Genomic DNA, 72,089 nt, shown 5'->3' with positions numbered 1-72,089 from the left:
TCTCTGATACACCTCGCCAACCTATGTCACCAACTTGCATCAACACACTACGAGATCGCTCCATAACAATTCGTATCATCACACAGACCGATCTACAGCGTGATTCATCTTATCTTCTAGAAGCAATCATGAAGGAATCTACACGTACGCAAATCACTGCCGCCAGCTACTAAGCCAGGCTACTAATCCCCATCATTACAGCAAACCTATAAACACAATTCTCACACGCCTCCACAATCTAGACCATACATCTGCATTATCCTTTACAGGTATTGGGTGAGGATACACTTGGATCACCTATAAATACTCTCCATATGAACTACTCCAGACCTGATTCTTCTCTCCCCCCATAATCTAGAGAAGATACGTAGGCAGTTCGCTCCTCGACGAACTCGGTCTCAACCATAATCTAATCCGTTCTCCCCCTCCCTGTGTATGTAAAGGAAGCACTAAAACGCACCTTTACATTGGCGCCGTCTGTGGTCTCGATTTCTTGAGAAACCACCTAACAAATCCAAACTCCAGAAACCAAAAGTCTCAAGCCCACAAAGCATGGCAAGCCTCGAAGCTCAAATCTAAAGTTTAGTTGGTCAGCTAGGAACGATGAACGAACAAATCACCCTGCTCAGGCAGGAGAACGTTTTACTTCGCACGCAAGTCGACACTCAAACTCCACCTCCTCTCCTAGCAGAGGACGGCATCAACGAAGTTAATCAACAGATTAACGAGTTGTCACAACGGATTGACCAGAGTGCTATCAAGAAAGACGCCACCCAGATCGTCCAAAAAATGCTCAAAATATACCGCACGTCTCCGTTTACTACCGAAGTACTAAGCAGAGCTTCTCCTCCAGATTTCATACAACCACGTTTTCCGATGTATGATGGCGGTAAGATGTCTGGCGGCAAAGACATAGCTCGCTACATTCAAAGTCGGCACTCTACAAACAAGACCCGAAAGTATGACCACCTTCATTTGTCGTCTATTTCCCCCGATCTCAAAGATGGCTTTCGATTAGTTCTTTTCACTTGAGTCCGACTCAATAAAGACCTTCGAGCAGCAACTCACCGACTTGTTTGCTAGTCGATGCGTCCACAACCGATGTAAAAAGGCGATCTCGATTATTTGTTCCAACTCAATCGGGCGAAAACGAAACCATCGGGGAGTTTCTAGGCGATTCAAAGCATAACTACTATGCATGGAAGCTGGCCTGAAAGAATCATTTGCCACCTTGGCATTCTACAACGCCTGTCGCGTGCGCAACATGCCACTCGCCAGATCGTTGATGAAGGAATTCCCCGACACGCTATCCGAGCTATACGCTAGCGTGGACAAGTACATTAAGCTACAAGAAGGACTGAGGCGCCAGGGCCTACCAGAAGAAGAAGTTGCAGCAATTTCCGATGATCCTTCAGCTTCAAAAAAGCGACCACGACAACAACCGCAATAGCAAGAGCAGAAATCAGGAAACTGAATGAACAATGATCGTGAGTTCGCAGTCCTCACACGATCTCTCAGTTACATACTGGAAAAGATCAAGCGAGCTGCATACTACCGACGATTAATGCGGCAACCCGGCCGATCGACGACAAGACTTTGCGCACCTTTCACCAAGCAAAATGTCATGAGACTGATGCATGTTGGGGGCTAAAACATTACCTTCAAGATCTCATTGAAGCTGGACACATCAAGCAGTACACTAACATACGGCGTGACCTCCACGCCATAAACCGATGGCTAAAGGTGTCAAGAGCCGAACTCCACCCCATCTTGATCGCCACAACGATCAGACTCGATCTCACAGCAGAGGACATCCCAGAGACCGTTCTCGCCGTGAGTGCGCCTGCACTCATCAGATCGCGACAATGAAAGAACTATTCATATGATCACTTTCCCTGATGACTCAGTCAGCTCGTCCAAAGAGAAAAGAAGGCGTGTGGGTGCCCTTCAAGAAGTTTACCATTTCTCCTCACAAGTAGCACCTGCCCCCCGAAGTTTAGGTCGCACCACCGGAGACATCACTTTCACCGCAGCCGACCTCAGCAAAGTTTCTCTCCCGCATAACGACGCGCTTGTAGTCCACGTCAAAATCAGCGACTGGACAGTTAAGCATGTTCTGATCGACCCTGGCAGCTCCTGTGACATTTTGTTCTACCACACTGTACAGGAGATGAATTTCTCTAAGTCAGTCTTCATAGATCCGATTGCTCCTCTGTACGGGTTCAATGGCTCGAGCCGACCCATCGGTGATATTATACTCTCAGTATCAGTGGGATCACGAGAGGACAAAGTCAGCTTCAATACGCGTTTCAGCGTCTTAGATATCAAGTCGTCTTACAACGCCATTCTAGGAAGGCGTTGGATTCATCAAATGCAGGCCGTACCGTCAACACTGCATCAAGTCCTTCGCTTTAGGCCCTAGGGGCATGATGGAGCTTCGAAGCAACCAACTCGATGCCTATCATTGTAATTAAATCCTCTCAGCGAGTAAAACAATCGAGCCCCCTGTCAGCATAAGAAACGAACCCACCAGCTACACCATGGCCAAAGACTTAGTCGCTGAGGTTAAAGGCAACATACCAACTCAGGGCGCTAGGGGCACCAGCAAGAAGGTCTATCCATCTATCCAGACCCCGAAGGTCGCTAAAGCAGTTATCGATTCAATTGCGGGACCCGGAGAAGGTCGCTCCCGCGATCGGCGCTCCACTGTTCGGACCAGGAGGCCGCCCTTCCAGATCACATTCAACCAATACAGCTTCAGACAAGTACTCCAGCCTCTGTTGTTATGACCATAGAAGTCACCTCCGACCCTGTTGTCGTACCCACAGAAGACGTTTCGGTTCCTGCAGTAACTCCCATTACTCATCAGACCAACAAAGCAACTACAGAGAGCAGTCCCCCACAGGACGTTCACCGACCACATGCCACAGTCCCAGCCGAAGAAAGGCAGAAAGTGAACTTAGGAACAGACGATGATCCTAAGTTCGTCTATGTAGGGGCTAACCTCAACCCCACACTCAAAGCCCAGCTTGTAAACTTTTTATCCATGAATAAAGATGTTTTCGTTTGGTCGTATATTGATGTGTCGGGTATAAATCATAGCGTTGCATGTCATAGATTAAATGTTAATCCTAATGCTCAACTAGTTCGACAGCGACCTAGGAGACTATCATTACGGTTTCAGAAAGCAATCAATGACGAGGTCGACAAGCTCAAGCAAGTCGGTTTCATCCGAAAGGTCGGCTACCCCGATTGGATCGCTAATGATAAGCACCCAAAACTGTAATATGAAACCCTATTGAGACATATAAATTTGGTTAATTATGTGTTTAATAATCATGAAATGAGTATATTTTCGTACTTTTGCAGGTATTCGCAGTAAACATAAAAATATTGGTTAAACCTGCGTTAAAGCACGGGGAACGATGTATATATGAATTCTTCCAAATCAGCCATGTGATGCCTAACAAATTCGCACAAAAGCATCAAACTTCCGAAGCTCCTACCTCTTGAACCAGGACTCCGAATGCGACAAGTGAGCTGCTCAGACAATCAGAGCGATGAACTCTACGCATAGGCGAGAAGTTGTAAAATTGTCAAAAGACCGGACTGCCACTGGACTGCACGTAGACCCACTATGTGGGCCCACAAGATTTGATGAGTCATCATACAAGTTAAGACAAAGGTGCAAATAATTGGTGCAAAAGTGACACCTTGCATGTAGTTAATAAAGTTAGATGAGATTAGGTGTTAATAGTGAAAAAAGATAGGTGTCACTTTGTTGTGGATTGTGTGGTTAAGAAGGAAGTAAATATGGTTTGGTGTTTCACGTGGGAGGAAAGGAGATTTCTCTCAAATGGAGAAGAAAACAAAACAAAGGGGACACTCCATTTACTCCCTTGACTTCTTTTTCTTTACCATGCATTATTTTAGTTCCTTAGTCTTAGTTTGTATTGGAGTTTTTTAGTTTGGAACGAAAAGCTTGTAATAGTTTTAATGGAGGAAACTTTGTGTTCCTCTTGAAAATAAATCTCACTTCTTCATGCAAGTGAGTTCATATATATATATATATATATATATATATATATATATATATAGTTATATATATATATATATATATATATATTTTAGTTTTTTTTCTTCTTGTTCTCCCTCTCTCTTTTTACAATTATATTCCACAATTGTCATATTTTTCTCCCAAGGAACATGAGCTAAACCTTCCCTTGTGGGGAGTTAATGATGCTGATGTGAGGGATAACATTTGTATTTTATTTTAGTAAGTTGTTTAGGAAGAACAACTAGACCTACATCCTATCCCAAAATGGTAGTTGGTGTAGAGTCTAGTTAGGAATCAAAGTGATGAGCTTAGAGATAAGTCATTGCTTTGGTTCTACATGCTATCATGTATGATCTTAGAGATGAGTCATATACGTTAGGGATCAAGTTCATTTTTATTAGGACTTGTCTAAGAGTCCTAGGAAGATTAAGATGCACTTACTAAAAATCAAATAATAGAGGTTATTTTCACATGAGAAAAAGTTAACTCTCCACTTTTGTCTTAGTAAATTTTTATTCTTGTTTTAGTTACATGTTACATAACTTAAGTTTGTTTTATTTTGTGCATTAAAAGAAACCAAGTATGTAGTTAGTATTAATGAAATCTTAACTAAACTTACTCACTAGTTTCCAAAGAACAAAACCAAGTTGTAAGTGGTCCTAGAATTTAGGTTGGTTCGAATCCCTACTCAAAAACTATACGCACACGAAGATCGTGAGTAAGTAAGGAAAATTCTTTGTTTTCGCAATTTGTCCAAGGAAGAGATTCAAATCTCCAACATAGCAAAAGGTGGATATCAGCTAACATAGTGGCAGTTCCAAAGAAGAATGGCACGGTTCGCCTTTGTGTTGACTTCACCAATGTCAACCAAGAAACACCTAAAGACAGTTTTTCCTTACCTAACATCGACCGATTGGTGTGGCCACGAGCTCCTCTCCTTCATGGATGCATATAGTGGGTACAACCAGATGCCACTTGCGGAGGAAGATCAAGAGAAAACATCCTTTATTACAGAGCAGGGCATTTATTGCTACAACGTCCTCCCGTTCAGCCTCAAGAATTTGGGCGACATATCAACGGCCGGTAGCCCGACATGTTCCAGGACATGTTAGGGGATACCATGGAAGTCTCTATTGATGACATGGTTGTCAAGAGCAAGAAAGCAGGTGACCATCTCACTCACCTTGAACAAGTGTTCTCCAGGTTACGCCGCACTCGAGTGAAGCTCAATCCTGAGAAATGCCTTTTTGGAGCATCCTCCGGGAAATTTCTGGGCTATCAAGTCTCACAGCGTGGAATCGAAGCTAACCCAGACCAAATCAGGGCGTTCTTGAAAAGAACTACTCTTACATCGAAAGAGCAGTACTCGCATTATTATACTCTGCAAGAAAATTTCGGCCTTATTTCCAAGTGCACCCAATCAAAGTACTCACCGACCTCCCGTTGAAAAAGATCCTTCATAAGGAGAACAAGACAACTCGCATGGCTATATGGGCCGAAGAACTTAGGGAACATCACATCGAGTTTGTCCCACGCACCTCGTAGAAAGGACAGGTCGTGGCAGACTTCTTTGCCAACTTCCCTATCAACGACCTACATTGGGAACCAGAGGCGGACATCTTACCATCAAAGCAAAATGATAAGACCATCTGGTCTCTCTTTGTGGATGGCTCTAGCAACCCCGAAGGGAGTGGAATAGGAGTTGTCTTAGTGTCGCCAGATGGAGTAATGGTGGAGAAATCCGTTCGCATTGACTTTGCGACTTCCAACAATGAGGCGGAGTACGAGGCATTAATCATGGGGCTCATAATGGCGCTACAGCTCGGTGTACAAGATTTGCAGGTCTTTAGTGACTCGCAACTGGTTGTTCGCCAGATTGCTAAAGAGTACACTACCCATGAAGGTAACCTTTCTAAATACCTTCAAGTTGTTAATCAGTTACTCCCTTCTTTCAAGAGAGCCACCATACACCACTTTTTGCGTGATGAGAACCGTCATGCAGACAATTTAGCTTACTTGGCTACTCAAACACCAAACTGCGCCCCGAGACAACTATTGATTAAGGTAGTTGACCGACCTGCATACCAAAAAGACTATGTTTTAGAAATCAGCGACCTATGCCCACTCTCTGAGACTCAAATGAGGCAGACGTGGATGCAGACCATCATAGAGTACATTCAGCACGGTACACTCACAGATAACGTGCCAAAGCCAGACATATCCCATATATGGCTCGCTGTTATTGTTTGGTTAATAACAAGTTATTCAGCAAATCTGGTGGCGGACCTCTTTTGAGGTGCATAAGCCCAGAACAAGGTCAGTTAATTTTTGCAGAAATTCATGAAGGAGAGTGTGGCAACCATACTGGGGGGCGCTCTTTGGCCCACAAAGCGATCTCCCAAGGATACTTTTGGCCCTGCATGCAGATCGACGCCAAAACATATGTCCTAAAGTGCGTCAAATGCCAAACCTTCGGCCACAACATCATCCAACCAGCTCGCGAACTGATTAGCATTGTGAGCCCTTGGCCATTTCACATGTGGGGCATGGATATCATGGGACCATTCATCCCACAGAAAAGCACAAGTTTCCGCTTCGTCTTAGCTGCAACCGATTACTTCACTAAGTGGGTCGAAGTAATTCCGTTAGCACATGTCAAAGAGTCACATGTCAGAAACTTCATCTGGACTCACATTATCATCAGATTTGGTTTGCCGCACACCCTGGTGATGGACAATGGTTCCCAGTTCAAGGGCAAAACAGTCAAAGAATTTCTAGCCAAGTGGAAGATAGTTCATGCATTCTCCACTCCCCAGTACGCTCAAAGCAATGGCCAAGCAGAGGCCAGTAACAAAGCAATCTTAGAAAACTTGAAGGAAAAGATTGAAAAGAATAAGAGCCAATGGCCAAACCAGCTAGAAAATATTATGTGGGCTCATCGCACCACAGCTCGCTCCAGCACTGGCGAGTCACCATTCTCCCTATGCTATGGCACCGAAGCCGTTATTTCCACCGAGCTGACAATCACCACGACTCGCTCAGAATTCGTCGAATCCAGACGCAACGACTCCGTCCTGGCTCGTGAGGTCGATTTGTTAGAGGAACGTCGCGACCTGGCAGCTATCAGAGTGGCATCGTATCACCTTATTCTAAAGAGGTCCCTACAACAAACGAGTACATCATCGATCCTTTCAACCTGGTGATCTAGTTCTGAAAAAGACTCAGGATGACTCCAAACTAGCAGCAACATGGAAGGACCGTACATAGTAGACCGAGTTGTTGGCAACGGGGCTTACTGGATCAAGACGCAAGAAAGGAAACCACTACCACGCCCCTGGAACACTTATCTGTTAAAGAGATTTTATCAATAAAGATTCAGTCGTGTACACAGTCATGTTTTTTAATCCTTGTCAATTCAAGTAGTTTAATTATATTTGTATTGTCAACCACTCTGTTAAATTACATCTACGACAAAACTGCACTTGCACCAAGTGCACCACCAGTACAGACGCACTCCCAACACTCCCATAGCATCCAACGATCTCAGTGAGTAGTACGCCTTTAGAGGCTAAATATGCTCCCCGAGAGCAGAACGCTCTCAGGAGCTTACAGGCTCATATCCTCTCTAAATCTCGCTAAGTTGAGGACCTATACTTCTAGGATCAACTCCATGAGAACGCTCGATGAAGCGATGCGCCTTCAAAGGCTAAATACGCCCCCGGCGAAAGCGTAACGCTCTCGGTAAACTATGGGCTCATAGCCTCTCCAAATCTCGCTAAGTTGAGGACCTATACTTCTAGGATCAACTCCGTGAGAATGCTCTCAGTGAGCAATATGCCTTCAGAGGCTAAATACGCTCCCCGCGAGCAGAACGCTCTCAGGAGCTTACAGGCTCATAGCCTCTCCAACTCTCGCTAAGTTGAGGACCTATACTTCTAGGATCAACTCCGTGAGAACGCTCTCAGTCAACAGTACGCCTTCAGAGGCTAAATACGCTCTCAGTGAGCACTATGCCTTCAGAGGCTAAATGCGCTCTCAGTGAGCAATACTACTTCTTAGGCTCAAAACACTTTCAGTGAGCTATATGCTTTCGCAAGATTAAATACGCTCTCCGTGAGCAAGACACTCTCTCGAGCTAACAGGCTTCATGGCCTCCCTAATTCTCACTAGTCGAGGACCTATACTTCTCGGTTCAGCTCAGTGAGATCGCTCTCTTGAGCAATACTTAACAAGCATAGCGCTTTCTTAAACTAAATCTCAGGCTCCATAGTCACTATATACAACAAGCATCATAAACGAAACACTAGCTACAAGAAATCAAGCATAAGCAAAAGCATGCATTCCATACATATTCGTCAAAAGAATTGCCGGCCCAAAGCCCGGAAGCTAGTTCACGCATTCACCGATCTGCTAGGTTTGCCCAGGAAATCCAGATCGGTAGTTCTTACAAATGTTAAAAAAATATCGAGCTGCCACTTTCGTGGAAACCAACTCGTCAAGATCTGAACCAAAAGGCGAACTGCTCAGGCAAGCCCGAGAAACCAGCTCTATTGTTAACTCTCTTACAGAGAGGCAAAATTATAACACATGCAAACAAAATAATCATTTCCAACGCTTACAAAGAGAAGTTCAGAAAATCAGCATCCGCAACAACATGCTTATCCCTTGGCGCGGCACTGGTATAGGGGAGATGACTCGCATCACGGACAACAACAAGGGCGGCTGCGTCTTCAGCTTCCTGGTCATGCTTTTCCCGGTGGCTCCGCGTGACAGCTCCGCTTAACCGAGTGATCTTCACAAGTTCGATCATACTCCTTTTGCGCCTTACGATCCACCATTTGACACTGTTTTGCATACTCAGTCACGGACGCCAACTGCTTCTGCAGGTCCATCATTGAGTTCACCAGTACAGTCTTCTCTTTCAGTGTCTCATGATGCTTGTTCCTTAGGGATGTCAGCTTCTTCTTATCGACTTCCTGGCAAAGACGCATCCTATCCCATTTCGCCCACGCCACCATCGCTACTACCGGGCCGAAACGATGCGCTTCAACCTATCATACCCTGCCAAAAACTGCACGAAGGCTGTTAATGTTTAACCGTCCTCATTCAAGCCCCAATAAACGATACAAATATAACACTTACCAAACAACAAGCCGCGTCGGTGGTCTTCAGGGTCATCTCCAAACTTTCACTCTCTAGCTCGGCTTTATCACCATCGAGCACTATCTTTTCCAGGAGGCAGCTCGCTATAGAGGCCGAGTGGAAGCTACAATCAGAACGCTTCACCATGCGCTTCTTCCCCGTACGACCAACGTAGTAGAAGTCGCTCCCCACATCACCACGACGCAGGGACAAGCTGCCAAATGCAACATGGCGATCTTGCTCCAAATCGTCACCCTCTCCGCAACTTGGAGACTTGAACACGACCCCCCAGGTCGCCCACCTCCCGCCACCTTCGCACGCTTGCCTTTCCTAGCGTCAGAATCATCAGCCTTACGCTTACCGTGGTTCCCAAGAGGGTGAGGTCGGAATGCCATCTCCTCCATCACGAGGGGCGAAGTTTCCCTCGCCCCCTCACTACCACCAGCACTCTTGGCACTACGTCTAGCCATTTTCAAATCTACAAACACATTCAAGCATCAGCAAGCCACTACGCAAACAAAGTTTACTAAGACAAACAACAAACCAAGCAACACAAGCACGTACCTGAGATGATCAGTAGAGGAAAGGAAGCCAACACCGTCTAAGAAAGCAGAGCAACTTGAGGAAAGAGACGAGCAAATATTCTTCAGGTTCTCGAAACAGTTCTATTTATGCCCAAGAAACGTCTCTTCCCAAGGCAAGTCATAATGGCATCGAGACGCCAAACGGTAGGCCATCTGGCAGCCATCATTTCATATCTCCCGACTGCTCATATTCATACATGTGACAAGCACGCACTGTAGCTCAAGTGACTACAGCTTATAGAACGCTCCAAGCGTCCTCAAGATAAATGTAGTCTACAACGCTTAAATCAAATAACAAGCAAGACGGATCAACAAAATGCAGGTCAAGTAACCTATATCACTCTCACAACCAATCGCAACAACCGTCACACGTTCACACAATGCAATCAGACATATATTACGCAAAGATAATTGAACAAAGTTAGCAGCACGCTTCCCATACACGCAAATGAGCGAACTGATGACTACAGTACATCCTCAGTTCGCCGACTAACCGAGCTGCTGAGTCTACTCAGGAAATCTAGCCCAGTTAGCCCTCAGTCATCACTACTTGAACTCCCCAATACATTCAAGGAAGCCAAGTAGTTCATTGTTGTCCCAAACATAAAGAAAGATGAACTGCCCAAAGTTACCCTGTGAAACCCGACTCTATTGTTTCAGGCCAAAGGCCACATACAAACACAGATTTATACGACCATCTTTAAACAACATGGTCAAAACTTTCACTGAAAAGAGCATCCAAAACTTGCGACGAGCCCGGGTCACCAAAGGTCGCTACAGCTGCATTAGTCACGGTCGTATCTAGTTCGTGCGACACTGGAGGCTGTTCAATCACCGCATTAGTAGACGAAGGAAGCACAACTTCAGGAACAGTACTCTCATCTTCGAGCGGCTCACCCCCACGATCGCCTAGAGCCCCACGTTCTTGTTCCTCTTGCAGATCATAATATTTCTTCTCCAGCTCCTCTATTTCAGCAGGGATAGTAAGATAAGCGTCCTTCGCCTACAGCGCGGTAGTTTTACACCTTTCAGCATAAGCATTCCCGGTCGCTACCTTCTTCTTCAGGTTGTCCACTTTATGCCTCAGCCCGACCAACTCATTGACAGCTCTCGTCTTCTCCAACGTCAACATTGTCTGTTCCGTCTTCAAAGCATCCAGCTCTTTCTTCTCCCGGATTGCGCCCTTCGCTTTCGAAGAGTCGCGGAGCTCGTCCCTCGATGACTTCGACCTCTGTTTTTCCGCTTTCACCGATCGGGCGCCGTCTTCAATTTCGATATCCGATATCCAAAGAATCACTGCGACAATTCGCCGACAAGATATATCCGCGTTAGCATCAAGCAATAACGTAAAGCACAATCAAGCAGACAATTCATAGCAAAAGAGCTACTCACCATGCACAACGTTTTATCCATCCCCCTCAGATTCGACTCCAGCTCCTTCGAATCCAGGTCTTTCCTATCACCGTCCAGCGTCATTCCCTACAGCAAACAAGCAGCAATGGATGCGGATTTGTAGCTACAGTCCGACCTTTTCACATAGTGCTTTTTGCTAGACACCTTCATCCACATACATCAGATTACGCTCCAACTCGTCTTTCCCACCACTGGAGTGCCCTTTACCAGTCTCTTTCATACTAGCCTTCCCCTTCATCTTTTCGAAAGTATCTCCAGCAACCCTAGTCGGAGCGACCTCCGTAGTCTCCTCACCCAGAACACTGAAGTCGGGCATCGGCCTCACCCTCGAGCTACAAGCTGCCCTCCCCCCAGTTCGCCTTTCACCACCCCCCAGCGTGGTCTCAGCTACCCTCACAACCTTGGAAGGTCGAGACTCCGGATCATTACCCTTCCTCGTCGGCAAACAAGGCTCAGGGATTTCAAAGAGAACGTCATCCAAATCAAACAGAGCGTCCTCTTGACCCTAACTCGGACCGGTGACGCGGCAAAGACCTCCGGTGGTCGCTTCACCCCAGTACGACCTCGGTTCTTATCTTCCCTCGTCACCAAATCACTCTTACGTTTATCCATCACAGACTTCCTCGATGCTTTCCCACTCACCTTACCCCGTGCCCTGTTCTTTTGCACTTCCCTCTTCTCTCTAATCGCGGGTCCTCCCCATTCTTTAAAGAAATGCGCAACTTCTGGAAGTTTCGCTTGTTTCTTAGCTCGAGTCAACCTAGCGAACTTCTCAATCACCTTTCGGCTCGTCTGCCTTTCTAGAGCGAGATCTGCACAGACAACAAAATAGTAATATCAGTACAAAATCAACCAACGCAAGATCAAGATTCTCAGATAATGTACTGGTACCCACCAGTAAAGTCGCATATTTTATTTTCCACACTGAACCCACTCGCACAGTAGTTTCCAACAAGCAGCAACGATCTTTTATCCCAAGACTCGTCACTCACACCATCCAGAACGCTCGACAGCTTAGCTCAGGTTTGCAAGCTAAAGTTAAGCGACTGAAATCGCTTTAATGAGAAATGCTCAATAATATCAGCGACCTCTATCCGGTATTCACCGCTGGCGTTCAACAGGTCAAACACCTTGAACAACTGCCATGTGTTACCCACAAACTAAACAAGCATTTTGCCACAGCGGTTCAAGAACTCACAAACCAGCTTCGAGAATGGTATCGTCATGTACACCCTCAGTTGCCCCTCACAGATTATAACCACATAGTTTGGTGGGGTGTACCTATCACTATAGACCAGAGCGTTCTGATCGAGCTCATGGATCTCCAGCCCGCTTACGGTTATCCCATATTTTTCCCTTAAATAGGGGAACGCCCTCAAAGCGTGTCTGTCTACAGCCCTAGGCGGCAGCCCGCTAGAAGACGACCTCTTACAGCGACCTGAAGTGCTAGCTTCAGCAACCACAGACGCAAATCGAGCCTCATCTTCCCCACTTCCAGCCTCCTCAACTTCCTCATCTTCATCACCACCCTCACTCACCCCACACACCGACTCTTCCTTCTTTTCCTCAGTCTCATCCCAACCAAGAGAAACTTCGTGAACTTCATTAGATCGCGTATCGTCTGAGTCAGACATTTTTTCTCTTGTCTCTCACAATTTTAGCCACAAACAGCTAAACAAACGACCTAACAACTTAATATCTAAGAGCAAGAGCGTAACAAGGAGCAGAAGATCAACAATGGCAGAAAACTAACCTGAACAAACTGAGTGTAGGGAGGTTTTCTACAGAGCAAAGTAACAAAATGGTGTTTCAGAGAGCCAGCGTAGTTTTTGTATAACGGCCCCTCCAGTTCCCAAGGCGTTATGATGGCACCCTAGCCCTAGCCGCACACGGCTTCCAACAAGTTGTCTTGTCTTTTCAAATCCCGAAAAATGGGGCGGCACATTTTCTCTGCAACTGCTCAGATCCGCTCACGTGTCGTCCACATGTCAGATGTTTCGCCCATCATATCACCAGATAGTACAGAGCGAGCCCCACAATTCGCTGGGTATTTCCAATTCCACCAGATTCGCTCTGCCGCCATGCTCCACGCCACGCTAATGGTTTCTCTCAGTAGCTCACTTCAATGAGCAGCGCGACCTACTGAGAGGGGGCTGTGTAAGGGAGTGATATTCTCCTTCAGGAATATCAAGCACGTGCTCAGCATTGTGGAAATACCACACCGATCTCTGATACACCTCGCCAACCTATGTCACCAGCTCACATCAACACGCTACGAGATCGCTCCATAACAGTTCGTATCATCACACAGACCGATCTACAGCGTGATTCATCTTATCTTCTAGAAGCAATCATGAAGGAATCTATACGTACGTAAATCACTGCCGCCACTACTGACCACTGCCGCAAGCTACTACGCCAGGCTACTAATCCCCATCATTACAGCAGACCTATAAACATAGTTCTCACACGCCTCCACAATCTGGATCATACATCTGCATTATCCTTTACACGTGTTGGGTGAGGATACACTTGGATCACCTATAAATACTCTCCATATGAACTACGCCAGACCTGATTCTTCTCTCCCCCCAGAATCTAGAAAAGATACGTAGGCAGTTCGCTCCTCGACGAACTCGGTCTCAACCATAATCTAATCCGTTCTCCCCCTCCCTGTGTATGTAAAGGAAGCACTAAAACACACCTTTACAATGATTATGTGCAAAAAGGTATTATATTGGATCGTCTCCACCCGGGTGGAAAACTTTAGCTATTACACCTTACAAGATATTTTTGACATGTTCCCCTTATTTAACACCCAAAGTAACGGTGTTATTTAAAACCAAAAAACAAAATCAATAAAAAATCACTACAATAAAGGAAAGATTCGATGGAAAATGGAAAAAAAAAATCTCCACCATTTTGTTTTCAAAAATGTTCTCTCTTCTTCAACAATATTTTTATTATTACTTCAATGAAATTGCTAAATTTTCTATTGAAATAGAAAACCATATTTGGATTTGAATTAAAGTCGAAAATACAATCATAAATTATCACATAACTTCACAGCATTTGATTAATACTCAAGAAATAATCCAAAGAACTGATTAAAACTCAACTTGAAGTAAAAAAAGTTGAAATTATTCAAAATTATAATTAAAGCTCAAAACCCAATCATCAAATTACTAATTTGTAAAAATCAAATTGATCCCGTAGTAAGGAATTTAATTAATTTTCAACCTAATATTGAAAATCAATATCAATCAAAAGTTATTGATGTTTATTACAATTAGTGTTTTGATGACTTGATTATAATTAAGTTATGTTTTGATGTTTATTACAATTAATTTTTGTAATTTTTTTTTTTTTTTTTTTTGGTTTTAAGTAACACCATTCTTCAGGTGTTAAATAAGGGGACACGTGTCAATAATATTTTGTAAGGTATAATGGCTAGCTAATGTTTTCCACCCGGGTGGAGAAGATCCGGCCTCATTATATAATAACATGGATGAGGGAGGGGGTAAAACTGTCAGTTTGAACAGTAAAATTGGTCCGTCTCTCCCTTGATTTAGTGCATTGCTTTCAATTTTGCAAGAAATATAATTATGATAATACCACTGACCGATAGTTGCCTTTATGTGTTGCCCGGCCCAAAGCACTGACCGCATTACCTTTATTTTTAGTTTTTACATACAATTGCGAGATTGTCACTGGGCTTTAACGCGTGGCGTAGACACGTGCCACTACAGTACTTGTTATTAAAGGCTTGTTTTCTTTGTGTACGCCTGCTTACTTGATTTAAACAGAATTTGATACTTACTCTTTCAAATTAGATTGTCAGAAAATTGGGTATAGGTACACAGCCGCAAATTTCTTAAGTTAAGAGAAAATAGCAAACTTTTTTTTCATTTTTCCTCCATAAAAACTGAAGTTTGACATCTGTCTCAAATTTCAAACTGAATTTTACAATTTTGACCTCTTTTATTAGCCCCAACTAAAGAAACAACTACCAACAAAAAAAAAGGCTACGATGGGTTAACCAAAATAACTAAAATTCATCCAAAATCTACAAAATTCCAATTAAAAGTGAGATGAATTTCTAGGAGACCAAAATAATGTGGAAAACATCAACTTCAAAAACGGAAAAAATGTATGTTGATTACAACTAATTTCAATACAGCTTTAGCAATTTAAAATGCATCTCTGATAATTTTGAATAGCATGTTTAAGCTTTGTTTGACATAATTCAAATTGTGAAAGGACAAATGGTTTTTTTTTTATATAAGACAATTGTATTATTTGACAGAGAAGAGGAATGCAATTCTAACTCTGATTTTGAAGAATGTGTTGGAAAAAAAAACAAAAGATTAAGGTTGAAGAGCATAGAAAGAAAGGAGATGTTAAAAAGGAAGGAGAGGCAACAAAAGAAGACATTGACAATCGAGATATTGAAGAACTGAAACTTACTATTGGAAAACTGCAATTCCAAAAGCATGTGTTGATAAAACAACTTAAACTGTGTCATGAGGAAATAATTGAGCTGAAAGGCAAACAAAATGCAATGAGCGATAAAGAAAGTGTAATTGAAAATATGATTGGAATGGGGAAGAAGCGACAAGAAATAGACTATATTTATCTAGGCTTTGAGTGTCAAACATGTAGAAAAGAATATACAAATGACAACTTCACCGCAACCACCGAAAAGTCCATTAACAAACAACAAGAAAAAATCTGAGAAAAAAAAAGAAATTGTAAACAATAGTAATTGAAAACGTTAAAATCAAACAATAGTATATTGATTTCTAACAATTTACCTCCTTTTTTACTGCAATTAGATCGTATACGATATCTCAAGAAGAATTCATGTATTGTATTCGTTGAAATAAAAAATATATATATGAAATTCTGTGAAACTCCAGCAGAATAATGGGAAAATAAACTGCCAAATTTGAAATTTTAGTTTGAATTTATTTTGGGAGGGACAAAAGAGCATCGTGGTTACGGTTAAGAATTTTTTTTTTTTTTGTGTGCAAAAGAAATCGGCAGTTACCAGGACAGGGGTAAAAAAGAGAAATAAGATTTCGTTAGTATACTAAAATCTGAAATCTGACATGTCACAAAATTTTGGAGTAATATCAAAAGAAAATTTTGGCGTTTCTAAAAAAAAATGACAGTATAGAAAGTGTCTAGAGCCCAATTTCTTGATTAGATTATATATATACATGCAACACTTTATATTATGGGCCGCATTTAAACAGAATTTGATACTTTGACTCTTTCAAATTAGATTATATACATGCAACACTTTATATCATGGGCAGCGGTATTGAAAATAGGACTAGCACTTCTTTTGAATGTTATATAGCTTCTTGACCCATCTTAGTTAGTGTCTTAGTTAGTGTCTTGACTCTTGAACAGCTTATTATTTGGTGACCTATATCATCCAAAGGGGTGCTAGTCCCATTTTATAGGGTGTGAATACTGCCGCCCATACCCATCCGGACGATTGAGATTTCCTCGCCAAGCTAAAAAAACAGATTTTCTCTTGATCAAAACTCTCAAGAATGCAACAAAAAAGTTTCTCTATGGTAACCTACTCCTTTCCTTCCACTGGAGAATATTCAAATCAGTTACCAAGGAAAAGAAAATACCATCAAATTAAGCAAGATACTTTTAGATAGGGTAAGTCCTTATATATAGTAGAAGGATTAGATGTTGTTTCAAAACATCCTGAAAGAACTGTTGTGACAGGTTGATATAAAATCTACTGAAATCTAAATCTCAATTCCAGGTTTCGTTCTTTTACATTGATCCACAGTAACATGTATGTGTGTTTTTTTTTTTGGGATTTAACCAGAATGTTGATTGGATAAACACAAAAAACGCTTATCCTAAACAACCTGTTTGCTGATTTAACATAAACAAAAGCTACCCATTATTCCACATCATCCCCAGGGTTTAGAGCAGGCAGTTGAAGGCTCTAATATCCAAGATAATCCAAATCGTCAAAGAAGTCGTGTTTTTGGAAAGGCAACCGGCAGACGGCAACAAAATACAGAGGCCACCATTTCATTTTAAGGGCACCACCACGGCCAAGCACTTGTCCCCGAAGCTTGCCTCTTCAAAATTTGGTCTGGCCACAAACAACTAAGCAGAAGTAAGATCATTGCAGGCCTGACTTGTTATCCACCTGCCTGTGTTTCCACATTAGGCCTTTAATGAATGCACTCGTTGAAAATGGAAGAATCCAACATGCACATCAGGATTACTATGCCCAATCTCGGCAAAGATCACACCTCCAACTACTCCCTAAGGTTGTGTCAACCCATGGTGAACAATGCCTGTGGGTCCAAAGCTTACATCCTTCACAGAAAAACTCTGGTGCAGGTTCTGTAAGTAAACACATGTGGCATGGCACATTGCTTTCAACAGGTTCTGCTTTAGTACTAAGTTCTTCATTATTGTTTGTGCTACGCATTTCATATCTGTCAGGGAGATTATAAGGTGGACCTTCATAACCTCCAGAATTAACCCAATCACCATCTATGTCCATAGATCCATCACACAGGCCGGACTGGGTATCATCAGTTGCAAGCAGTTCAGTTAAAGAGAAGTATGTCTGAGGCTCGAATTCCATGTTTTCGTAGCTCACATCGTTGCAGTCAAATAACTCATCTTTAACAGGATCAATGGGAAACTCCCATTCCACTTGAGGAGGTGAGGCATTTTCTGAGACCATGAAGCTGTTTGCTCCAAAAGGTGCGGATTCTTCATAAGGTGAAATGAAAGAACCATCAGGATCACTTTCACGTTTAACATTCCTTCTGACTGGTAATTTCTGCTTGCTAGGTTCATTTTCCAATTTGACATGTCTTCTAATTGGTAACTTCTGTGGGCCCTGGAAAGACGCTCTAGTGGTATCCCATTCAGAACCAAAATCTGATGAGAACTCTGAGATGGGTTCAACTCTTGCAAGAGAAAAAAGAAGGGGGTCATCCTCTTGTGTAACTACCTCCTCCATCTTTTCGCTTGATACAGGAGCAGTCAACTCCAAACCTAACGGACGTTCGGAGATGGTTTCAGATTCAGGCTCCATTACCCTGTTATGTTGCTTTAAAGACCTAATACGTGGCTTGGTGCTCTCAGGATCAGCGTATGACCTAAACCGTAACTTTGCGCTCTCAGGATCCGCATAAGGACATAAAGGATGACGACTCCTGCGGCACCTGCCGCATTTGAAGCCAATGACATCAAAAAGTTGAGATTCATTAAGTCGGATGGCATCAGCATGGTACCAGACTGCAGATGAGCGTAAGAAATGCAAGAGTTAAAAAGATATCAATATAACTGCATGAGCTAAGCAACATGAAGATAAATCTACAGGCACAGCTAACAATGAGTATAACACTTTAAGATTCTTACGTTCGCAATCTTCACACCGCACATACATCAGATCGGGATTGTACGGCTTCGAACAGAGGTAGCATGTAGGTCTCTTTGATGGATGTATTTCTCCACTGCTTTTGCAAAGAATGTTGCTAAACCGAAAATCTGATCCAGTCTCTTTGCTACCATTCTTCTTCCATAGAATCCCATAAGCTGTCCCACGCTTACCCCTGCTTGACGAATTATGGCCAGCGGAAACTGATTTAATCAGTGATTGAGTTTCAGTGTTCTCAACTGACACTAATGGCTGATGATAACCATCAGTCAACATATCTTTAGTCATTGTCACTGCCATCTTACAATCTTGGCCTCGTAGGAACAATTGATTGACTGGAGCAAAATTGTTCTTATTTAGAGCAATAGGTTTGGCACGATAGCACTGGTTGCATGTTACTACATGTTCCACCTCATTTTTCATGTCAACAGTTAACTGAGAAGTACAGTCTTTGTGGCAATAACCTGATCAGAGAACATCACCAATAAATATTGATAGACTGGAGAATGAGATCATCATCACAGAGTAAACCAGGAGTAAAAATATTCCATGCAATAGGAGTAAAAATATTGTAGGTGAAAACTGAATATTATGACGAGTCAATGCTTAAAAGATGGGAAAAAAAAGGAAAAAGAGTTGTCAACTCGGTGACTTTCATGAAAAAGCGTCTCAAAGGCAAAAACCTGACAGACTATAAGACGCCTTCTGGAATATTGCTCTCAACACACCTTTTCCCCCTTCAGTGAGTCGCTCACAAGAGTTTAATGTTCCTCAAATTCCATCCCACCACTTCCTACTTCTCGGAAACCCCTTCAGAATTCAGATAAACCAAGAAACCAAAGCTTTCAGAGACTTGGGTATGTATGTGATCACTTATTTACGATTTTTGTAATTTGTTTGTAATTGTCAGTACTTCCCTGTTCAAATCGTTCTACTTTCCCTTTTCTTATTTGTCATTGTGGTGGCGTTGTTAACATTCTGATTTTCTGGTTATTATTCATGAAACAATTGAAGTCTTAAATATGTCAAGTAGGATTCGTCCCTCATGGAAATATGCGGAGAAGGTTGATGGTCGGAAAAAGAGCCATGAATATAGAAAATGTTATTATGTGGTGTCAAAGGTGGGGTAAAGAAGTTGCGGCTACCCACCACAATGGCTCCACACATTAATGCCCCGATGAAGGTTTGTGCCAAAGATAAGATTAGAAAAACATTGCCAGACTGCCGCTAAAAATTATGATGCTGGGGATGATTGTTGAGGAATGAAAAAATCTAGAACCAAGAAGACTGATGAACAGACTCATGCCAAATTCAAATATATCAATTGGCACCTATAATATTTAGTAAATAACAAAATATAACTCTCCTTCATTGTATGAAATAAGACAAATAACAAGGGATGGCTTTTGTATTTTACCTTCGCACTCGTTGCACTTCACAGCATCCCTGAAAGCCGAATGAAAATAATTACGTAAACAAGCTGAAACCAAGTTGTATAATTAAAGGAGCTTTGAAATACTCAAAAAGAGAGGAGGGGGAGAGAGAGAGAGAGAGAGAGATGCAACTTCAAAGAAAACAAGTGAAAAGGTACCCGACTAAAAGATCCTGTTGGCAAGAGGCACAAGGGCATTTGTCTACTTTCTCTTCCTTCTGCATAAGATACGAGAAAATATTTCTACGGAAAGCCTTTATCTGCTGTCGCTGTAACTTGGACAAAACAGGCAGAGTCTTAGCAGCGGGTAAATTGTCTTTCTCAGCCTTCTGTTCAAAATCTTTAATCAAGTACAAAGGGACATGGGTTTCAGAAAACCAAAATTTTTCCTCGCCAGCTTCATTCTGCTCCACACTAATAGTATTCTTCATGACACGTGAAGGTAGATGCTTCTGATTAAAAATCAATGCATATCTAATCTTGTTTTCTTGATCCAGCTTATCACAAATACGCGCATTTCTGTAAATAGACGTTTCAGCCTCTGTTCCTTTACCATCATGAGAATTTTGTTCTGAACGAACCATGTCACTCCATCTCAAATGAAGGTCGAGGTATCTAACCTAAAACACAATTTGGTACAATATTATGTGTTTCTACAAATGAGAAATCCAAAAGCGGAAAAATATGATATTGGGCATGTGATTAGAATATGTATACAAAAACAAACCTGCAGAGCAAGCTGTGGTGCGTTCTTGCTTATTTCTGCAGCAGCTCTCCAAGCATACCTTCTGCTTCTTTTCGGGGTTTCAGAACTTTCAGCATAACATATGCCAGATATTTTTCTACGACCACCTAAAATGCAAAGGAAAAATTTCAGACATCCACATTTTTAACCAGGACCTTTTCAGATATCTAAGCAATCTTTAGAACAACAATGACCCAGCTTCTAGGTGTTTGCTCATCTTTTAACTCTCATTTAAATCATGCATCATGGAGTCACAATCAGAGAAATAGGCCTCTCAACCCCATGATATTAGAGTAGTAAGAAGGTGAACTCCTAAAATTGTTACTGTTGGATGACGACTGTAAGCTATAATGAGAACTCCAAGAAGTGCTACTTCTGGCTTAATGTTAATAGAGTTGTTTCGATGAACATACTTGAAGAAAAATTGCCGGATTACCTTGACGAGCTGCTTTTCTAACGATTGAGCAAGGCAAAATCCCCTTCTGGAATATCAGCTTTGAGAGCTTCCCTCCACGCCACCAGTTAACAATTCTCAAATCATCATCAGAAGGGTCTCTTGCTACTACAGATATTGCAGCTTGTTTCTTATTCCTCCTCCCTCCTGGTCTTTTTGGAGGTGGTCCAACAGAGCCTGTAGTGTTCTGTGTTGTAGAAGACTCAACCATCCAATCATCAACAAACTTAACCCAGTCCCCCGAGAAAGCAACAAGACGTATGTGCTCCTCAAGCTGCAAACAAGACATGGGCCAAATTAGCCCCACACAATTAAGCACCCACAGTTAATAATATGTGTCTACAGGTGCAAACATACAGAGCATATACATGTATCATGCATGCACCCATCTTAACTGGCTATTTATGAAGCATGTAACCTATTAGAACTATTCGACAAAAAAAGAAAATATAGACGGGAAAGGAAGAAATATTGAACCAACCCCCATCCCCCCCCCAGTTTATAATAACTTATACAAAGCCTGGGAATGTAATATCAAATTACCAACCCCTCCTAAACAGCGATGCAGGATCTAACATTTCATAAAAAAAAAATACAATCGCAGATACCAGTTATTAGTGTATTACATATTCCACATGTTTACTGGACATAATTTCTACACCCCCTCTAGCTTTCATTTGTTACAATCAGTCATCCTGATATACACTGCCAAACACATTAAATAATAAATACTGATACTTTTTAATAAAAAAATGTATCCTGAATTTGTTTTCCCTCTTTCCTATGCTGTTTGAAAGAGGTCTATGATGAAAAAGAGAACTTTACCAAACACTTAAAGCAGGAGATGATGGGAAAAGAGAGCAAATGAAGAGATGACTAAAAGGAGGTTGAATAGTGTGTCACAAATATGAGCTTTGATACCCTTTCTACAAAAGAGGATGAAGAGGTCGAATATTTAACAATAAATCTTCTGACTTGCACTTGTGTAACGTGCAATCACAGATCAGAAGAATGCCTTATGTTCGTTTAACTACGATTCACGATCTAGGATAGCAATAGAGAAATATAACTGAGGAATATTTTAATGCAATGCCCTAACTATTTTCGATTATTTCGATTGTTCTCAAAACAAAATGATGTAATAATGGATGGTATGTAAGGGTTAAAACGTAATTTGAATACCAACACAATTATTTTATTCTCTAAAAGTTTTTTGGCATTATATGAAGGTGGCTTGCTTGAGTTGCCACACATGGCCACCTTTTGGTGGTCTCAAATTTTGGGTTGTGCGCACCCAAACTGCCCATTTTGACCATTGAAATTACATACACTACCATTTTGAGTTTTGTTTCCAAATTTAACCTCATTCTTATTTTGAAAATATATCGTCCCATACAAAAACAATTTTATAATTTATATAAAACCTTGGCAAGTACAATAAGTAAGTGATTCAACATCTTACCACTTTGGATAATGCAATAAACAGACCCAATCCTTCCCCCCTCTCAAAGAATAGGCATTGCAAACATTAAGAGATTTTATTGGCTTAAGCTTCATGTCAAATTGCATAGAGGATAATTTTAATTTCGATTATACCCCCATTCTAAAATTTTAATTTTAATTTTAGAATTTTTTATATAATTCTAAAATTTAAAATTTATTGTATTTATTATTATTTTTACCTTACAAATTTAAATATCATAGGATCCAATACAAATTTTTTTTCAAGAGGGACTCCCTTATACATAGAGCAGTGAATTGGGTCGGGTATTTAAATTTTGGATAGATAGCTTCGTGTATGCTTATAATCTAGATAATTAGCCATTAAATGATATAGATAAAGACATATTTACAGACGGTGATAATTTTTTGAATTTATCTGATTACCAGATGAACTAAAAAGGTCAAAAAACATGTAACTTTACCAATTACTCAAGACCGGTCACCTCTCCTATTCACGCTCATCGAGTGTGCCCAAAAAGCTAGTATATATAATGGGAGCAGCTGTATCCCCAGTCCCTCCCCCTAGAGATAGAGTCACTCCCAAAACGTTCAAAGCCATATCTCATCCTACCAATTGAATTAATGGCTGATATTTTGTAGATATGATCTCCCCACCATGAATAACATGCTCACAAAATTTCGGCTCATTCAAATATGTCTAACCTAATCAAATGTTATTATGAAATTGGAAAATTCTAGACCGTTAGATGAATGTTCAAAATTGAACACTAGTTTTCGCAAGGTTAGACATATCCAAATAGGATGAAATTTTGTGCACATGCTATCCATTGTGAGAAGATCATATCCACAAAAAATAGGGTCTTAATTCAATTTGTAAGTCCATTGAGTGACTCGGGAGTGGCTCTATCCCTCCCCTATATACCATATAAAATCAGGAGATATACTGATAAATGAATAGACAATTACAAGAAGGATGAGACATTGTTGGGTGAAATATAAGCATATAACTTCTACCAACCAAAAGAAAACAAAAGAACACAAGTCCTTAAAAACAATTATAGAAATTTTAAAATTTTCAATTCATTTGCCTATATACTATACATTTGTGTTGTAAAATTATTTCGCGTTAAAAACGTCAAGTTCCATATCCTGCAAATATAGGGAGTCAGCTTTATATCCTTTGACAAATCTTGCATATACACCATCAACAATGTGTATACTTATTGGCGTAGTCTAGTCTTGCAGATCCCTAATACTTTTATTTGAGTCCAAAATTCCCACCCAAGCCTCGTTCTCCATGTGGTGTGCAACACACTATTAATAAAAGGTTTGGGGTGGGGGTGGCATCTTGTGCTCACTCATCATACCCTTGGGGAGACAAGTGCAGAAAACCACCTCAAAAACCTTAGGGTCCGCTTGTTTAGCCCGTAAAACGGGTGAAAACTTTGTTTTAGAAAGTTTTGCATCGATTTGCAACTTTCCAAGTGCTTGGTGGCACACTCATGTGGTGGGTCCTAGTGGAAATTTTTCTAAAAAAATTAAAAAAGATAAAAATATTTGCATTCTCAAAAGTGATGGCACAACTCTCTCTCTCTCACATTTGGCAAGTTTGGAATTTTTTGATTATTTGTGACAATGTTTAGAATAGTTAGGAGATCATATCTATAAAAAATTAGCCTATTCCAAAACTTATAAATGCCCTAATGATTTTGAGTTTGTTTACGTGTTAAGATAAGATGTCCCTAGAACCCCTCCCAAAATATATTTGTTTATCTCAATACATACATTTTGTCTACCAAATATAAATAAATAATTGTTATTACTATACACTGAATTGAAAATACAAGTCTTATGGGAGAAAAACTCTTACCTGAAGTAAGGAATACCGTAATGCAGAGCAGGTTGAAGCACTCTCAACAGCTTTGCGCCACTGTTTTCTATCAGTTGACTTAAGAAATGGTCCAACAAGCAACCCACGTAAACCTTCTTCCATACACAAAATATAAGTTGCAATTCCAGAAATAAGTCCTTCTCCATTCTTTAAGGGGCGAGGATTTACAACATTTCTTGCACACCCTTTAAAGGCATTTGACGCAGCAAAATTCAATAAACAGCCTTTTCTGCTCGTAGTGTTGGCCCTGCATGATAGACACCAACCACATCTTTCCCTTGGGGTTTCAATGACCTTCTTCTCTGAACTAGGCCAGATAAAACGGATGGAAGCTGATGAGAATGCTTTTAGTTGCAGTGCAATGTTTGCAGCAAGAATTTTCCTCGGGTTAGATGAAGCATTAGCCTCAGAAACCCCCTTCTCTTCAGATGCAACAACAGCCAAATTAGCAGCTGCAGATGCAGCAATGTCACCAGGAAAATACTGATTTATATAGGCCTGAGGTATAAAGAGATTCCCTGTGTACAAAGACCCACCAACTTTGTCTCCTTTACTGGTCCCACCACCACCAATTGTACCTTCTACCTTTTCAGAAGACATGCTGAAAGAACCATTCTTTTTTGGTAACACAATACTGCCAACGCCTTTCTTTTCAGTATCCGCGCTGCCTTCCTGGGCACAGGTAGTATAGTCTAACGCAGTAGAACTTTCAACACAGCTTTGTTGGGTCAAATCAGAATGATTTGGATAATGGTTGGTTGACCCAGAAGATACTAGAGATTCTGTTACAAACTGCTCACAAGTTTTGGTCCCTGTAGGTGGAGAAAGCATTTGAGCCATAACACCATCAATTCTCTGCAAAACAAGATGACTATCTTGGTTCACTGTTTCCAAGGATGAAGTTTTCACTTGCACTTCTTGGCAAACATTCTCCTGACCCGATAGCATCACATTCTCTACATTACTAACAATACCACTGGTTCCACAGAAGCCTTCTTCAACTTCCTTTAATACACTATTGGGGGCGTACACTGGAGCAGAAACCTTTGTGTCTTCCTTGACATCTGTGGCTGTATTTCTTGCAGCTTCAGTTCCTTCAGGATGAGAGACAATTGAACCTTCCAATATTTCCCAGTACTGCATAATTTTCTTGCATATCTCTGAGTACAAAGTCTTGTGTTGTTCAGTTGAAAAAAGTATTTGCAGGACTTTCACAATGTCGGTCTGACTGTAGTATCTAGAAGAAGGACCTGAAGCTATTGAGACATTAAGCCTGCATCATTCAAATAAAATGATTATGCACAAGTATCCCCCTTGTAATCCAAAAGAAAATATAGAGTTAAGTAAATGAAATAATTAAAGGCCATGCTGCATAAAAAAAAAAAAAATGTGTTAGCATTCTCTTTTCTTTTGTTTTTTTAAAGGAAAGACAAAGTTTTACTAATGTTAATGAAAATTAGACATAGAGAAGCTTCCATAGTGAGGATTTCAGTCAGAAGCCCTCCCATCAGTTAAATCAATACCTAATTAAACTTTTCCACCCAAAACATTAGTAGATCGAAACCCATTCCTCTCACTATTATAAGGTGCCCATTCCCACAGACGGTATTTAATATTACAAATAACGTGGTCCATAATCACTGTCACCAAATTCAGCGTTTCTTTCAAAAAAATGCATTTAAAACCCATTTAATTGACAAGGCATCTTATTCCAGTTTAAAACCCGGATTTTTCAAAATATCGCGTTTTAAACTTAAAAAACGTTTAAAACCCGAGATTTTGAAAATCTCCTGTTTAAAACTTTATTAAAACTTTTTTTTTTTATCTAAAAGAAAACATGAGAATAAAAATGGGTTTTGGAGTTTACCTTTCTGAAGAGTTAGTACTTGATTATGCAATTATGGTTGGTAATTAGTAGTATCTTATTTAGGGGTCGTGTTTTGGTACTGAATCTAAAACTTCTAGTATTTGGATGAGTAATTGATAATTTGATACTTTTAAGTATTTGAATTTTCTTTCATTTGTATTATTATTATTTTTATTTTCTGTGCCTATTCTTTTTTCTACTCTTATAAAAAATCAAACTCCTTATCTATCGTATTCTTTATCATCGATTTTTACCGTTTTTTTTGCATATTATATGTTTTAAACCCGTTTTTTATGCCCCACGTTTTTTTACGCATTTTCCTTTTTTTTACCGAGACGTTCCGTTTAAAACACGAATTAAGTTTTTTTCAAGTATGCAATTTTAAACCCGTACCGTACTTGGTGACAATAGTCCATATTGGTTAGCATATAATAATGTTAACAATGTGAAGGCAACAAGACATGAGAATACCAACACAGTTACAGGAACAAAGAAGATCATAGAAGCAAATAAGTGTGAATACTTACACAAGTAAGTGGTCACAAATACCCAAAAAGAGCTGTTCATACGGATCAATCCCAAAAATTTGTGCTCCTCTGAGTCCGGATGAAATTCTGAGAGTTGGTTCAATATTTCTAGCTGTACACTCGGGACAAAACCATAACCCATCTGGTATCAGGATCTTACTAAGACCAATGCATCTTGAATGATATGCTGAAGGACATCCATCACAGCAAAGTAAAGTCCCATCCATTCCACAAAGTAGGCATTCGTCACTATTCCCATCTTGATCAACATCAGTTGTTTCTGTGTCCACTTCAGGAACTTTAAAGGCCAAATTTGGTCCACAAATAGATTTGGAATTAGTAGATTTAGAATCTATAACCCCCAGGTCCTTGCAAAATGAGGTTTTAGAACGCTTGGGATGTACCCTTTTAGGGCCTGGTAAAGATGGATTTTCAATCCCACTGATATCATTTCCTTCTTCCAAACTTTCGCGCGTATCAATTTCTGTTCTTAGCTCAACAGATTCCATGATGTCGTCACACAAAATTTGCATGATCATCAGCTTCTTAGTAACAGATAAGTTGTAATAATCCCCGTCTAAAACATCAGTATAAAAACCTTTCCACTCTTGTCCCTTAGCATACCCCATTACCATAAGATATTCAACCAAGTAGACTGGCCAAGTTAATGTGTCAAGTAAGCTCCAATCAAGGCGCCTGTCAACAAAAAAACTAGTTTAATCGAACCCAACAATTACCAATACAATTTCTATACACATGTGGGTGACAAGTCAAAGCATATTGGTGCATGTCATTTAGACCTCGACTACAAATTCATTAATATATAATCAGAACTCCCAAAAAAACAGTAAGTTTTGCTTCCTCTGGTCCATTTTCCCAGTTAAGTGTGGTGTAAGTATAATGCCAAGTAACTGTGGAGGCAAATGACTGTCCGAGAATAAATATTCCCTCTAATATGTGAAACTTTACAAGCCTCCACACGGGATTTCTCATCAGTTATCACCATCTATCTTTTTAAGCAACAGAAGCTTCCATGTACATTACAAAAATTGCTGACCAGGGTAACATTCATTCTTTTTGTTTGGTGTTGAGTAGAGATGTAAGCATATATATAAGGTGACCTAAAAGGAATGAAACTTGTTGCACACTTGCAACAGTCTTTCACAGGTCAAGTTATTACATACCCTAAAGCTTTACCCTGTATGGAAGGAAGTATGCCTCAATTTACTACTATGCCTGAGAACTTATGTCTTAAATGAGTTGTGTTATGTATGCAATTGATATAAAGAAAACATACCTCAAACATTTCGATGCGAGTTTGGCACCATCAGAAGATAGCATCTCGAGATGACGTCTCAAAGCACGCAATAGAGCCAAATGAACCGCATCCATTAAAGCATTAGAAGAAGCACAGTTAACCGCACCCACAAAATCATCCAATCTAAATGGACTTAAATATAACAGAATACTATACGACCTCAAAAAACTATACACCGACAAAAGATAAGAAACACATTCCTCAGGCACACCTATATTCCCCGACGAACACGGGAATTCAGGCGGTGGTACAATGACCACACATTCGCGTACCCGAACAAACTCACTGGAATCGCTAGACGAATCAAGCTCCATATCATCCTCCTTTTTCTCAATATCCTTATTCTTCTCCTCGACTTCAACCTCAACACGACACTCAGTTTTCTTATTATTACCACTAACAACAGCAACAACAGAGTGAGACTCGTCGAATTTCTTTCTAACTAATTCATCCAACTCATTTCTTCTAGCCTTAAACTCTTGATCAAATTCGTTTTCGTTAACTAAAATACCGATAACTTCCTCCTTTTCGAGATCTTCGAAATCACCATCTTCATAATCAAGTCTATATAAACCGTCATTATATGAAACAACTTTACCTATAAAAGTACCATACCCTTGAAACTCTTTTTTCACATATTTGCCAACTAATAAGTTTTCTCTCTTTCTTTTTCGTCCCATTGTGATTAGTAATAATCTAAATTAATAACATGATTATTACCTGGTTAGGGTTTTCGAGAAGGAACCGCACACGCACAATGAGAGGGGATGTCTCGTTTTGTGTTTTTCTGCCCTAAATGAGGAGAGTCCGACTCAAATGGGACCGAGTTTCACGTGGATCGCTGATTTGGGTTTGGTCAACGATTTTGACCCTTTTTTTATTTGGACTTTAACGTTTGACCGGTTTTAAATCATTCAATAAATAGACCGACTAATTAATTAACAAACTTCTGTCTTAAGTCGAATCCAATTTCATGTTTGAGCATAGAAACGATCAAGCTTAAGTACTTTAATGCAATCGCATTGTGACTTAAATAATGAGAATATTAACATTGTTTCGTCAAGCTATTAGACCTTGGTTCGCTAATATTTCAAACTAGTATGCCACGAGTCGCAGCCTCACATGGCACATGAGAGCAGAGCTGTGCCAAATTTGTATTGGATCATAGTTTTTATTCTGCCAACAGGCCAACTACCAGCGTGTAACCACCCAAAAGCCCATTAGTTGTTTCAAGTTTTGCATTCATCTATCGCATTTGCTGATTTTGATCACAATCACAATGAGTTTTCGGTTTTGTAGGTCTAGTGGTCCACCCATGTAGAGCAAAATCAATGAGCCCGTTTGCTACTATTTCATTAGTGGGTCGGGCCAAGGAGCACGAGAGCAAATGCAAATATGCAATTGGTGAGCGGAAAATTAGTGAGTCAACCGAGTTCGGTTGTGAGTCAACAATGAGTCCACCCGCATACTTCAATTGAATAAACGTTCACAATGTTCGTCACTTGGGAAGTGGGAACTAACTACTGTAGTGGGGACTGGGGGTAAGTCATTGGCGGGAATCTTGTTGTACTTCGATATCACCCGCCACTACCTAAAGTTCAAACTATGGAGAAATATAATTGTTGTTACATTTCTCGTTTCACTCTAATTTTGGTATCAATTTTATTTGGTTCGTTATTATTTTGGGACAAAAAAGGGTCCATTTGAATGTAAAATATGGGGTGGTGGGATTGTGATACTGTGGATTGGGTTCATAGGGGTGTCATCTTAGATATCGGACAGTTATATTGCATTCGACTACCACTTTGTTGTGTCTAGATCTTTTGAATTAAAACCTCGCAATTACAGTTGGACGGGCTTTGGACCCAAGTTTCTAGTTGGCAAAGTGGAGACAATATCAACTGCTAATATGTTTTTTTTTAAACAATAAGTTGGGGTTAGGCCGACCCCCACCTGCATATATTAACCAAAACGTACATATCTGGTACCTAATGCATCTTTTCTATGAGATTACTAAGTTCTCTACCTATTGAAGGTCCATAATGCATTAGTTCATTACAATGCGAAGGAGCTAGTCCTGCAAGATGATCTGCATGCCTATTGGCCTCTCTAAAAACATGTGAAAATTTGCAACTCATGAATTTCAGAGCAGTGTCTAAAATGTATGCCAACACATTTTGGCATTGTCATGGCGGTTTAGCTATTTCTAAAAGTGGAAGTGGAATCTGAGAGAGAATCAGATTCCACTTCCACTTTTAGAAATCCCATTTCCTGGCAAATGCAAAGTCCAACCTCTATGGCTTTCATCTCTTGGTAGATAATGGATTCCTCGCCTCCACTTCCTGTATACGCTGCCAACAAGACTCCCTTTCTGTCCCTGATTACACCATCGTGACCCATTCCCTTCTCTGACAAGGACCCATCAGCATTTAACTTCACACTATCCTGTTCTGGGCAACTCCAATATACACTTTGCTGCTTAACTCTCTCAAACTCTACCTGAAGCCCGAGAGCTTGGCATAATCTTCTCGCTTCTATCGAATCTTCCATTGAGGCGATCTTGAGATGTACATACACCTTCATTCTTCTGAGAATTCTTTTTAAAACCACTGCTGCTGGTTGCGCATTATTCCTAAACCTTCGGGAATTTATTTCTTTCCAAATCCCTTCTACAACAGCACAAATATAGACCTTGACAATTTCAGTTGCTTTGCTGACTCCCCGGCAGATTCTCAGTATGGACGACCATTCTCGATTCGAATTACGGCGATCTGAAATAATGCCCAGCACCGACATGATTCCCTCAATGATTACCCGAGAATATTCACACTCAAAATAGAGATGGTTGGAGAACTCTCTACTTTGATTACAAAGACATCAGGAAGAATGGGTAAGGATTTTTTTGTACACTAACCGATCTTGAGTTGACAAGCTATTGGAGAACAATTGCTAGCAAGTAAAAGAATGTCGTGGAATGACTAATTGACCCCAGACTAACCTCTGCCATATGACTTTCCCTCCATGTCTTCTCAAGGCCTCATATGCGCTGCTTGACGTGAAATACCCACTCTGATGTGGCTTCCAAATAACTTTGTCTTTCTCTAAATGTCTCTTAATTGACGTAAACTTGATCCTCCCTTAGACGATTGCACTGAATATTCTCAACTATTCCATTCCATTCTCCACCTGATATTAGTTCACTAACCTTTGCATTGAGAGGAAGTTGAATACTTATGACAACTTGGGTATTTGCCAGAAGAGGACTGTTGTTACACCATAGATCATGCCATAAAAATGTGTCTTCTCCATTTGATATCGCATAGAGGATAAGATCTTTTGCATATTTTCTACACTTGAGAATGTTTCTCAATGACCAGGAGCAGTCTTTCGGTACTGCCATGGTCCACAAGAATTTGTTCTTGAGCTAGTTCTTCCATATCCAATCAACCCACAGAGTATTTTCTTTACTCGCTATCTTAAACAATAACCCACATTGTGCACCTGTGTTCCATGTTTCCATATTCATAATGCCCAGCCCTCCCTTGATTTTCTTCTTTTGCTTTCGATAGTACCAATACTTGCTTGATGCACACACCTTTTGATATCTAAAGAATCTTGTCCCACTCCATAGGAAAGTAGCACATATCCTTTCCACTTGTTCTAGAACGGATATTGGTAAAATGAAAGTTCTCAGCCCAAAAATGGGTAGAGAGCCAAGAATCGATATAATCAATACTTTCTGAGCCCACAACCCAACATCTCCATGATTAAAACAATGATATGGGGAGTAAACGTGCTTTCCAATCCTTGATTTTCCCAATTACTTTTTCAACCAGAGATTGGCAATCTTTGATACCTAATCGAGCAGAAAAGAGTGGGAGACCAAGGTATTTCACTGGAGGTTTGACAAGCTCAATACCTAAAATTTGAGCCAAGTCTAAAGAATCTTGATTCCCCATAGCCTCAGTCATAATGGTAGTATTTTGGGAATTGATTTGAATCCCTGTAGCATCACTAAAAGTATGCAAACAATCTTTGAGGGCTGCAACAGATGTAACTTCCCCTTTACAAAATATCAAAACATCATCTAGAGACTCGAACCTTGTTCACTGGGTGAAAGACTCCTCTTGCATTTAGAATGATATTAAAAATTAGTTTGTGTTTTCAATCATCTTTCATTCTCGATCACACAACCCAACATCTCCATGATTAAAACAAAAATATATGGGTACATGGGGTCACCCTATCTTAGACCTCTTCCTCCAACAAAAGCCATATGAACTTGGCATGCCAAAGAGGTGATGTTCGGTGAGCCATTTATAAGAATAGAATAGTAAGGTGAGCTTATACACATAATTATCGATTGAAAGTTATCCATCTCTTCATCTTTGATGGGAAAGAAATTTATCCAACATGACTAGGATAGATTCCACTATTTTTCTAATTACTTTTACCATATCATACACCTTTCTAATATCCACCTTCTTTGATGGGAACATCCAACATGACTAGGATAGATTCCCAACTTACCATATCATACACCTTTCTAATATCCACCTTAACTGAACATCTTGGGGTACCATGTCTTCTTTCATAGTCTCTCAACACTTCATGAGCTAGAAGGATGTTGTCTTGTATCGATCTCTCAGGGATAAAGGCAAATTGATTCTCATGTACTAACTCTGAAATAACCAGTTGCAGGGATGTAATCACTTTGGAAACACACTTGTACATAGTATTGCAAAGTGCAATAGGCCGATAATCTTCCACCTTAGAAGGATTGCTCATTTTTGGAATTAGGCATAAAAACGTAGCATTTGTTCCCCTCGGCATCTTACAAGTTCTGAAGACATTCCCGATAGCATTCAAGACATCCTGCCCCACGATATCCCAACAGTATTTAAAAAAGAAATGATTATACTCATCTGGTCCTGACATTTTATTATTCTCCATCGCAAATAATGCTTCTCTGATTTCTGTATTAGTGATATCGGCATCCAATACCTCCCTCATGACTAGATCAATCACATTTCTAACTTTCAAACCCATGAAGAACTCTCTCTCGCTTATTGTTGAAGCTTCATTTCCCACTGTTTGAGTAAAATACTTTACAATGCTCTGTGCAACTTCTGTCTGCCCATATACTGTTACCCCATTGTCATTGGATATGCACCATATTCCTTTCTTTGCCACTTTTTCCTTCCAAGAATTGAAGAAGTAACTGGTACATCTATCCCTGTATGTACTCCATTTCTCCTCTGATTTCTGTTGCATGTATATCTCTTCAGCTCTTGCTAGCTCGATATACTTCTTCATGGCCGCCCTTTCTTTTTCTCCTATATTAATATCACTTGAATTATTCTGGAAATTTAATTGAGCATCTATCCTGTAACTCCTGCCTAGCTGATTCCACTCTCTCATGGAGATTTGAAAATTTCATCCTTGTCCATGGCCTTATTCTTGCCTTCAACAACTTCAGCTTCTGTATCAAGATATACATTGGGTTATTGTAAATTTTGGTGCTCCATACTTCCTCTAGCATGGCCTTAAACTCTAACTGGTAAACCCAAAAATTTCAAAATATGAATGGAGTTGGAGTTCTGGAATGATCAACCCACGTAAGGAGTATTGGCGAGTGATCTGATACTCCTAGAGGTAAAAATTCTGCTACACACTGAGGATAACGACTCATCCATAAACTGTTCACTAGTCATCTGTATATCATTGACATGATTCTGGCTGTACCAATAGACTTGTTCCACCATGTGTAGAAAAATCCAATTGAAGTAATATCAGACAAACCCGTATTCTGAAGGCAAGCATTGAATTCAACAGCTTCATTCGGATGCATTGGGTCACCCCCCAATCTTTCATTAGCCACCTTGATGTTATTAAAGTCCCCAGCGACACACCACGACTCTTTAACTGATTTATGAATACCCATCAAGTCCTTCCACAAAGCTAGTCTCACTTTAGAATTGTTACTAGCATATATAACTGTTAATAAAAATTCTTCCGCACTTGGAAGATATTTGACTCTGCAGTGAATGAATTGCTCAGAGTCTGCTATCTTGTGTACATTAACTACTCCAGGATTCCAACAAACCCATATTCGCCCTGACTGACTCTTGTCATAATTGTTTACATGCTCCCATGAAGGACAACAAACCCTCCTAATGATATCATACTTTGGTCTTTTGACTTTTGTTTCCAGCAACCCAAAAACACATAACTTTTTGTCTATTCTCACCTTATTTATTTCTGCAGCTTTCAACAAATCATTTCCTCCCCTCACATTCCAAACACTAATAGGCTCTATCATTGATCCTATCGTTTTTTGTTTTTCGAACCCTTGGGCCTGCCCCTACTCTTGTTTCCTTGTTTTTTCTTTTCATTAGAACCATGATCCTTTTTTCCTTTGCTTCTGGTCACCACACCTCCTGGTGATGTTGGAGATATAGGCTCACCTGACAAAGGAATTAAGTTCTTATCCTTGAAGTATTTAGTTTCCTCTGTAGAAGTCTCATCATCCGACATCTCCCCATATCTTAGCGCCTCAAAACTGTTATGGTATTCCTGCTGCTCAACGTCATATTGCAACATGTGTTCCAAGCTCATATATGTCTCAACTTCTTGTACTATCTCCACATAAGGCACTATGGCGTACTCATATCGCTCTGTTCCCTCTCTTTATCTTTGTCCCTCTGGTCACTAACAATGTCACTCAACTGACCATGATCAATTACAAAAGGAACTGGTATCTCTGTCGTATACATCTCCGGGATCACAAGACTCAAATCAGAGTCCACCACTGTACCCTCAGACAAGTTACTAGTTGCCACTTCAAGCTCTGTTACTCTTTGAATCACCATACCCATCTCTACTTCCTGTGTTAAGTTCTTTGTACTCTGATCAATAACTAGATCCTGGACAGCATCAGTATTCACACCCGCATCACAGTTTTATGGTAAATTATGTTCATTACTTGCAATAGAAATACCACCAATAACCACCTCTCCATCCACTGTTCTAAAGCAGCTACTTTCAATAGGCTGAATCGGAGTATTGTCAACCATTACTTCTTTCTCTCTAGTCACCCAAGCCTCAGTGTTGCTCATTTTTCTTATGCAGTCTGCAGTAAAGTGCCCGAAAGCTTTGCAATTCCCACACATCTTAGGAATCCATCCATATTCTACAGATATCCTTCGTATGTCATCCTTACCCATTTCTACATCAAAGGACGTTGGGAGTTCTGCAATACTCTCAACTTTAACACTAACTCGTGCATATTTTAATCTTTTCATGTGAGCAGTAGCGTCATCCATACTATCAGGAATCCCAAGATGACTTACCAGGTAGCTCAACCCGTCATCCGTCCATAACTCCTTTGGGACATTGTGCAAGTTTACCCATATGGGAATTAATTGCACCGAATTTCTCCTTCTTTCTATGTCTTGAGACCACTTTGATATTACAAAGCATCGTCCTGAAATGTAGACAGATCTAGTTTCTAAGACCTTCTTTTTATCCTCACTATTAGAAAACTTGAAGTAAAATAATTCTTCATCTGTAACCATCTCAAAGTTTCCTTTTAGTTTCCAACGTTTTCTCAAGAGGTCCTTCACAGTAAGGAATGGAAGTCGTTTCTCGAGAAAGAAGCCTACAACATAATCATACCATTCAGTGATACCTTTCAACAATTTGAACATCAACTTTCTGTAATGTATTGTTTAAAGATGTAGACTTGGTAGCTTGAAACAAAGTACTCCAAGGAGATAGACATGGTTGAGCTGAAATCATCTCTCTCTTCGCTGTTGTTGTTATTTGTCTCTCTTACCTATGAATGGAGGGGAGGGAAATTTTGAATGTTAACCGAGAGGTCCGCCATGACAAGGTTCAGAATTAGAGGCGGTGATAAAAATGTAAACATAAATAATCAATTTACGTAAATAAGTGTTTATATCAATATTCCTACTCTCAATAACGAAGTAATATCGAGAGTCGATTCGTTCCACTCTTAAACCTTCAAGACTTAAATAGAATTCAACTTGGGACACCACAAGGAACAATGGTGAACAATGAGAGTAGTGTGTGATGTGAAATTTCTAATATCATTATACTATCATTTCTATATGAAATTGAATACAACATAATCTAAAGATTCTAACTTTATGAAATTTAACTAAACAATAATCCAACCCAACATCAATAACTACGAAATGACTAACAACCAAGAAATGAAATTATATCTAAGCAATAGATAAATGACAAAATCGAATTTGATCAATAATAAACTACTTTATTTATCTAATGAAGCAATAACAATATTTTAATACTTTAAATTAAAACAAGGTAAATGAAAACTAATTAAAATGGAGATTTAATTCTAGATCTAAAAATTATTTTAACCCTAAACTCCATTAACATTAGCTTCCTAACCTAACTTATTTTTAACCTAACTATACCATTAAAAGATGCTTTTGTTTTTATATGTTCAGATCCAAAAATCGTGCATGGGCTTGGAGCGTGGTTTTTGGGGCGGAGAATCGTGCCCAAAACCCAATACTTTATCAAAAAGGCCTCTTCAGCTGCAGTTGATATCTGATTGGGCCAAGGCTTGGACCATTGGAAAGCTCTTTCTTTCGAGCCGGTCGTTTTGACGTAAGGTAGGCCCAATTCGAGGTTTAATGGACTTTGACTTTTCATTTTTCGACCGGCTTTACTGGAGGCTTTGTCTTCTGGAAATTGGCCTTTAATCACGTAAACTCCTTAAAAATATACTATTTTAATGGACTTTTTTCATATATAAATGTACGCTAAGATATAAATTATTATTTAAGGTCTAAAATCAAAAGGGGTTAAAATGAATCTTTGTTAAAATGGAGCGGGTTCGGGAATTCTCATTCAAAACTCTTTACCATATCCGGATCCATCCGGATAATTTTGGATATCCATATCCACTCAAAAAATATACTATTTTAATGATTTTCATATATAAATGTAAGATATAAATTATTTTTAGGCATCAAAATATGAATCTTGTTAAAATAGTTCGGTTTTCGGGATATGATATGGTCTATTCGATACGGGTCGATTCGATAATTTGATTGATATGGTCTATGGGATATAAATATGGATTAAGATATAAATATTGAGGCATCAAAATATGTTAAATCCGTACTATTCCCCCTATTTAGATTAGGATAGAATATCAACTCGAAGGGATTGAAAGTTGTTTCTTTTTCAGAACTCTCACTGTAATCAATGGAGAATTTTACACGAAAAGGAATGAAACAAGATGATTGAGAAGATAAGAATTCTTCTCCAAGCTATATTTAACTAAAAGCGGCAAAATAAAAGTGTATTGGATCACTTCAGCAACTTATGTTACATCACATCCTATCTCCCAAAAAGTTGTTCCCATTGCAACTTGATTGGATCACTTCAGCAACCTTTTTTTTTTTTTTTTTTTTAGAGCTAATATGTTACAGTAGAGCTGGATGTTATTATAGCTCTACTGATCGGAAAATGAACAATTGGAGTTTCTAGCTACCAACTTGAAAATATAAGAGAAAAAAATAATGTAGTGATTGAATAATCTTATGATGACTTTAAGTTCGTTATATCCAGGATCCAAGACTAGCTTCTCGTAAGGAATCAGGATTTTACTTTCAGGTATTATGAAGTTGAACTGTATAAATTTTTTTATGAAGGATGTGGGCCTAGATGAAGGTAGGTATATATATCTAGAGTAGGCCTATATGACTAGATCAAATATGTTTTATTGGGTTTGTACATACGAACCACAGATTAATATGGATAGAAACCTACATTTTCATAGTATAGGACTATAAATATAGTATTTTTTTTTTGGTGGGGAAGTTAGGGGGTCTATAGGCCTATAGCCCCTGTTAGCCCTCTCCTAGGTCCACCCCTGTATTAGCTTCTACCATCGAAGGCGGGATTATACCCTCGTTCACACCACGGACTATATCCACGATCTAAGACTTCTTCCATCAAACATCAAAAGCAGGATTATACCCTCATTCACCCAACAACTCAACCCATATTATTGGAATATATAGGCATTTTATTTTATCCAAACCCACCATATTATGGACGGTGGAGATGTTGAGGATAGTGGGCATAATAATCGCAAGACAAAATTAACAATGGACTAGACTATACTAGGCGGGCCACGGCCCGACCTTTTGGTTACCACTAGCCATGAGTTACCAACTTGCATTCTAACATGTACTCACACAAATTTCCAATTTTTTCAAAAAAACGTAAAAAGCCTTCGAAATGATTGGTTACTAAATTTCTAAACGAATAAACAATAAAAAAATGTAAAAATATCATAATTCACGATTTTTACCGATTTTTTTGATGATGGGTTGCTTTATATTAATTTATTTTAATATTTTATTTTCTAAATTGCAAATATTTGTAAGATATCCTAAGATATAACAAGACTTTATATATGTTATAGTCACATTGTAAATGAATCCAAGCAAAAGCATGGATTTAAAAGTTGAAATAAGGGCTGATTTTTTAGTAGATATGATCTCCCCACCATGGAGAACATACTCACAAAAAGTCAACTCATTCAGAGAAATCTAACATTAGAACATGCTCACAAAACTTTTAGACCATTAGATGAAAAGTTCAAAAATGAACACAAATGAACACTAACTTTTACATGGTTAGACATATTCAAATATTATGATTTTTTGTGAGAATGATCTTCATGGTGGGGAGATCATCTCTACAAAAAATTAGGCCTTAATTCATTTGTATGTCGAAAATGTGGCTATAATGTGCGCATAATGAATGTTCTGTTTACAACACTATTTATACAACAGTTTATACAATACTCCCCACCGGACCCTTCAAGATGCTTTAAATTAAGGCTAATTTTTTGTTGATAAGATGTTTTCACTATGGATATGATCTCCACAAAAAATTGGGTCATTTAAAGATTTCTACGTTTGCCAAAAAAGGGTTACAAAATCGGTAGTTTTGGACCGTTGATAAAAATTCATAGGTTGAGAGTAATTTTTCTCATAGTTAGGAGTTTTCAAATGAGTTGAATTTTTGTGGAGATGTTCTCCATGGTGTGAAGATCATATCTACAAGGAATCAAGGCTTAATTCATATTTTCAAGGAGTATTGTATAAAACGTTGTATAAAAAGTGTTGTAAACGGAAACTACCCCATATATATATAGGAGCAAGTTCCGTTTACCACACTTTTTATACCATAGTTTATATCATGCCCTACAACTTTACCTACAACGTGAATTATAATCTAGTTTTTTATGGATGTGTTCAACTAACCATGAATATCAGCTCTATAAAATTTCAACTCATTTGACAATGTTTAATTATGTCAAAAGGTGATTGCAAAATCTAAAAATCTTTATATCCAAAAATTAGCACTTAACTCATTTTGTTTTATAACCAAAACAATAAACGGAAACTGCTTTCGATATATATATAAAATATATATATATAATTTTTATATATATTTTATATATATGTTAGATACCGACATTTCCAAATGAGATGAATTTTTCCCAATCCACTGGATATGTTATATATGGTTAATAGATCATATCCACAAATTATTAGTCACTTAACTCATTTTGTCAATGCCCGACAATTCTAGAAGCGGCCGTAGATCAAGAGGTGTGGCTTACGGTGAGAGGGCAAAATAACCATGGTATAAAAAGCGGTGCCCGGAAGGTTTGTAAGGAAGACGATAGGCCTTAGTGCCTTATAGCGAAATCTTTATTTAGGGCTTGCCTCCACTCCAATCGTAGTGCACCGGAGAAATCGGCCTAATTATATATAGGCTTAATATAAGCAATGCCGGATCAAGGAATATTTAGTAAAGGGCGGACAACTCCTAGCCGGTTCACCAATCCATCTCTCTTTTAAAAAGAAAGCCAAAAGTATCTACGATTACTACCATAAGTTTGTTAACAGAGAAGCTTTTGCCCTTACGTACCTTAAAATAAGTTGCACTCTCCACGTATTATATATATATACTTAAGTTAACTTAAAATAAGTACGTACGTAAAATTTCACCTACAAAATGAATTCAAACCTAATTTTTTGTGGTTATACTAAATTGACATACGCAATCCTACATATCTACATAATGAACTAAAATATGATTTTCTGGGGATGTGATCTCTAGAACATGGAGATCATCTCCACAAAAAATTAGCTCTTTTGAACATTTCTAACCCTACCAAAAATTGAGTTCAAATTAGAAATTTATCTGACGGTCCAGAATTTTAACACTCTTTTGACAAGACTAGACATATCCGATTGAGGTGATTTTTTGTGGAGATACTATCCATAGTAGGTAAGTCATCTCTACCAAAAATCAGCCCTTAGTTCTATATATATATATATATTTGCAAATTTTGAATTTGATATATGTTCGAAGTAACCCTAACATTATGCACAATCACAAACTGACGTTGCATACTATTTTTAGTTTTAATTATTTATGGTTTTTCCGATTTTCTTAACGAATTTGTGCGAATTAACAATTTCATCCTTGCCAAATTCCGAATTTGTGACTATGATTTCTACCTTGATCTACTTCAACGTTAGACAACAACATTTTGATTATTGCTGGCGATATGTACTTGCATATCATTGCATTGTGTAACGTCATTATTAATCTCCCAGTCAAGTCAAAACTTTGCAATGAAAAACCTAGTATCTCTCAATTATAGAGCTGTAATTGCGTCGTCCCGGTTGATTTGTTAAAAAGTACATATGAGCTAGGGAGCATAGCCTTGAATCCGGCCTTGATATACAGGTGGCCGGGTCAGCTTAACCTCAACTTAGTATGGCAAAAACAAAAGAGAAGTATAATTTCTAGTGATGATCGTATGTATTTGAGACATTTCTTGTAAATCATAGTATAATACGCACTCTCCTACTTCCAAACTTATTGTTGAACTCACAGAATTCGTAGGTAAATGGAATTGAAGGCAAACTTGATCCAGGATTATGCTGCATAAAAGCTTCAAATCTTGTCACTGCACTTACTGGGTTGGATTCCCCTAAGATGGAGTGACCATTTTTTTTTTTGTTTTAAGTTTACCACAGGCGGGGTTTTGCTTATTGGTTGGGGAGATATACATATTGTAATTAGTTGGAATGAATGATAACAATATGCAATTAGATCTATTCACAGAGACCTGGCTTATACTTCAGGTGAGATTGCTTGGATTTGTCATGTATTCTAGAAGATCTTCATATTCCCTTTCCACCGCCACCAACTCTTTGGTGCGATTATACAAGTGCTCTTGCTTCAAGTCATGTACTTCAGGACCAGCACGCATAGTGCCATAGTATAGATTGCCATTATGTAAGAGAACTTGTTACTAGCAAATGCTTCCAGGTAAAGATTCAAGATTGAACATCTGCTTTCAAGACCAATTAATTAGCAAACACCTTACCTAGAGGACTGTCAACAAGCATTGAACGTACAGCTCTAATAGCAAAACTTCGATACATTTCAGTTAAATTTAAGCTCAAGGTCTTTATACCTTCCTGTATGCGTGGTACGTCAGTTTGGCTAGTTCAACTATACAAAACTTCGATACATTTCAGTTAATCCTGTAATTGTGGCTATAGAAAGTGTTGTTGTAAGTTGTAACTGGTATTAATCCTGGAAGTGCCCACTCTACGTAATTTCCCATCCATTTCTGGAAGCCTTGAAAGCAATGTGTATTTTTTTGTTCATTTTTCGGTAAACGTAGTTGTGTATATATTAGTGGAGGCATGGGTTTTATAGCAATTGTCATGATGGACCGATCACCGATAAACGCAAATAAACGCGGTTTCCTTCTCATGGTAGAACTCAAATAATGATTGTTGCTTGCGTATTACTTAAGCCGAGAGTGCCTATAAATTATAGTTACCATCGTCGTTTTTTTTGTTTTGAATTGAACAACATAAACTCGTGCTAAGAAAACTTATGGTAGAGGAAAAGTCTCAAATAAGAGGAGAACAATCTTTAGTTTGCCTAAAAAGGCCGTAGTTGAAGCGGTTGTTGACACTACAAAAAGAACGATTTTACCCGACTGACTATGGCTGTCGCGAAAGGTATTACCCGACAGACCAAAACTGCCGCAAGACCATCGGAAAATGCTCGGTCGGCATAGGCTTCCGACGGTTTTTATTGGTCAAAACAGGCCGTCGGGGTTGAAGATCTTTGCTGACGGACATTCCTACTGTTAATAACCGTCGGATATGTACCGCCAAAAACGCCGGATAGTTCTTTGCCAAAGACCGCCGGATATTCCTGTTGCTAAAAACCGTTGGATATTCCTACTGTTAAAAACCGTTGGATAGTTCTGCTGTTATGAACCGTCGGTTAGACCAGCTATCACCAGCCATTGGATATGCTAGCTACTAGCCGTCGGGTAGTTTGCTATTAGACAGTTTTTATCCGTCGGGTATTAGTTCTTTATTTTTAAAAAAAAAATTTCTTATAATAATTGTTTTAGGTATCCCAACATAACATTCTTTCCTGCACCAATTACATTCTTGCAAGTTCCTACTCAAATGCTACAAACGCTAATGTATTCATAAAGAAACAATGTGTTCATAAAAAAAAAAAACAAGAATAAGATATGTCGTTCACTAAGTATACATATTACTTCCTTCAGAAACCAAAAATCAGCACCACACCATCTGTCTAGCAACCAGTCCTAGTAATCTCTAATACCCTAGCAATGACTAAGCACCAATTGTTTAGCAACCTCTTTGAAATTCAAAATTAGGATTTGGTTAGCTCTAAAGCACATAGTAACGCCACCATTGAATGTCTAACCAGCTTGGATCTCTGACATGGGCCACTAGATCACTTGACTATCACAAGATTACTAGTAACGTCTCCTGGGAGAGGTATTTGATATGCCTCTAATAGAAATCTACCTACTGATCATGGAGGGAAACATAATTTCTTATGAATGAAAGTAAATCGACTAGAAATCGCCTTTCCTGTTGAGCCTTGCCTAATATGTCATTCCTCCAATCCATCTGGCAATGCTCAATCTTCAACACATGACACTGGATTGCAATGATGAGCACCATGAAAGGTGGAAAATCAAACTTCCGCAGAAGAGCGAGCAACATGAAACCAAACTGTCAAATGAAAATCATGGTAAGAAGGCAAGAACTGTACAACTTGATGATAGAAATCTAAAAAGACTCCTATCTAGTATGCCTACTCTTTTTCCAGATTACAGTACTCAAATAAGTTTGCATAGGCGGAGTTACCAAGGGGGTTGGTAGAACACAACTCAATTATTGCTTTCCTAAGAACCATATTACATAGTGATAAAAAATATACATCACAACCACGAAACCCAAAAGGAAATAACAAAAAGCCAGTAGTTTACTTAGTACTTGGCACTGGTAAAAGCCAATAAAAACATTTAAGTAAATGAGCAGTGTTTCAAGAAGGTGACCCAATGATTACAACATTAGCAGTTCTTTGGGCGGATAACACTCCCTTGGCGACCTCGCCAAACTTTGATCTCCAATCATCATGAGGCAATGGTAGTACAAAGACACCTCCGTCATAAACCACGCGTTCACATGAACTTTGAAGTTCCCCTCTTCCAATCTCCTGTTACCAAACTTCGGTATTAGGATCAATATCTTGCATGATACCTCTCGCCACACGACTCTAAGTAGCCAACCACCACGCAGATCACATTCTTTACCAATATATTCATTAACAACCTACAAATTTAAATTATGTTATCAGTCTTTCCTTATAAGAGATATTTTTTCAAAAAATAACTCGAATAATTACCGGGGAAGCGTGACTAGAACATGGCGATTCAACATCTACCATAGACATTCTTCCTTGGCTCATAAATTCTCTCAACAAAGCTGAATTCTCCAACATCAGATTCGAAGCACATATACCCTCTTCACAAGGTCCGTGTTCATCTCTTTCAAAGCTAAATTCTGTTGTGCCACAACTTTCATCTTCTTCACCGATGTTTTGCAGACCCCTTCACCCAAGCCTCGAAAACAGCCCCTACTATCTGGCCCAAGAACCTGTACTTAATGGACAATCGATTTAATACCCTTAAAATCATGTCAAACAACAATTAATTACAATAACTATGATTCAATATGAGACCTTTGTGAGGGCATCATTCACCGACGTCTCTCGTGACTCCAGGTGCAAAGCAGTGTAGTCATTAAGCTTTTCCTAGTAAATCGGATAAACAAAAATATCTCAAATTACTATCTTAAAAATAATTTAGTATCTCAATTCTTATTAAGTCAGTACACTAACAACTAGCTCCGGGTCTTGGTGTTCCCCATTCTTTCTTTTATGATTGTGCATATATTGGTCCAATCTAGTGATAGATGACACAGGGACCCCTTTCTCCTTTGTCATTTCAACTTTAGCTACAAATTGCAGATTTCCTCCCAAGACACGAAGAGTTTTTGTTGCTAACAATTTTCTATGTTCCTCAAACTAGAAGCTTGCACATGTTAAAGTTAGTAATAGTGCACTTTAATTTATATCAAAACACATATACTTAATCACCATGAAATAAAACAGAAAACCCATTAACCTTGAATTTCTCGAATTGCAATTATCCACAAATTGTCGCCAATCTTGCAGAGGAATTCCTTGTTTGGGATGTTCCCTCACAAAGGAAGGAGGTTGATCTTTGACGTATTTTTTGAACAACTCATGCTTGTACTCCTTCCACGCTTTCTGGAATTTGCTTATTGTCCAATCCGTGTCAATAGTATCGATGTTTTCAAACACATACATTCTTCCTAAAGTTTTAATAGATTTGGGTATGATGCTCTCATGCGAACGAACTGGTTTCCAACTATCATAGCGAATTGGGATGTCACGGCGAGCAATGTGACCAAGCTTGGTGATGAAATGGTCAACCTCTTCTTTGGGCTCATCTGGTTGACCCCACTCATTAAGCTTAATGATTACCTTCTCATAGCCGGGGCTCCTCCTCGAAACACCTATCGAAGGACCTCTTGTTTCCTTAGAAGAGGAAGTTGATGCACAAAAATGTGTGTCTCACCTGCATATATCAACCAAATTTGTTAGTAAGATCAAAACAATGGTATGGAAAACTGAAAACTAAAAGTCATCTCCATTACCTAAGTCATCACCAAAGTCTGTCGTCACTTAGTGAATGTGAGCTGCTATGTGTTTGTCCCTCGTCCATGTGCAAAGAGTCGTAATACAATACAACAAGTATGCATGTCCATGGTGCAAAGATCAAGATCAGTTAATTTTTTATTTAAATTTCTATTTAACTAGCAAGAGAAAGCATTCCATAAAAGGCCTATTATGCACACATGAAAAATTCAGCCCGGAAAATAAAAGATTCAAGTACAGGCATACCCTGTTCAAAAAAAAAGTTGCACTTAATCAAAGAACTACCAAAATTTTAATACCACAAAACTCACACCACTAAGTCAACACAAAATATAAATGGACTATGTTCTAGATCTCTTTTTTTTTTCTGCTACTCTCAACAACTTCAAACATGTCATTTGGGTCGTTGAATATCAGTTCATCCACCATAGAAATGTCGAGGTTGTTAGGCCCTATATCTGAATCATTCACCACTCTTTCCTCTGAGAGACACGGTCCACCTTCATCAAAATACACTTTTCTTGGAACCTCCAAAGACTACATGCCATTCAAGATTCTTGGGATCTTGGGAATAGAAAACCCGAGTAGCCTTCTCGCAAGAATAAATGGTTCATCACATATATGGTCCGAACTGAGTTGATTGGATAAGTTGACCAACCTCAACTTTGCTTCCTCATCCACTTTCACACCAAGTTGTGTGCACTTAGCCCAATCACACTTGAACAAAACAGTCTTGTAGTCTTCACGATAATTTAGTTGAACAATGTTTGTTAGAACGCCATAGTAATCTGCATCTTCATCAATTGGATTTTTATCCTTAGAACTAGAACGGAAAGTTGTAGGGCAACTTGTGTGGTAACACCGCTGTTTTGGTTCCTTTTATTTTTCTGATAGTCTTTGGTGATGAAGAGAAACTCATTAACACAATACTTATGGTACTTTGTAGCAAAGCGTGTAGGTCCCCTAACTAAATCCTTGAAGTGATCATCAGTGGATTCGAGGAACTCCTGCTATTTTGTCAACCATGTGATGAAATCATCAGAACACAATGCAACCCTAGTGTGCTCAGTCCTCCTCCTTGCACTTGTTCTATTGTCCTCAATGAAGCTAGTGTACTTCCTAAATGATTTTTGAAGTAATAAAGTCAGTTAGGATTATGTATATAATTTAGATTGTGTTAAGTTTCTAAAAACTTTAATACGACGTGATATACTTACGTGTGCCATCTGTCATAACTAGGATGACTTCTTAGTACCCATTGGCGTGCTTGTTCATACTCCACACCTTCCAATAAATACTTTGCACTTGGGCCAAGTGGCCCACCCTCATTGGCAGTGTGGTTGTCGTCTACACTATCCAAAAAATCTGGTAAAACATAAGGTTCATTTTCAGCCATCCTATCAAGTTTATCTAAAAGACCACCTCCTCCTTCAAGTAACGCTCTGCAATACACCCTTCCGGGAGCGCTTTGTTGGTAACATAATCCTTGAAATATTTCATACCTTAAAAAAGTATTTTAGAATCAATAGAATCTTAAAAATGAGAAAATAAATAAATAAAATAAGTAACAAAAATCAGGCTACGTACCTTTCAAAACAATACATCCACCTAAAGAAAACAGTCCCAAAAAAGCAGAGCCTCATGAGCTAAGTGAATAGGAAGATGCATCATAGTAACAAACAATGATGGTGGGCAGATTCTCTCCAGCGCGCACAATGCCTTGACCATACCCCTTTTCAGTACATCAAGTGTTTCAATCTCTACTTTCTTCGAACACAAAGCACTAAAGAAAGTACAAATGGTAGTAATAATTGTTCGAGCTTCTTTTCTGTTGCCATCTCTATAAGCATGTTGTATTAATACCGGCAGCAAATGTTGCATTAGAATATGATAGTCATGTGACTTCATTTGTCTCAAATCCATTGAATCTCCTTTGACAATATTAGACCAATTACCACTAAACCCAATAGGTACACTAAGATTGCGCAAGGTTTGGATGAACAACTTCTTCTCCTCTTTTCGAAGCCAAAAGATACCTTGAGGCATAACCTGTTTCCCGCCAAGCTTAGTCACCCAATATTTCTTCTTTCTCTTCATGCGCTTTAAATCTTTGCGTGCATTGACATCACCTTTAGTTTTCCCTTTTCGTATTCAACATCAAAGCAAGAAGAATTTCACATACATTTTTTTCAATATGCATGACATCAAGGTTATGACGGACGAGAATGTGTTTCCAATACTTGAGCTTAAAGAAGATAGATCGCTTTGAAAACCACAAATTTCCTTTATTCCCTTCCTTATTCTTGCCGAGCTTCCCAAATTGATGATTTTTCAAACTCTTAGTCATTCTCTTAACTTCAACTCCAGTCAACCTTATTGGTTGCTCACCTTCTTCCTTTGTCTTATCATAGGTGCTTTCTCTTGTATCATTTCTAACCTCGGATCTCAATGGAAGCCACCGTCTACTTCTCATATACACATGCTTACTTCCATGGTGAAGTCTTATAGAAGCAGTTTTCGAACAGACCACAAGGAGGGAAAGCAAATTTTCCTTTAGTTCTACAGCCGGAGATATTCCCATAATTTTGGAAAATCATGGATTGTCCACAATAAAATGGCACGATATGGAACTCTTCACCTTTAAATGCATCTTTAACCATCACCCCATCACGCCATAATTCTTGGAGTTCTTTAACCAATGGCTGCAAATAAACGTCAATATCATTACCGGTTGCTTGGACCCTCAATGAGAGTTGAAAGCATAGTGAATTGAGACTTCATCATGCATAGCCAAGGCGGGAGGTTATAGTTCACAAGCATAACAGGCCATGAAGCGTGTTGCGCTCCAAAGTTGCCATAAGGAGTAAAACCATCGGTGGCTAGTCCCAGCTTAACATTCCGTGGCTCTACAGAGAAGTCTGGATATTTTAAATTGACTTGCTTCCACACTGCCGAGTCAACAGGATGCCTCATCGTGCCAGGCTTTGATTCTCCAGTAGAATGCCACCGCATCTCCTTTGCCACCCAAGGCACACTATACAATCGCTTTAACCTTTCCATAAGTGGAAAGTATCGCAAGACCTTAGCAGGCACCCTAGTTCGCTTCCTCAAATCCTCAATGGTTGGAGTTTTGTATCTAGAAACTCCACAAGTAGGACAGGTAACCTTAAATTCATTCTTTTCCCAATACAAGATGCAGTCATTTCTACATGCATCAATCTTCTTGCATTTCGGTTTCAAGTCTTTTAATCATCTTATATCCCCTATAGTTATTCTACGGTATCTTGTTACCGCCAGGGCAACACCACGCGGAGTAGTTGAAGCAATACGATAAAACTCTTATCACTCCACCCATTTGTGTACTTCGGGTTAAGGAGTTTCACGACAAATCTAAGAACACCTTGAAGTCACATCCGGATATAATGCAGTCATTGCTTCATGCAAGTTAGCGTTAAAAAGCAACACCGTCACGACTTTCTCCCCCCTCTGACAACCTCCGGATCATCTCCAAGAAAAGTGTCCAAGTTGTCAAGACTAAACTCTTAAGCAATGGTGTGGAAAGAAGCATTCATGTCAACCACATGCATGTTCTCTTGAAATCCCGGCCCTCTTTCATTGTGTTATTCTTCCACTTCTTTCTCACCGTGCAAGAACCACATTTTATATGTCTTGTCAAACCCATAGCTAAAAAAGTGTAGGGCAACATTATCGTGACTCATTCTTTGCGCTTTGGTTTCGACACTTTCGACAAGAACATGGTATGACATTCTTGTTAACGTGGTGTTCCGAGTCAAAGGTTACAAACTCTGTAACACCTCTTATAAAACGCGGATGCCGGAAATCGTCTAGATCAATCCAACTCTTATCTATCAAGCACGTTGACTCCATGATGTACTTCTAAGAGATAAGAAAGAATGAATGAAACTCAAAACAAGAAAAATAGCTAAATAGTTATGTAGAGGCATACACTAACTAGGCCAAGGAGTTACAATGCTAACTCTAGGGCTCTAGGCATACACTAACTTCCAGCTAACTCTACGCATACATACAGTGACCTAATATTCAGTACCAAAGTGAGTACAAAATTAGATGAAACTAGAGTCAAACACATATATTCATGCATCTTATAATCACCAATTCATGGTATAGTATTGTGACCGTTTCTGCCAACAAGGTTTCAGAACTTAGGAACGCACTCGGTGCAAATGACTTAGAGGCCAACAAGGCAAAGCTTGATGCTGCCAACAAGGTTGTTTTAAAGATTGGACAACACATGTCATTAAATTTCATTCACATGTCATTAAATTCCTACGTAGTAATTAAATTTTGTTTTTGACAACTTTGAGAAGTACAATGACATTAGATTCAACTTGCTCACCAGTCACTACTATATAAATGTACAAGAGCGTATGAATCAAAGATAGGCCTACCTTTACATGAATTTTAAATAAAAATGTTGGTTGGGTCATATTTATTAATTAACAATGATGTTATTATTTGTAGGAAGGGCATGCACCTATAATCAATATTATTCTCGTTATTCATTTCGACTTTTAACATTAAAACAGAGATTATAAAGTTAGATATTATGTCAAAGTTCTTTTGGAAATGAGATTATTGGTCAATTTATAATCTCGGTTTTGGGAACTATATTATCTCGGTAGATGTTACCTCAGTTTGTTGTGTACTTAAAACCCGAGATAACATTTAGAAGACATATATATCCGCATGAAAAAAACGTTGACAAATGAGAGCACTATGGAACAAAACAACAACAAACAAACAAATAACGAATAACAATACCAAACCAAACTATTAACCACCACAACAACAACAACAACAACGACAATTCATTATTCATGACTAGGACACTAATTAAAACATAGAATACACACTTACATACTAAGCAACAATATAACCAAACTTTCACCAACATAACGCAGGAAGAACAGAAGAAGAGCCAAGGAACCTGCAGCTTCTCATCCAAATCAATTTAAACAAATCAATCAACCACAATGAGAAACACAAATACCAGACTAAACTAAATTTGTATATTAAATTCACTCTTCACTAATATCAATCTCTTATATAAAGCTAAGAAGTGATTTTATAGGTACCAATAGGGATATGACCAAGTGCTCAAGAATATCAACACCGTCTCTCGCCTGAACAGGGGTGTCTCTCGCCTGAACAGTGGTAGTTGAAATATATCAACTACAAAAAAATTCATATTTATTAGAAAATAATTTTGTTAAACTATAATCACCAACAAAAAGTATATTCACCCTTACCCCGCGTGCTAAGTTCTGTACTTTTCAACTCTAAAGATCTAAACTTAATGAAACAACCGAAAAAATCACTGAAACAAATCTTCATGTCGACTCTTTTTTTAAAAGTTTTGTGACTAACGGGTCAAATGGGGCATGGACATTGCCAATGCGACGATGCATGCCAAGGTTTCGTGACTTATTGGCTCCGCCACTGTGCACATGTCCGTGTTAAGCTGGATATGTGTTAGCGATCCCTTTCTTGTCAGCAGATACAAAAAGTAGCATAATTTTGGAGATAATAAGGAATTTTTTTGGACTCACCAAAAATTGATCAGCTTCTAATTCATGCTTACTTATATTCATTAAGTTTTGTCTTCCCGTTGTGTTAAAATTAACAAATGATTCCATACTTTTAATCCAGACTATTATAAAAGACAAAGTATAAACGATGCCAATTATAGGAACCAGTAAGCACAATAAGATACACATTGACACATTGTTCTCATCTTGCACTATTAGAAACAAACAAAAAAAATCTTTTATTTGGGAGAGAGTGTGAGAATGAGAGAGAGAGAGAGAGAAAGAGAGAGTGCAGATTTTTTAGGTTTTACCTTTTGGATTTGGGAAGGAGAGTTGAAAATTAACTTGAAATTAGTTTGGCTGAAAGAATTGGGGAAAGGTATGCGTGAGGGAGAGAGGAAAAATAGATTTTAGGTTTTTTTTCTTATTATTATTTTATTTTTCCAAATAAATTTTTAGTGGGAACGAAATTAATGAAATTAGTTTGGCACTGATAATTGGGGAAAGGTATGCCGACAGTTGAAATTGGTTGGAAGATATTTGTAGATGATTTTGATTTAGGGCGTGTGCTACAAAATATTAAACAACTGTTGGGAAATTTATTAATCGATAGTCTGAACTCACCAACTAGTGAAAACCATAATAAGCCTCTATCCAGGGTTAGTAACTCTGAATGTTTAACACCATCGGCCACATCTAAAACCCATAGAATACTAAAACTATCTGGAGAGTTTTACCCCGGATGCGGACCTTCAGATTTTACCCGGCGCATCTAAATGCGAGGGTAACTTCCCACGCATTTAAACCTGCCGGCTATTCTTTATAAGCGCCCTTCTCGGGTAAACTCGCTTTTTGGTAGTGTGATACATCTCAACTCAACTACTAGCTGCGGTTGTTGATACATCTTGTGGAAGTCCCGGACGGTCAAAGCGGGAAGAAGAGAAAGTTAGAGTGCGTTGATGCTGGCACTAAGATAGGAATCCGAAGAAATTTGTAGATGATTTTGATTTAGGACGGTAATCGGGAAGGGTAAATGGTTCAGTGAGGTTGTGCACAAGTAAGGCAAACGGAGTAGAGTTTGCCTTAAAAAACCCTAAGTAAAGTGGATAAGAAGACAGATAGTCAGGAGATAGAAATAATGCAACACCTGTCTGGCCATCCTGGTCAAAAGTCACTCTAAACTAATAATGAGTTTATGAGGACATTGACTGTTTTCATCTCGTAATGGAGTTATGCTCCGGTGGGGATTTGTTTGAGCATATTGTTAATAATGGGCCGTGTTCAGAAAGCCAAGCAGCTCTTATGTTTAAAGAGTTGATAGTAGTTATCAAGTATTGTCATGAAAAGGGTGTTGTGCACAGAGACATTAAGCCGGAGAACGTCTTCCTCACTTCATCGGGAAAGATGAAGCTTGCAGATTTTGGACTAGCTGCGTGGATCACAATTGGTAAGTTGTCTGGTTTAGTTGGTAGTCCAGTTTATGTTGCCCCAGAAGTTCTGGTGGGAGATTATTCTGAGAAGGTTGATATATGGAGTGTTGGTGTCCTCCTTCATGTCCTCCTAGTTGGTGAGTTACCGTTTCAGGCCAATACTAAAGAGGCAATTGATGAGGCACATAAGAAAGAGAACTTAAATATAAATTCTGGGATTCAGGAAACCATATCTCTTCCTGCTCGAGATCTGCTTAGAAGAATGCTCACAAGGGATGCTTCATTAAGGCTAAGTGCGGATGAAGTACTGAGGCATCCCTGGTTTATCTGTCACACAAAGCAATTGTGGAAGCCAACGTCGAATAAGCATAAAGAGAGAAAAGTTTTGGAAGATCTCTCCAACCAACTTGCATCACCGAAATTGGAAGTGAACGCCAACAAGTTTTGTAGAGCATTCTAAATATGGGATATTGGCTGCTGCAACCAAACATGACCAAAGGCGATGCTGGTTGAGCTTACAGAGCAAGATGATGATAAGATGGCATGTTAATCGTAAATCCACATCAAAGATTTGGAGTCCTATGCTTAAAAATCAGTGGAATGTTGCTTATGTAAGTTGGCTGCATTGTGTCATCAAAGAAATCGAGTGTTTGTTGAAGACAAATCTCCCCATATACCATATCCATTGTAAATAATATGAATATATTATGTACTAGACAGTTGGCATGCAAATGACAATGCCCACTACGGTGCCTAGAAATAGAGGCCAATGTACTATAATCAAATTACTGTTGACAAAGTAAATAGTTCTTGTGTTCAGTTTCTTCAATATTATTCTTATGTGTTATTAGAATCACATTTCACGCCATTGAATTCTTTGAAGTTCATTCATAATAAAGTAGTAGTTGTCATTTAACCTACCCCTCACATGGAAGTAAGGAACATACGACTTTAATGAAACAAGCTCTGGGCTTGAATAAGCTGAAGCTGCTCAAACATTAAGCTAAATCAATCTGAAATTGCTAATGCCCCTTCTGCACTGAATTATAACGAACAAACAACAGGGAAGAACCAATTTGTTTGTTGTAATCAAGTAAGTATTAAGCAACACAGCTAACACTCATCAACCGAAATATGCTTAGGGCTTTTAGACAAATCCCTAAAGAATGAATTTTTCCTCAGCTCAACTAAGTTCGATGGTCATTTCATCCAACCCCCAACACACACACTTTTCTGAAGAATTACTGACACTTCTGATTCTATTGATAGTACTAGTATGCGAACCGAGCTTCGCACCGGTTTTTCGAAAATAGTCGGTGCACATATGGTATTTTAAGAAAATTCTGCTCATGGATCATTCTAAGTTGATGCTTAATAGCTTCACATATATATATGATGTATGTATATGCTCTGTAAGACTAGGTCACTTATCTTCAAGTGAGCAATTATTATATACACTACCCTGTCCCATGGTGGTATATGTTTGGGCTGGAGGATTGAGATTTGATTCGGACTAAAGCTTATTTTCCGTGGGACTATTGACCTGAAGTGTCACTACATAACACAAAATATCCCCCTGGTCATGCAATTTAAAAGATTGATTCAAATAGCTTAGAAACCATAAGGTTAAAGTAAATTCAGGATCCAACTGCAAACTTTAGGAAAAGCCCATTTTACCTCAATGCAACACAACAATCCATTTTATTGTCAGATTTCTAAGTGGATTCATAGATAATTGTCTGAAATAACTCTGGTTCACAATTGTTTTTAGATAAGACAACACTCTTTAATACCAAAAGGAATGATGTTTTAGTTATATATATATATTTAAATTAGATGAGCATCCCCTATATAATTACAATTAGAATCCAAAGAAACCATGCTAATTATCGATCTCGAATGACGGGTTTCAAGACTTTAGGAAAAAAAAACCTCGGTGCGTAGCACGGTTTGCATACTTGTACACTACTATGACACTCATTCGCAAGGCATAAACTCTAGTTGATCTCTGTTGTGGCATTCCCATATGCTTCCTAATTCCTATATGTTTCCATATTCTCTATACCATACCCTCTTTTTTCTTCCCACTCCCTCACCGGTCCCCTCTGTAAGTAAACATCTTTTCCTGCTTAGGTTAGCTCTACTTCCTAGCTAGGTTGGTCATCTATCTGGAATTCCATCTCTTGTTTGGTTTCTGGTACCGATTTCAATTCCTTTGTTCAAATCAATATCTATGTCAAGCATCCCTTCCCGGTTGTCAATCCATTGTTCTTCTGTCTAAGGCAAAGGCAAACCCCTCAAACGGAAGTTCCCAGAACAGAAGAGTCGCAGCCCTCTCAGCCGCCCTCAACAAAAAAGAGAAGAAAAGGAATAACTTAAGTTATGATACGATGCTCGAGAAGTCAAGCAGAAACACTCAAAGCATGATGCACAGAGAAGAAGTAGAAGATAAGTATCCTTCCGCGGCAATGGATATAGAACAAATATGTGATAGACAAATCAAACAACATCTCCGGAATGGCTACAAATTGCCACTTTGAAAATAAACAAAACACAAAATTTCTAGAAATAAAAAATATCTGAGCACGATAAAAAACAAAGGTGTTCATTTCACTAATTGAATCATCTGAGAAGCATATATAACACCCCGTCTTGTATTTTTTTTCCTATAATAATAATAATAATGAAAATAATAAAAAAAATAGATAAAACATATATAGGATATCCAGCAGTTACGGATAAAAGCCCTTAAATAAGTAGATAAGTTTCAACTCTTGTTTTTCGGGGGAGGTTTTAAAAACTAAAAATAGAGTATTCTCACGTAGAGTTTTGGAAAGAAAAAGAAAAAGAAAAACCCAGCGAGAGTTTTAGAAAAAAAAGGGGAGTTTTACTGAAAGAAGAAAGGGTTTTGAACGAGGAAGATCGTTCTTTCGCGCAGCAGTCGACTTCAGTCTTTCGGGTTTTTCTCGTTGTTCGGTTTATAAACAGTGAGTAGATATTTTTATCTTTCACTAAACCAATATTTTTAAGTCTGTTTAAAAACTTAAATGTCTGATATCTGCTAATCTGCTAATTATTTATGTTCATTTATTCTTCAGTGTTATTCTACATACTGTTTATTCTACATACTGTTCGACTTAATATGCAGTACTGTGATCGACTTAGTCTGGGTACTGTGTAAACAAACCTATGTAATAAAAAGATGATTTTGAATCAAATTTAATTATTTATATACATTTGATATAAGCTTGTTACTGTTGGAATTGTTGAGTTTGGGTAAGCCGATTTTTATTGGGTTTTGGGTTGAAGTGTTGATGTATGTCGAGTTGATATGGGTTGTTATTTGAATTGGAAATGGTGACTGATAGGTTGGTGGTTTCGGTGGTGTTTGGGAGTTGTAGAGGAGCTGTCGAAGCTCCAAAGGTTGTTAATGGTGTCGAATTTGGATTTTTACAGTATGATGAAATCATGAATTGATGGTATAGGTAGGTGGGGTTTTTCATGGGGATGAAAACCGTTGGGTTCATTGTGGTTATAGATGGCCGGTGGTGGCTGCATAGGTGGTGGAGGCGCTGGTGGAGGTTTTGTGAGGAAGGAGATGAACAGTAAAATTCGAATTTGGGCTTGGGCCAAATCGTGGGTTGGGCTTGTGTGTTAAATTTTAGATTTTATTTTTTTTTAGTTAAGTTTAGACTATGGGCCTTAGGTTTTGGGCTTTTGGGTTAGAGGAGTTTAGGCCGGGTTGACCAATGTTGACTGTTGACTTTTGACCAGGGCTGACTTTGACCAGTTGACCCAAAATTTGACTTTTTCCTAAAATTATGATTCGGTCTATTAGGATAAGTCTAGAACTATTAGCATGTTTGACTTAGGCTAAGACCTTTCTAAATATACTTGTGTATATGTATTTACTGCTTTGTGATTTTTCAGTCTTTTACGATACACAACGTTATGACACTTATACATCCATGAAATTAATAACGCGTAAACAAAAAATAATTGAATCAAGATTTTCCTTCGTTCTCTGAAATAATTTATGCAATAAAATTTCAATAATGCGTAAACAAAATTTACCGCACCCTTTTAGAACTCTCCACGCCTCAAGTTTTGGAATTTAGTTTTATGACTGATGATGTCATATGTTAGGTGGACATTTATTGAATGTGCCATAAATGGCCCGTTAGCATTATATATGGGTATTCATTGAATGTGCCATGAATGAATATTCATTGAATGTGCCATGAATGACCTAAAGATTGTTTGAACTAAAGAGGAAGGTAATTCACCTTGCGAAGTTATTAGTTATATTCCTTGAAACAGACGGGAATGTAGGGTTGGGTATTCCTTGAATGTGGCGGGAATGACCGGGACATTCATTGAATGTGCCATGAATGACCCGTTAGTAATATGATAGGTATTCCTTGAATGTGGCGGGAATAACCTAACGTATTCATTGAATGTGTCATGAATGACCGAGTTTTGTGCCCAAAGAGCACATGAAAAATATGTGTATGAAAGCCCAGAGGTGGCTATGATATGGTGGTATTCGGTGGGAGAGAGGCACAGGAATGTATGATTTGGCAAATGTGTGAGTGCAAATCGTGGAGTAGGTACTAAAGGGTGGGTGTAAAAGAAAAGTAATTGATTAATTGATAAGATAAATTGATTTGATTATAATGTGTGGTTGGGTTTACTTTTGAATACATATAGGATATCTACATATGTTATATACAAGTTCTAACTTTCTTTGCAAGAGGGTAGGACTTAATAATATTTTGTCTGGAGGCCGGGTCCTACCCTTTATACAAAGATGGATATCGGTAAGTTGTAATTCAATTATTTAGATATTAAAACGAAGTTACTAGAATGAGTTAATATAATGAAAGTTTTGCTTGGGAAGAAACTATGCGGTTGAGATGATCGGAACTACCTTTCTTCCAAGCTAAGAATGATTAGGTTATGATAGAGTTAAAGTGTTAGTTGGATAAGAAAAGATTTGAAATGTTTACATGTGATTAGTCTACTCATACCAAAGAAATTCCATTTTCTTTGACCCATGTTTGCTTTGTTTTTAACGTGGGTGTGTTCTTGGGAACATAGGTGGAAGGCAGTGGAACCGCGGCGTGTGATTGGGATTCTTGCATGGAGCAGTCCGTTAGTTTTATTTTAGGTCTGATTCTTATTGGAAGGATGTAATAACGTAGTTTATTTTTCATGGCATGAGAACATGGTAGTAAAGACTATAATTCAGAGAGTCTGTTTGATGTTTTGTTTGGACGGGATGATATTTTAATAAAGCAATGGCGGATAATTATTGGGATTATTTTAATTTAAGTTGATTCTTGAATGATATGGCTGTTAGGGTTTTGTATGTGTAGTATCCCCCGTCATAGTCTGGGTTTTTAAACAAGTGAACCTAGTGATGTTTGAGATATTTATATTTCAAATATTCATTTTGTTATTGTTTAGAAATTCGGGCTGTGACAGCATACCACTCAATATTGTAGTTTCGTCCTAGATGCAAGGTTTAGGTCTACCATATTTCCACTGCCAACATAGATTGTTCTGCTATTACATGAACTCAATAAAAGAAGAAACATAACTGTTTTTTCAACTACTAACAATTCCCTGTTCTGATCCTTTTAAAATACATGCATCCCATAAAAAAATTGGTGCTAATCTTGCTTAGTCTATGGTCAGCACCATGCCCATCACTCTATGAACACAAAACGATTTCCTAAAAGCGATCTATGAAATAGTTCTAACCCCGAAAATGTTGGTTAAAGACACTATACTTTCGGCTTTGAGCATGAGCCCCTTCCCGCAGTGGAGCTAGTGACACTACTTGCGAGGAGCAATGCTATTATATCCATTTCTTTCAAACTCCATAAGCCAATGGTGTTGCATACGTTTTGAGGAGGTGGTTGGCCCTCAGATCCGAGGATGAGTCATACCATAGGCAGTTGCACCCAAATCAACAAATTGCCTTCTGAATAGTATAGTTCATTCAACCAATTGCAGGTCCGACTCAGTAAAGAATGGTTTTACTTTTAAAGCATAATGTAATGCCAAAACCTAGTTCATTGCAAACTAAGCCTTGGCATTACGACTATAGTTGACATTTGATACTCCTTTACTCGGAACATAAACACACTTGTTTGTACATCACTGTGGGGCTTTGTATGAAGAAAACAAAGTAAGCAGAATTTAGTGAGTGGTTTATCTGTGGATATCTTCCTAAGAATTAGCATGCTTGAAACTTATTGTTTTATGTATACATTATTGTTCTCTTTTCTTTTCTTGCAGATCATTCTAAATTTGAACGGCTGATAGAAAAGCTGCAAGTTGCTGCTCAGACAAACCAAAATTCTGACAGAGACATGGAGTCAATTGGTATATCTGGCGAGGCAGAGAACAACTCTCCTGAAACAAATGTAGGGCTTGTCATTGTTCCTAATTCTGTTTCTATATGGATTTTTGAAATAAATTTTAATACTATATATCCTTAGGAAGTTCTTGCAAGTTCAAGTACCACTATTCAAATACGGTATCGTAACATTAACATACTGATCACACATACTTCGAACATCACATCTCAGAATATTTAGAATTTATAATAACATATTTAGAATCCAAGTCCTACTTCCTAGTTAATATTGTGTTATATCAAGAACACGAGTCATTATGTTGACAAATTCTAATCATACCTTATGTTTTATAGTAAATAATACACATCAAACTTTTATAATAATAATAAAAAAAAACAAAAAATGCAAAATTCTAACCTTCTATGACCTTTTTCCAATCTATCCTTATTTTCGCAGTAACCCACTCTTGATACTGCTTCAAAAAAACCTTATACCTCTCAAGAATATATATAGAAACATTGAGGAATTGGTGTTTGATTTCGATTGCAAGAGAACACCAGTGTTTGATTTCAATTGCAAGACATAACGGGTGGGGAGTTGGTGTGGAGTTGGACATTGAGGAATTGGTGTTTGATTTCGATTGCAAGACATAAAGGAGGAATGACTAAATAATAACAAAAGAAAAGGTGGAATGGCTAAATAATAACAAAATAGAAATTGCAATTTGAGAGAGTTGAGGAGGCTTCGGAAAGACCGCCTATCATATAGTGTAGAGATGTCTTCCCTAAATGCAATATCAGAATACCTTCCTCAATGTATGAGCAGTCCTGCTGATTCGTGCATTACGGAAAGCAGGGAGTAAAGAGAAGAAAGAAAGGAGATTCATGTAAAAAGTACTAAAGGACATACCTTTAAGTTTTTTTTCTTTCCTTTTTCTTTTTCTTTTTGCAAGTATTCCTTTAAGACTTCAAGTTCCAACAGGCCTCATGTTATAGATGCGTGTTTCTGAGAAGAAAATGTGCTTAGTGCCTTATGTGGTAGCAAGAACGACTTTGTGGGTGATCACAAGTTGGTCACACATGCGGAAAATGCAGTAAAACCCACTCCACGTTTTGAATACCATAAATTACAAAACAACTTCGAGAGCTTTACGTATGAAAGTTTTCTGTTAACATGTTTTCCATGAATAGAAAACAACAGCGTAACCTACATCAGTTCAAAGAGTTGAAGGATGCTAGAAATTTTTCGTCATGTCTTTAGACATTTCCTTTTTCTGTTTCCTCCCTTCTAAAAGAGTAACCCCAAACTCTGAGGTCTCTACCCTGCCTAGGGCCTTAAGGAAATGTCAAATCAAAGGGGAACAAAGAATTCAAAATTTGGATACCAACCCTCCCTCCACCCCCAACAGTTACAAAACTTACTTGTCAAGCAGACAACTACAAAATGGCACGAGTAGTGACATGTAACAAGGACCTAGATATAAGACAGAGATGAAACTGAAGATATATACAAGTTGATAAGCGTCAATTACATGTTACTTACAAACTATATAAATTTATACTTAGGAATACAGAAGAAAGGAACATAGAGATGCCTATAATTTTTCCATTCTAGATTTAGTATTTCATTTTAATTTTTTTCAACTGCCTGAATTTGTACTCCTCCCTTTTAAAGGATATATTTGAGAACTCAGGAGCATGTATATCTTTGGCTTGCCAAATCTGAGTTAAACAATAAGCTCAAAAGATATCCAGCACCAACCAATATTTTTTTTTACTTTATTTACCTGTAAAAATAATATGTATATACAAACGCAATCAAACTGATTTGAATATAGAATAGAAGCTCAGACAATACCTGAATCTCTGCAATGCCTTCTTGTATTAAGGAAATCTTAAGAATTACATAGAAAAAACTGCACCATCACTTCATTAAAACAACAATTTGAAGCATCTACTTAACCCAAGTGGCCCCATCTTCATGGACTTCAGTCAGAGTATATGCATCAGTATGTCTTTTTTCTAAAACAGAGGCCATAAACCCCAACGTCAGTCATCATATGAGGCTAGCAAAGGAATTCACGTGGCAATGAAGAAAATAAACATCTCCAATTCATCTCAGGTCACTGGTAAGGCCTCTGCTCAAGCTACACTTTTACTTCTGTATGCTGTATTGATAGTATAGAACAAGAAAACAAAGAAAATACTATGGTGTTTTCCCAAACAGATAACCTCTGTCAACTGTTGTAACCAAACACAGAGTAGCCTCAATGACCTAACAAGCACCAACGGCACTTTTTCTATCAGCAACAGGTACTGTTCAGCTCCACCAGAATATAGAGCTCATGAGATCAGTTACTTGTCCCTTTATAGAGATATAAAACCATTTGCAAGCTGCCAAGGATTGGAAAACTGTTACCCAATGTAATCCAAATAATCATCGAATTCCATGCTGCTAGCGCACTCCAGTAAAACTTTCTCATTAAGTTCCCTACTGAATCTCCATAGATAGTTTAGACCCACAAGAAGCTCCGTAATAGCAGCTTCTGTCTTTGCCAGATTCGCAAAGAAAAGGGTCTGTACAAGAAGCATACTTGTCCTAGAAACCAAGTGCTGCTGCTGGAAACTGCGTTCGGACTGCCACCGTATCATGTTATGAGCAAGCGGAGCTAACCATCCTATTATCCTTGCCAATTCTTCACTCCAGTCTGATGCAAGATCACTGTCATAATATGATGAAGCCAAGTTCCTCACATACGACTTTAACTTCTCCCTTAGGGCTGCTTTTATACTTGTGGGTAACATATTGTACAGGTCATCTCTTGTGTCTGCACCAATCAAGTGAGGAGATTCCACGAGTTTCTCAATCACGATAATAACATTTGCATAGTGGAGAGCTAAAGCAGCACCACCTAGAGTTGATGGAGGAGCAGAAACTGACCTGAACTTGGAACTGTAATTAACTAAATTAGTATGAAGTGTGTTACCGTGAGCCAGTGGTTCTGCATAGCCATCTTTTAAACCATTCAGACTTTCTGAATAAAAAGTACTTGAACTCAGAGAACCTTCAACCATGGGAGCAGAGCTGTGCAACACAGGAGACAGATTTCCACCCACGATACATCCTTTAAACGGCCCCGCAGGAGTGAAGCGCTTAGTTTTCAAACGTCGAGACATCCCTTGAAGATTAAAAGAATGATATTGCGTCTCCCATTGTGTGTAGTTGTTTTGAGGTGTGCCATGAATTGGTCCCGATTTTGTAGTTGACCTCCCAAGAGGCCCTGATTTTGTTGCAGATCTAGCTAGAGGACCCGAAGCAAACATAACCAAATCAGGATGAACTGACATTTGCCTTAATGCAGAGATGGAGCGGCTGTGAGGAAGATGATTAGTACTCACAGCCGTCAAGTGCTTGACACCTCCTGCTGCAGTTTGATTAACCCCAAAGACGTGGTTTATTCTTCTGAACAGGGTGAAAAGCGACCTTGCCAACAAGCTAACCACATAATTGTATGTTTTCTTCCACATTGAAACCTCTCGCAAATTCTTCACCACCTGCCGCTGCCAAACGACCTTCTTCTTAAACTCGAGCCTATTCCCAGAATTCGGGTCACCAATATTCTGCACTCTCTTCAAAGCCTGTTCAAGCTCGTTTAGAGATTCCATCTCATGATACAAATTCGCACTAGTCATAACCAACTTTTCCATTTTCTTAGCTTTCCTATCCATCTTCTTCCAGGTAAACTCCCACCCAAACAAATCCGCATTATTCTTCATCAAATCATCAAACACACTCTCAAACCGCTGTAACACAGGATCATTACACTTCTTCCCAATCCTCGCAACCGCTGTAACAACAAATCTCAAATTATCAATTATCTCTGCACAAATCAATCCAACAAGATACTCGTCATCATCCGAAACAAACTTCCTAATCCCAACTGAACTCACAATCTCCTCTCTTAACCTAAGTACTTGATCATCACTAAGATTCCTCCATAACTGAACCACTTTCGACATCAAACTCGCAACCTCAAACGACAAAACCCCAATCACTAATTTCTCAGGTTTTTTTCTCTCTAATCCATCTTTCCTAGAAGTTTTCCATAGACTACTAAACCATGATTCTCCCACCATCTTCTCAAAAAACTCAAATTTCTACACAAAAATCAAAAGCCCATCAGCAAAAACTAAAAATAAATCACCCCCAGATCAAAATTCCACCTTTTACCACTACTTTCATGTACTTTACAATGACTAAAAAGTGGGGAAAAAACGATAAAAAATCAATCTTTATCCATTTTTAACACGACAGCAGTCAATTATATCATAAACACAAACCCCAAAGCTAAATAATGAATTGAATTGAAACTTTAAAAAAAAAAACTCACCAGTACTTCAACAGTAGTTCATTTCTGCTACAATGGCTGTGCAACAGCAACAATGATGGGGGTGTGAAAAAGGAGGACGGAGAAAAAAAAAAATTATGTATGGATTGTGAGGCGGTTTGTTTGTTGATTAAAGAGGAAGGAACTGGGAAGCTGTAGTTTTGTAGTGCTGTCTGCTGTGCTGACTTGCTGACTCTGTCTGTAGAAAAAATAGACGTTGGACAAACAAGGAAAAGGTGCATGACACGTGGCAAGTAGTTATGGAGTATGGATTAGTTAAGATATAATAAGTTGGAAATATGCAAGTGTAGTGGATGATTGTTTTTTTTTGTAGTAATTATCGCGTTTGGTGCACGAGATTATGATTTGTTATTTGGTTTAGTGGGGGAATGTTTTATTTGTGTATATATGTATGACTTTGTTATGAATTTATGAGTGTGTACTTTGACTTTTGTCTCAAGCTTTTTTTTTGTGTGTTTCACTTTTGGGCATTTGTTCTCTTTCTGAAATCTAGTCTATAGCTAGCTTCTAAAGTATTCACACTAAAAGGAGAAAATGTAATATGTCATATGCATAGTTCAAGATTTCCGAATCTCTAGAATTTAGACAAATTCAAAAATTTCAATTTCAATTCTTATTCGACTATATTTCAAATACATTCTGAAATTCATATTTTTTTCAATTCTTGATCTGAAATTCTGAATTTTTCAAAAATTAAAATAGAGTGGAATTCCAAAAATTCCATAGAAATCACGAACTATGGTCATACGTGACACCATGGTGGAGACTGTGTAGGATCAGCCAAGTTTACACTTGGTTAGTTGGTTATGCATGAACATACTATCAGTAGATGAATATTTCCGTTACGTACTATATATATATTAGAATGGAATCTTTGATTATTATCGAAAAAAAGAATGGAATCTTTGATTAATTAGGTATGTTTTAATATGGGCATGCATATTGCATTAGTTTAGAGATTAGACTCCGCAAATCAAATACGACTGTATTTAATAATTAGACGTTTTACGAATTTTCTTCTTCTTCTTTTCAGTTTTCTTGCATGTTTAAACTGAATAAGAAAGGTTGACTAGACTGCAGCAAATTAAGAATCCATTAAGATAAAATTAAGTATGCCCACTAGCTGCCCAGTCGTTTTCTGGTGAGTTGGCGACACACATAAAATCTGTCAAAGTTTCCTCACTTAATTGCTTACAAGTTTGAAATCTTAAATTTACAGCATTTTCTCTGTTTCTCAATATGGCAATTTTGTTAGACTATAATTTATCCTTATTTCTGAATATTTTTTGTCTGATAACTCAAATTATAGAAAAACAATATATGCTGCAAATGGTAGTAGAGTTTTTCCTGATCACAGTGTTTAAATGATTAGCATTAGTGGAATATGGTAGTTTCGTTTAATACCAAACTTTAAAAGTATATAGGAATTGCGTGAGAATGCATGATTGAGTTGGACTATGGAGTAGGTGGTGACCTTCTGCCATATATATTATTTGACGAATCCATAGAATATGAACATATATGAACATGGAATGGGGTAGCGAGTCACGTATATGCAGGACAAGTGAGAAAAAACATAATCTACTACCTTCCAAAATAAGACAAATGTAATCTATTGTTCGACATCAAAGGAGGCCAAGAAGCCATTTGGTGGCCTTGGGTTTCAAATGTGCTCTGATTCAATGACTTCATGGTTCATGCATTATAACTTAACCTTGATTTGAGAGTGACTGTTTAGCATGTTATGATCGATTAATGGAGATAAAAAGTAGTTATGGTCATAATATGTTGCGTGTGCATGCAGTATCTTATTTACAGATTGTTTACTTGAAAATTAAGATTAGCTTTTGAGCTAGTTTGTGACAAAAGACATATTAATTGAGAGTTGATTAGCTGAGAATAATTTAGTGTACTACTAATATTTGACAACCAGAAAAGAGTCCAAACGAACAATTTATGGAAAAACAACTCTAGAGGACACCGTTTTTTTTAATAACTCATACGGACAAATCTATATCTACTATCTATATACTAAAGCAAAGAATTTTAAAGGAGGATTTTCTCTCTCCTATGCCGTACTCTAATATAAGAGTTAGCCTTTTCTTTATCCTATGTGGCACTCTAATATGAAAGATGTCTTTCTAATAGCCTACAATCCCACCTACATGCAATCTCTTTGGAGAGTTTGAGTGTATTTTTAATTCTTATATTTGGAAAGTTTAAGTGTATTTCCAATTCTTATATATTTGATCAAATAAACAAAATTGATAAAAAATAGGTGATTTGTATAAACTAATTCTCTATTATAAATCATACAATTTTAGTGTCTATGATAAAGCTACCGACTTATTTTGAATATATCATTAACACGGCCTCAAAACATAGTTAAAAACAATGATACAAAAAATAACATCACAAAATATATAATAGAAAATGAAAAAAAAAATTAATAATAACAGCAATGCAATAATGACAAATATTTTAAAATATGTATAATACTGAATGAAACTAACATCAAAAAACAATTAATGGAGAACCGAAAACTGGATGCAAATGTATCGAACTAATCTCAAATAATATTTAATGGAAAATTGGAAATGGATGCAAATGCAAGCATTAAACTAATCTTAAAAAGTAATTAATAGAAAATTGGAATATTGATACAACTACATTAAACTAACCGCAAAGAATAATTAACGAAAAAGCAAAACTTGAATGCAAATACATCAAACTAACATCAAAAAATAATTGTCGAAAAATCGGAAACTGAATGCAAATACATTGAGCTAACCCTCAAAGATTAAATTAACGAGAAATCGGAAACTAGATGTAATTGCATTGAACTAACATCAAAGAAAAATTAATTATAAATTGGAAACATAATGCAAATGCGTGGAACTAATCTTAAAAAATAATTAACGAAAAATCAGAAATAGGATGCAATTACACTGAACTAATCTCAAAAAATAAATTAGATGCAAAACCTCAAGAAATAATTAACGGGAAATCGAAAACTTGATGCAAATGCATTAAACTAATCTCACATAATAATTAACGGGAAATCAGAACCGGATGGATGCAAATGCATTGAACTGACCTCAAAGACCAATTAACAGGAAATTAGAAATTGGATACAAATGTATTGAACTAACCAAAAAGAATAATTAACGAGAAATCATAAACTGGATACAACTGCATTGAACTGATCTCAAAAAATAAATAACGAGAATTGGAAATTGGATGCAACTGCATTGAACTAACCTCAAAATATAAATAACGGAAAATCATAAACTGGATGCAAATGCATTGAACTAACCTCAAAACATAGTTGAGTTATATGTTGTGGGAATGTCTCGATAAGTATAGTTTTGCATTTAAAATGATGTTTATCTTATCTCTTTCCATATGATTGGGAACTCCTTGCTATTCAAGTAGCTTTAATATATATGAACTTCGCCTAATTAGGCAATCTCACAAAACTTCAATCAAACTTCTATTATTAAACAACAAAATGAAGTTGAAAGGTTTTATCAAAGGTGATTTTTTTTTTTTTTTAATGGTGAGTGAGGTTTTCACGTTATAAGAAATTTGATTGAGTGATCAATATAATATTAATATATAATAGTTCTGCATATTTACATATATTTTTCAGAATAATTAATATAACAACACCTGTTCGTAGATAATCTTTGAAGATTCCACATAATGAGTCATGCATAATTTATATAATAATTAACGGGAAATCGGGAATTGGATAATCTTCGATGATCCCACATAGTAAATTAAGCATAATTTACGTTTTATGTCATGTTTGCAAGGACACTACAGATGGATCAATAGAAGTTGGTATTACACACCACATTGGATAATTATATGGAAATCGGAAACTGGATTCAAATACATAACTGAGCTCAAAGAGTAATTAACGGAAAATCGGAAACTTTATGCAAATTGCATTAAACTAACGACAGAGAATAACTAACGGGAAATTAGAAATTGGATGCAAATTATTGAAAAATATTTAACAAAAAATCAGAAACGGTATGCAAATACATCAAACAAACCTTAAATAATAATTAATGGGAACTGGAAACTAGATGCAAATGCATTGAACTTAACTCAAAAAATAATTAACAGAAAATCAAAAAGCGGATACAACTGCAGTGAACTAACCTCATAGAATAATTGGTGGGGAATCGGAAACTAAATGCAAATGTAACCTAAAAGAATAGTTAATGGGAAATCAGAAACCAGATATAATTATATCGAACTAACCTCAAAACATACATAATTAGAAACTAGATGCAGATGTATTGAACTAACCTTAAAGGGTTATTAACGGAAAATCGGAAATTGGATCCAAATGCAATGAACTAATTAATCTCAAAGACTAATTAACGAAACATTGAAAAATGGATGTGCACTGAACTAACCTAAATGAATAATTAATGGGAAATTGTAAATTTGATGTAACTGCATTGAACTAACCTCAAAAAATAATTAACGGAAAATCGGAAACTTGATGCAAATGTATTGAACTAACCTCAGAGAACAATTAACATAAAATTGGAAATTGGATGTAACTACATTGAACTAACCTCAAAGAATAATTAACGGAAAACCAAAAACTGGATGCAAATGCATTAAACTAAAATCAAAGATTAACTAACGGGAAATCAGAAATTGGATGCAAATGCATTGAAATAACTTCAAAAAATAGTTAACTAGAAATCGGAAGTCAGATGTAACTGCATCGCACTGACCTCAAAGCATAAATGTCCAATTTTTTAGCCTTATCATATGAGTAATTACGAGTAATTAGGAACCCAAAACGAAAGTGAGTTTATAAAAACAGACTCTTACATGTATGCAAACTGTATAGAAATTGTAAACTATCGAACTAACCCAGAAAAACAATTAACGGGAAATCAAAAACTGGATGCATATATATTGAACTAACCTCAAAGAGTAATTAACATGAGATTGGAACCTGGATGTAAATGCAATGAACTAATCTCAAAGACTAATTAATGAAACATAAAAAACTGGATGCAACTGTACTGAATTAACCTTTAATGAATAACTAACGGAAAGTCATAAAGTGGATGCAATTGCACTGAACTAACCTCAAATAATAATTAACAGGAAATCGAAAACTTGATGCAACTGCATTGAACTATATAACCTCGATCAAAGAATAATTAATGAGAAATTATAAACTGGATGCAACGTACTATATTAAACTAATGTCAAAGAATAATTAATTGAAAATCAGAAACTTGATGCAAATACATTGAACTAATAACCCTAAAACATATTTGTATTATATGTAGGGGGAATATATGTCTCGATAAATATAGTTTTGCATTTTAAGTAGTGTTTATTATAATTCTTTTATTGTGATTGGAAATGTCTTACTATTCAAGTAGCTTAAATATTATCTTCGCCACATTGGGTATTCTCACAAAACTTCAATCAAACTTCTATTATTAAACCTAACAATAAAAAGAAGTCGATGAGTTTTATCAAGGTTTGGTGCTTCCTTTTTATAGAGAGTGGTGCAAGAAATTTAAATAAGTAATTAATATAATTTGCATATCTCATAGCTATGCATAGTTGCTAATATTTTTTAGAATAATTTAATATAACGGCACCCATTTGTAGGACACGTTTATATGATAAATCACTTCAAGTGGGAGTAGTTTATTCTTTGAGGATATGAAAACAATCAATCTGTTTTAGTGATTTGTACACATTAGTACGTAAGCCGAACGGTGATGATTTACCGCTAAATCACCATAAATCTAATAAAACTATTATACAAGCTAAATCGAGTTTAAGATAATTCTATTTGAAAATTATGGATTAATATTCTAAACCACAAAGTGAAGAGGCTATCTCAATTTGATCCCTTAGCTTCCAAGTACTTATGCACCATAATCATTGCTCATTAACATATTTCGGGTTTATTTTCAATAAAAATATATTATGGTTCAAAAATTTGTCGCTAAATCACCATAAATCTAATAAAACTATTATACAAGTTAGATCGAGTTTAAGATAATTCTATTTGAAAATTACGAATTAATATCCTAAACCACAAAGTGAATATGCTATCTTAATTTGATCCCTTAGTTTCCAAGTACTTATGCACCGTAATCGCTGGTTATTAACGTATTTCGGTTTATTTTCAATAAAAATATATTTTGATTCAAAAATTTGCCGCTAAATCACCGTAAGTCTATGAAAACTATTATACAAGCTAGATCGAGTTTAAGATAATTCTATTTGAAAATTACGGATTAATATCCTAAACCACAAAGTGAAGAGACTATCTCAATTTGATATCTTAGTTTCCAAGTACTTATGCACCATAATCGCTGGTTATTAACGTATTTCGGTTTATTTTCAATAAAAACATATTATGATTTGAAAATTTGTGTGAAACATTTTGTAAAAGCCTTGAAAGTGAAGAGATTTAATATTCTTTTATTTGATACAAAATATTTAATAGATCCCGTGTGCTTTTCGGTAGAAAAATATTTAATAGAATCGCAGCCCAAATCTAAAGCCACGAAAAATCTAGTCTATATCTTAATATTAAAGCTCCCAAGGGGTATTTTTCGAGCTCTATTAAAATTTCCCGTCATCTCCTATTAAAACGGGAATTTCTCTCCTATTTGAAAAACAGATTTTTTTTTACAACGGGAATTCCTCTTCTATTATAACGGGAATTCCTTTTATAGCTATTAAAACAAATTCTAGCACTTCTAATTAAAGCGAGAATCATTCTCCTATTAAAATAGGAATTCCTCCCCTATCGAAAAGGAAAAATCTAACATATCTAATCAAAACGGAAATTATTCTCCTATTAAAACATAATCTCTCTCCCAATTGAAAAAACAGGTTTTTAAAACTTAATTAAAACTTAATTTAAAACAATTTGTTAGAAAATTAAAATGGATTAGCGACTAAAACGGTAGTCCCAATTTTCTAAAAAAAAATCTAAATGTTTTCAAAAGAGTCAGTGCGTATGCACGGGCCTACAAGCTAGTTCTAGCATTAAGTAACCTACAATTTCAATTTTAGTAACCCTCATTAACAAAATAAGTTTGCCCGACTTTTTTGCTATTTTTTAATACAATAAATTGGTCCCAAGGCCCAATTTTAGGGGAAATGAAGTCTAGAGGACACGGTTTTTTGTGAGTAACCCACAAGGACAAATTTTAGGAAAAAGTAACTCACGAACTCACTATTTCAAAATTAGTAACCCTCAAAGACAAAATAAGTTGGCCTCGCCTTTTTACATTTTTTTAAATGCCAGTTATATCCTTCTGTGAAAATAACCCTCAAGGACAAATGACCCGGATTTAAAATAAATATTTTTCGATTTTACCCTTTCTGTCATTTTACTATGAACAATGAGTGTTCATACCTTCTGCTGGTGTATGAACAATGATTGTTCATATCCAAATAGGTGAATTTACCTTATACAATATATTGATGTCATTCAATGTTCATACCCAATCAACGTTCATACCCAAAGACTATGAAAATTGAATGTTCATACCCAAAGGACAAAGGACTATGAACATCGAATGTTCATACCCAATCAATGCTCATACCCAAGGACTATGAACATTGAATGTTCATACCTACCAATTGAAAAAAATTTAAAAGTAGTCATGAACAATGACTGTTCATGTTTGATGTATGAACACTTTTAATGTATGAACAGTGATTTTTCATACTCCCAAATAGGTATGAACAATCCATGTTCATAACTGGATCAATGTTCATACCTATTGGATCAATGTTCATACCTATTGGATCATTGTTCATAGCTTCAATAGGTATGAACCCTCATTGTTCATAGCTAATGTTTGTAATTGGGGGTATGAACACTCATTGTTCATAACTAATGAGTGTTCACACCTGCTTAAAGGTATGAACAATGATTATTCATACTAAATACACCAGGTCGTTTCGTCTGGGCCGGGCCCTTAATTATTTCGCGTCAGGGGTATACTTGACATTTTATCTATCCGATCCGTTTTTTATTTCGCATCAAAGGTATACTTGACCTTTCATCTACCCGGTCCTTGTGAGTTACAAAAAAAAATGTGTCCTTAAGAGTTACGTTTTTGGCAGTTTTGTCCTTAAGAATCACTTCATGTTTTTAAAATACCAGTTTTACGCTTTCGTGTTATTATAGATATAAAACATATCATTTTTATTTTATTGTTAAATACCAGTTTCACCCCTCTTTGTTATGTTTATAAACCAGAGAAATTTAGTGATTGTTCGTACCCAAATAGATGAACATACCTCATACACTATGTTGATGTATGAATCCCAAATATGTATGAACAATGATTGTTCATACTCCAATAGGTGTTTTTAATTACTAATCATACATTATGTTAATGTATGAACAGTGATTACTCATACTTCAAGGTATGAACAATCATTGTTCATTGTTTTATTGAGGCATGAACAGTGATTGTGCATACTCATGCTGAAGTATGAACAATGATTGTTCATAGCTCATGTTGAGGTACCCCAAATATATAGGTATACGAACATTAATTGTTCATAGCTTATGCATGTTTGAGGTATGAACAATGTTGATGTATGAATATTGATTGTTCATACTCCAATAGGTGTTCTTACTGATCATAAATCATGTTGAGGTATGAATAATCAATTCAAACTATATACACCGAGTCGTTTCAGTTAGGTCGGGCCGTTTATTATTTCGCATGGGGGTATACTTGACCTTTCA

General features: G+C 37.8%; 5 protein-coding genes, 1 long non-coding RNA gene and 1 pseudogene across 6 annotated transcripts; 1 reads left to right on the top strand and 6 right to left on the bottom strand.

The window, feature by feature from the left end:
* Window positions 1-16,927: 16,927 nt before the first annotated feature.
* LOC147487004 (DDT domain-containing protein PTM-like) lies at window positions 16,928-29,310 on the bottom strand. The gene is made up of 9 exons (XM_086570490.1): window positions 28,315-29,310; window positions 27,018-27,713; window positions 24,603-25,896; window positions 21,251-21,542; window positions 20,797-20,921; window positions 20,229-20,689; window positions 20,055-20,083; window positions 18,619-19,101; window positions 16,928-18,495 (listed from the first exon to the last, which is right to left on the bottom strand). The coding sequence occupies exons 1-9, from the start codon at window positions 29,013-29,015 to the stop codon at window positions 17,465-17,467; spliced, it is 5,112 nt and encodes a 1,703-aa protein (XP_086426616.1). The 5' UTR covers window positions 29,016-29,310; the 3' UTR covers window positions 16,928-17,464.
* Window positions 29,311-34,045: 4,735 nt separating this feature from the next.
* On the bottom strand, window positions 34,046-34,657 carry LOC147487003 (uncharacterized). Its single transcript, XM_086573911.1, has one exon. The coding sequence runs from the start codon at window positions 34,655-34,657 to the stop codon at window positions 34,046-34,048; it is 612 nt and encodes a 203-aa protein (XP_086430037.1).
* Window positions 34,658-34,991: 334 nt separating this feature from the next.
* LOC147487002 (uncharacterized) lies at window positions 34,992-36,044 on the bottom strand. The gene is made up of 2 exons (XM_086573910.1): window positions 35,349-36,044; window positions 34,992-35,261 (listed from the first exon to the last, which is right to left on the bottom strand). The coding sequence occupies exons 1-2, from the start codon at window positions 36,042-36,044 to the stop codon at window positions 34,992-34,994; spliced, it is 966 nt and encodes a 321-aa protein (XP_086430036.1).
* An 8,280-nt stretch (window positions 36,045-44,324) lies between these two features.
* On the bottom strand, window positions 44,325-44,796 carry LOC147487001 (uncharacterized). The gene is made up of 3 exons (XR_015200743.1): window positions 44,686-44,796; window positions 44,527-44,598; window positions 44,325-44,441 (listed from the first exon to the last, which is right to left on the bottom strand). It is a non-coding gene; the product is annotated as an uncharacterized LOC147487001 (long non-coding RNA).
* A 648-nt stretch (window positions 44,797-45,444) lies between these two features.
* On the bottom strand, window positions 45,445-48,540 carry LOC147487000 (uncharacterized). Its single transcript, XM_086573909.1, has 8 exons — window positions 48,343-48,540; window positions 48,056-48,230; window positions 47,272-47,669; window positions 47,116-47,174; window positions 46,784-47,030; window positions 46,468-46,535; window positions 46,187-46,351; window positions 45,445-45,448 (listed from the first exon to the last, which is right to left on the bottom strand). Exons 1-8 carry the CDS (start codon window positions 48,538-48,540, stop codon window positions 45,445-45,447), a joined length of 1,314 nt encoding a protein of 437 aa, XP_086430035.1.
* A 3,067-nt stretch (window positions 48,541-51,607) lies between these two features.
* LOC147486999 (serine/threonine-protein kinase PEPKR2 pseudogene) lies at window positions 51,608-52,988 on the top strand (annotated as a pseudogene).
* A 7,657-nt stretch (window positions 52,989-60,645) lies between these two features.
* On the bottom strand, window positions 60,646-63,481 carry LOC147486998 (protein PSK SIMULATOR 1-like). The gene is made up of 2 exons (XM_086570393.1): window positions 63,287-63,481; window positions 60,646-63,053 (listed from the first exon to the last, which is right to left on the bottom strand). Exon 2 carries the CDS (start codon window positions 63,030-63,032, stop codon window positions 61,311-61,313), a length of 1,722 nt encoding a protein of 573 aa, XP_086426519.1. The 5' UTR covers window positions 63,033-63,053; window positions 63,287-63,481; the 3' UTR covers window positions 60,646-61,310.
* Window positions 63,482-72,089: the final 8,608 nt, after the last annotated feature.

The sequence above is a fragment of the Coptis chinensis genome, chromosome 7 (genome assembly GCF_015680905.1).
Source record: "Coptis chinensis isolate HL-2020 chromosome 7, ASM1568090v1, whole genome shotgun sequence".
In the NCBI taxonomy this organism is placed as follows: Eukaryota; Viridiplantae; Streptophyta; class Magnoliopsida; order Ranunculales; family Ranunculaceae; genus Coptis; species Coptis chinensis.
Note: the sequence above shows the minus strand (reverse complement) of the source record. Positions and strands in the feature narration are given on the sequence as shown.

Excerpts from the sequence above, each read along its gene's own strand:
- LOC147487004 (XM_086570490.1), bottom strand. The coding sequence starts at position 29,015 with ATGGGACGAAAAAGAAAGAGAGAAAACTTATTAGTTGGCAAATATGTG. Across the intron at positions 27,714-28,314 it reads CTCGCATCGAAATGTTTGAG|GCGCCTTGATTGGAGCTTAC; the intron begins GTATGTTTTCTT and ends TTTTGTTGACAG. Across the intron at positions 18,496-18,618 it reads GCGGTGTGAAGATTGCGAAC|TCTGGTACCATGCTGATGCC; the intron begins GTAAGAATCTTA and ends GCTCATCTGCAG.
- LOC147487003 (XM_086573911.1), bottom strand. The coding sequence starts at position 34,657 with ATGATAGAGCCTATTAGTGTTTGGAATGTGAGGGGAGGAAATGATTTG.
- LOC147487002 (XM_086573910.1), bottom strand. The coding sequence starts at position 36,044 with ATGTTCAAATTGTTGAAAGGTATCACTGAATGGTATGATTATGTTGTA. Across the intron at positions 35,262-35,348 it reads TTAGAACAGTGGATGGAGAG|GATCTAGTTATTGATCAGAG; the intron begins GTGGTTATTGGT and ends GATGCTGTCCAG.
- LOC147487000 (XM_086573909.1), bottom strand. The coding sequence starts at position 48,540 with ATGCGGTGGCATTCTACTGGAGAATCAAAGCCTGGCACGATGAGGCAT. Across the intron at positions 48,231-48,342 it reads CTTCATGGCCTGTTATGCTT|CCATTGGTTAAAGAACTCCA; the intron begins GTGAACTATAAC and ends GTTTATTTGCAG. Across the intron at positions 46,352-46,467 it reads CCTACACGCTTTGCTACAAA|TTCTAAGGATAAAAATCCAA; the intron begins GTACCATAAGTA and ends TTTCCGTTCTAG.
- LOC147486998 (XM_086570393.1), bottom strand. The coding sequence starts at position 63,032 with ATGGTGGGAGAATCATGGTTTAGTAGTCTATGGAAAACTTCTAGGAAA.